This window comes from Juglans microcarpa x Juglans regia, chromosome 7D (assembly GCF_004785595.1).
Source record: "Juglans microcarpa x Juglans regia isolate MS1-56 chromosome 7D, Jm3101_v1.0, whole genome shotgun sequence".
NCBI lineage: Eukaryota > Viridiplantae > Streptophyta > Magnoliopsida > Fagales > Juglandaceae > Juglans > Juglans microcarpa x Juglans regia.
The window spans coordinates 753,505-811,605 of NC_054606.1; the positions used below are offsets into that span (position 1 = coordinate 753,505).

At 35.7% G+C, this 58,101-nt stretch overlaps 7 protein-coding genes and 1 long non-coding RNA gene across 13 annotated transcripts; 5 read left to right on the forward strand and 3 right to left on the reverse strand.

The window, feature by feature from the left end:
* The first annotated feature begins 3,973 nt into the window (after positions 1 to 3,973).
* LOC121240007 (putative disease resistance protein At3g14460) lies at positions 3,974 to 11,912 on the forward strand. The gene is given in 4 exon segments (XM_041137436.1): positions 3,974 to 4,400; positions 7,510 to 8,266; positions 8,269 to 10,959; positions 11,876 to 11,912. Coding segments are annotated over 3 exon segments (3,723 nt in total). The 5' UTR covers positions 3,974 to 4,073; the 3' UTR covers positions 10,908 to 10,959; positions 11,876 to 11,912.
* LOC121239407 (basic leucine zipper 23-like) lies at positions 11,828 to 12,844 on the forward strand (the record flags this gene model as incomplete). Its single annotated transcript, XM_041136661.1, has 1 exon — positions 11,828 to 12,844. A coding segment is annotated over one exon (762 nt), but the record flags the coding sequence as incomplete, so codon positions are not given.
* Positions 12,845 to 24,024: 11,180 nt separating this feature from the next.
* On the forward strand, positions 24,025 to 28,843 carry LOC121238763 (zinc finger CCCH domain-containing protein 53-like). 6 transcript variants are annotated; one of them, XM_041135783.1, is made up of 10 exons: positions 24,025 to 24,496; positions 24,830 to 26,062; positions 26,168 to 26,347; positions 26,437 to 26,622; positions 26,722 to 26,822; positions 26,933 to 27,184; positions 27,271 to 27,451; positions 27,636 to 27,857; positions 27,950 to 28,030; positions 28,154 to 28,843. In XM_041135783.1, the coding sequence occupies exons 2-9, from the start codon at positions 25,041 to 25,043 to the stop codon at positions 28,011 to 28,013; spliced, it is 2,208 nt and encodes a 735-aa protein (XP_040991717.1). In that variant the 5' UTR covers positions 24,025 to 24,496; positions 24,830 to 25,040; the 3' UTR covers positions 28,014 to 28,030; positions 28,154 to 28,843. The 6 variants fall into 6 exon arrangements, with proteins under 6 accessions (XP_040991717.1, XP_040991716.1, XP_040991719.1 ...); XM_041135782.1 differs by having other exon boundaries at positions 24,025 to 24,416; XM_041135785.1 differs by having other exon boundaries at positions 24,026 to 24,416; positions 26,437 to 26,616.
* Positions 28,844 to 33,227: 4,384 nt separating this feature from the next.
* On the forward strand, positions 33,228 to 42,034 carry LOC121239767 (putative calcium-transporting ATPase 11, plasma membrane-type). Its single transcript, XM_041137080.1, has 7 exons — positions 33,228 to 33,652; positions 37,523 to 37,595; positions 37,686 to 39,628; positions 39,708 to 39,866; positions 40,279 to 40,450; positions 40,547 to 40,845; positions 41,057 to 42,034. The coding sequence occupies exons 1-7, from the start codon at positions 33,479 to 33,481 to the stop codon at positions 41,363 to 41,365; spliced, it is 3,129 nt and encodes a 1,042-aa protein (XP_040993014.1). The 5' UTR covers positions 33,228 to 33,478; the 3' UTR covers positions 41,366 to 42,034.
* LOC121239768 lies at positions 41,910 to 44,557 on the reverse strand. The gene is made up of 3 exons (XM_041137081.1): positions 44,392 to 44,557; positions 43,484 to 43,801; positions 41,910 to 42,173 (listed from the first exon to the last, which is right to left on the reverse strand). Exons 1-3 carry the CDS (start codon positions 44,517 to 44,519, stop codon positions 42,104 to 42,106), a joined length of 516 nt encoding a protein of 171 aa, XP_040993015.1. The 5' UTR covers positions 44,520 to 44,557; the 3' UTR covers positions 41,910 to 42,103.
* A 553-nt stretch (positions 44,558 to 45,110) lies between these two features.
* Positions 45,111 to 49,291, reverse strand: LOC121239591 (probable glycerol-3-phosphate dehydrogenase [NAD(+)] 1, cytosolic). The gene is made up of 5 exons (XM_041136866.1): positions 47,885 to 49,291; positions 46,866 to 47,087; positions 46,309 to 46,556; positions 45,609 to 45,748; positions 45,111 to 45,490 (listed from the first exon to the last, which is right to left on the reverse strand). Exons 1-5 carry the CDS (start codon positions 48,540 to 48,542, stop codon positions 45,364 to 45,366), a joined length of 1,395 nt encoding a protein of 464 aa, XP_040992800.1. The 5' UTR covers positions 48,543 to 49,291; the 3' UTR covers positions 45,111 to 45,363.
* Positions 49,292 to 50,039: 748 nt separating this feature from the next.
* LOC121239712 lies at positions 50,040 to 57,065 on the forward strand. Its single transcript, XR_005935346.1, has 3 exons — positions 50,040 to 50,278; positions 56,011 to 56,285; positions 56,928 to 57,065. It is a non-coding gene; the product is annotated as an uncharacterized LOC121239712 (long non-coding RNA).
* On the reverse strand, positions 54,954 to 57,401 carry LOC121239710 (cytokinin dehydrogenase 6-like). Its single transcript, XM_041137009.1, has 5 exons — positions 56,783 to 57,401; positions 56,347 to 56,474; positions 55,994 to 56,254; positions 55,638 to 55,900; positions 54,954 to 55,555 (listed from the first exon to the last, which is right to left on the reverse strand). The coding sequence occupies exons 1-5, from the start codon at positions 57,399 to 57,401 to the stop codon at positions 55,231 to 55,233; spliced, it is 1,596 nt and encodes a 531-aa protein (XP_040992943.1). The 3' UTR covers positions 54,954 to 55,230.
* Between the last annotated feature and the right edge of the window lie 700 nt (positions 57,402 to 58,101).

The window sequence follows — 58,101 nt, forward strand, 5'->3', positions numbered from 1 at the left end:
GAAAATCTTTTGAAGAACTCTTCAAAGGTAAAACTCTACGAGGTAGTCAAATCTAGAAAAATTAATTTTATTATTTGAAAATCAATTACAAGTAAATCACAATTACAAAACCTTTGTAACTTAACTCTCTTATTTAACCAGACAAATGACTTATTTGTCTTCTACTGTAGTAGCAGCCAGAATCTTTGATGATCTTCAAACTATTGACTCTCTTCCTGGTACTCTAGTAGCTGAATTTGATCACTTCAACTCCGACACGGAGTAAGCACGCACTCAAAAAGAGAAGGAGAAAAATAATAGAAAATTCTTCATTTTCTCACACTTAAGCTCTTGGATCTCTCTTAAATCTTCAAGCTCTATCAAAATTAACTGATCAAAAGATACAACCCTTAGCCGAATCCTTCAATTAAATAATTTGCCTAGTATTTGATATACAATAGAATTTTATTGACAGACTGTGTCTGTTAGGAATTTCAAGTGCAGTAAGAATCTACTGATGGGAAGACTCTACTAGGAACCAGTCTACTTACGAGTCTATTGATACCTGGCGCTGAGTTTTCTCATCAGATATAATTTCCATTCAACTGGATAATTTCAGACTCCTTAAACTTCGAATACACACTCTCATGATTTATATAAGATATTATTTAATAACTACTTAATTCAATTAAATGTTCTTAAATAAAAAAAAATATTTACATTCATTCAATCTCAATAATCTTCTACTTAAACAAATCTCTACCGTCTTAATTATCTAATATTAAAATATTTTTATATATCCTCGAACATGCAAGCTGTAATCTCATCATCATCATGTTGCTGATCAAAGAACATGCAAGCTGTAATCTCATGATCATGTTGCTGATCAAACTATAACTTACGAAACTCTGTGCTTTGGAGTCATAATTTGTTATCATAATATAAAACTCATGATCAGTCTGCCGTTAGGGCTAGCTGGCTATATAGCTTTGGTTGCAGTCAAATCGGGAGAATCTTTCCCAAGCCCTACAGAAAAATTGTTTGACAAAGTCCAGAACGTATCGACCGAGCATCATCAGACATCAACCACTCATTGACACCACCAAAAAAATGAGATTTTCTAAAGAGTAATATGATCCCGCAGTACCCCATTCATATATATATATATATATATATATATATTTGTATACTGTCACACAGATACTTGTAGAGACAGGCCAGCGAATTAGGTTCAACCGCACCTTAGAAAAATGTTAAAAAGAAGCGTTGTTTTTTCTCTTAAACACATGATGGAACTGCATGCATCAATGCCATATTTAATGCTGTCCTTTCAGTACACTTTGAAACTTCAGTCAGTCTCTATAATGCTAATTAAATTTGGTGTGCTAAAAATGTAAGTAATTAAATAGAAGGAAGACAGTTTTCTTGCACGTTAAAAATTCATAATTAGGTAGTGCATACAACTACTTATTGTTCTACTTACAACTATATATACATATATAAATATATTTTTTTTTTGTAATTTGATCGACTTAATTAATTATGATCTATATATCATGGAGGGTCCACGCGGTACGTACCGGACGAGCTAGCTTTAATTTCCTGCCCCCTCATGGACGTTCAAACTTCAAGCCGTCGATCGTTTGCGTGCTCACGCATGCATGCACGCACGCACACTTTCATTAATCTTCCATGAGCAGTACTCATGATGATCAGCAGAGCTAGCACGTACACATACATGGTCGAATTAAAATATCGACACACAAACCCAAACACATTATAAATACAATTGATCAAAATCGACTCATAAATAATAATTACCACTATAATTAAATCATTAATACATTATCATTCCCTAGGGGAATTAATTAATTAATCTGATCTTAATTATTAATTAAGTAGTACTAAATTCCGAGTTTGATAATCATTCCCTAGCTAAGGAAATTAATTACAACCGAGCAATTAACAGCAGCGGTCGTACTAATTAACCATGAATTTATAATATTAATCAAGTAGGATCATGGAATTTTGAACTCTAATTATAATCAGGACCCCATTAATTTCCAACCTTAATTAATATCTCGTGTGACCCCGCAAACACACAGTACTAGTACTTCTAGATCGAATAAATTAATTAAAAGCCCAGTACGCCTAGCTAGCTAGCTAGCTAGCTAGCCAATGTCGACGTTTCTTGATCTTTAATTGTACGACGTTGCAGTCAAATCGGATCGGGGACTCTTTCAGCCCCTCAAAATTAATTCATACCAAAGTCAAAAGGTATCAGGAATTAATCAAACACTATACAGTAAATACTGCAAAAAAATAAAGTTTTCCCCACGTCTTCAACTATGATCTATTGCTTTGACTATTAACAAAACTCCGTAGAAAAACCCTCCATACGCACGGGGTTGATCTGTTGGGGACACATATACAAGATTCGAAGAAATTTAGATCCATGAATTCGTATTTAACTAGGTTTTCAACCACCTTTGCTAATTAAATCAGCTTTGCTGCATTTCCTCGATGTGATGTTTCCCGACGTCACGTCATTGTACTGAAGCTCTAATTCTTCCACTGCCGTAGACACAAATATTAGGGTGTTTTTACTTTTTATAGCTACTACATGTATATAATATAAAAACACATCCTATAGAAAATATATATATAAAAACACGTGCGGTGGCGGCTACATAGCCTGTCTTAATCTGATGAAAAAATTTCTATTTCATAATTTTCATATTCTACATATTTTTTATTTTCTTCTTATTAAATAAATAGTATATAAATGATGAATTGAATAATTTAATAAATTTAAAAAAAATGTAATATATAATATATAAAAATGATAAATAGCAAAATCTTATAATTTGATTGCGAGTGAATTAAGGCCTAGTTTAAGTGTCAAGGTATTTATCTAATTATTATTTATTATTTTATTATTATTTTTTACTTATTTTTTATTATTATTCATTATTATTAAATATTCTTTTATTATTTTTTTATTACTATTTATAGCATACTTCAAAATATCTCATTACCCAAATTCAATCTAAGACCTTTTTGATTGATAGACTCAATTGAGATCAATTCAGTTCAGTCTAATTTTAAGTTAAGTCTAATATTCAAACATCTAACTCTCAAATTGTTAAACTCATCTCAACTTAAAACCTCTTTACACGTGAGATACACAACCTTTTTCAATTCAACATTTTTTTACACGCGGAGTCCACAACCTTTCTCAATTTTTTATAAATATATCTAAATTCATCTTAACATCTAAACACATTTAAATTTATCTTATGTAGATTTACAAAACTCTCTTCACCATCTCAACTTATTACTATTCATAAAAAATGCTAGTATGCTGCTTGAATTTACTCCCTAACTTTGATAACTCGTGTATTTACATTTTTTTTTACTTAATAATTAAAGAATTGGCTTTTAGTGTATAATGTATTTTTTTATTTTTTAAAAATATTTAAATATGTTAATAAAATAAAAATGTAAATTTCTTTTGGGCAGTACGCTCAAGACAACTCAACTTATAAACAATTCAGCACGCACATGACTCAATATTTAAGACAACTCAATTTATAAATAACTCAGCACGCACATGACTCGGTATTTAAGATAACTCAACTTATAAACAACTCAGCACGCTCAGTATTTAAGACAACTCAACTTATAAACAACTCAGCACGCACATGACTCAGTATTTAAGATAACTCAATTTATAAACAACTCAACACACACATGACTCAATATTTAAGATAATTTAAATTATAAACAATTCTGCACGCACATAACTCAGTATTTATAAACAACTCCAACTCAATATAGAAACGCAGCCTTGGTGGGTCGACCAGTACAGCAATATGCTTCTCGTGCTGCCTCGTCATGTGTTGAAGAAGTCAGTCAACGCCTCAACAGTCTTGTCCTGAACACTTATAAAATATCTTCTAAGAACAAAGCAATTAGCAGATCGATACACCCTGACCCATTTCTTAAACTGATCGATATTGTTCTCTTCTCTCTCTCTCTCTCTCTCTCTCTCTCTCTCTATCATTTTGATTTTCTTTGGAGCTTAGATTAACATGGCTGCGGAATTGGTTGGAGGAGCTGTTCTGTCTGCATTCCTACAGGTGTTGTTCCACAGAATGACTTCACGTCAGGTTGTGGGCTACATCCAAGGAAAGAAACTCAACGACAGGCTGCTAAAGAAGTTGAAGATCACGTTGTTGTCCGTCAATGCAGTAATCAATGACGCGGAGGAGAAACAATTCAGGGACAACTTAGTGAAAGAGTGGCTACTCGAACTTAAAGATGCTGTGTATGATGCAGAGGACCTCTGGGATGAGATCGCCACTGAAGCTTTGAAATGCCAGCAGCCTAATGCTAATTCCGGAGGCACCTTAAACCAGGTACCAGTTTTCTTTATCTACCAGTACTCTCTGTTGCATGGATTGATATCGATTGACTAAAATGAATTTAAAAGGTCCGACGTTTCCAGTAGTACTCAACCTGGATCGATCAGTAGTACTGATCGTTTTTTAATATTTTACCCCATAAATTCATGAACAAACAAATCAAAACCTAATTAATTAACTCAACTGTTCTCAAGTTTTCTTCCTGATCCCAAGACTTTGCCTTTTTAAGTACTCTTCATCTTGTGCAAATTCTTACATATATGTACAATAGAAAATTTTAAAATCTCGGAATTTCTTGGAGTACTAATGAATATATATAGCTTTAATTAGATTCAAGCGATACTCTCTATTTTTTATTTTATTTTTATCTGAATCATTATTTAATTAGGACTGAGAAAAGGACAATCACAAAGTACTAGTCCATGTATGGTTTTAGAAATCTCGAGTTGTTATATATTAATTATATCTAGTTAAGCATGTAGTACAATTAGAGTTTATAAGCAGTTTTTCTTAATTATATTTATCCACATTTTGTTTATCATTTTTTTCATCTATAAATATTATAATAATTAATCGCAGTTTCGTCTTCAATTTGACTCATGCATTAATTGATTAATTATTCATAATAGAGCTTAAAAAATTTATAAATAGCTCACATAATATATAGATCGAGCCTTTTAATTAGTTATCTTACGTCTGTGATCTTATGGTTTTTTCGTCTTCTGAATTTTGTAACAATAAACTCATAAAAGATTATTGATCAATTTAAGAGAAAATTAAAGTAATATTGATATTAATATTAAATATGAGCTGTTTTAATCATGTTTTAATCATAGTATATCGTGGTTAAAACAATATTATTAATTAATTATTAGAAGTAATGTCAGATATATCCTTATAAGTAATATTGTACAAGTCTCGCACATTCATTTGAAAAAAAAAATGATCTCTATAATTAAAACGTTAATTTTATATGAGTCATATATTTATCTATTTTTTTAAAAGAAGTATACAAATCATTTAACAATTATTAATTCGATTAACAACTAAAATGACCAAAATACGTAATTAGATTACAAATATATATAGAAAGAGCAACGGAAGAGAAGACAAAAGTGTTCATCCCAGTTTTGAATATCAATATGCTAAAAAAGAACATTTGGTGCCGTTTTAAAGTAATTTATAAGATAATACATAATTTAAATTAGTATATAATTAACATATGAATGCTTCATATTAAATTAATTTCATCATCTCCAATCATACCTACAATATGATATATTAATTTAAGCAACTGTTATTTTTTATTAATTTAGGGCTTATTTGGATAGAGAAACGATCTCATCTCACCGTTATAACTTTTTCAAATTTTCATACAAAATATAATAAACAATTCAACTTTTTCAAATTCTAAAATAATAATAATATTATAAAATAATATTATAATAATATTTTACTCAAATCATCTAAAACAATCTCATCTCATCTTATTTCATTACCCAAATAAGGCCTCGATAATATCAACGTAAAATCTCATTTAATAAGTGTGTGTAATACTATTTTTCATTTTATTTAATGATTTTAACTAGTTGCACGAACTAGTAATTTTGAGAAATCAAATTTGTAATTTTATAAAGATGTGCAAGACTCGCATATTCTTTTTGAGAAAACTAAATAAATATTTTTTAATAATATATAAACTTAACCTTATTTAAAAAAATTTGAAAAAAAAAAGAGTAGAAATTACCGACTCTAAAATTGTATGTAACGTTACGAAACAGGCGCTATGAAACGTTTATAAAGATGTACAAGCCGTCATTGTAAGTTCTACCTTTTGCCATACCAACAGTCATTAATTAATTAAGACTGAAACAGCGCCAAGTTCTAAATCGATTGACTCAGAGCATGAAGTGCTCGCCATTCGCCACCAATGCTACAGAATGGCTGCTAAAACCAAACCCCTTTATTTTTTTTTCTTTTTTACAGGGAATTTGTTGACCTTTTGGAAACAATATTATATATATATATATATATATATAGATGGTACGTTGTTCAATTTGAATTTAGGACCATATATCTCAGCAAAATCTTTGACTCAGCCTATTGGTACGCAATGGTTTGAAATTTGAACAATCTAGAAATTATATCTTCTTTAGAAATAATTATCATGTTCGCCTAATACAAATTTTAAAGATTTTGAGAAAGAGAAAAACAGTCCTTTGACGTCTTTTGTATTTTTGATAGTGTTGACTCGATTAGGGTATGTTTGAAAACTCGACGATTGTTAGATATTTTAGACTTTTTACTATTATTGATAAACAATTCATAACTATTTACAAACCATTTCATTACTGAAAGATGTTACTCATCATCTCACATCATATTTTATATATTTTAAAATTATTTTTTATTATTTATTTTTTTATTTTTTTTAAACTAATTGAGTTGTTCTACTTATCATTCATATACCACATACTTGTTATAGGAAAAATGAAAAAATAAAATAAAATATGTGTGATGTATGGAGATGATAAGTTGAATTATTCTTTACTACTATTCACATATAATATGAAATACTCTTATCATTCAAATTTGAATGGAGCCTAATTTAATTGGAAAGGTTTTGTGAAAATTAAAAGTGATATTTATTTTTTGCGGAAGTGGTGAGTTCTACCGACGATGAGGAAAAAGTCATATGATCATGGAGAGAAAAAAAAAATATTTTTCGCGGATTGAAAACACGATTTGTGCGTGCTGAAGGTTTGAAGGGAAAAAAATGTCAAGACGCAGTCCTCAGTATTGAAAGTTGAAACAAGCAGTAGTAAGTCCGAAAAGTTCACAGTTCTTTGCAAAGATTCTCAAGTGATCTCTTTCTGACTATTCTCATCTTATTCTTGTCTCTTGCACATTCATTATGCCATGCATATTCTTCCAAATTTTGGCCAAGTACCCACCTCCAAAAATATAAATTGAAAAAAAAAAAAAAAACACAATTCAATTAACTTTCTGAATCACATAAAGAATCATGACTGGAAACCATCTAAGAATATAATTAAGATCGTAGAGATGTTGGTAACACTAATTTCGCTTGTACTTGCAACAGATAAGACCCAAGATAGAAGAGGTCCTCGACAGATTAGAGTTCATTGCAAAACAAAAGGATGTCCTTGGCCTCAAACATGGTGTTGGAGAGAAGTCATGGAAAATGTCAACAACATCTCTGGTGGAAGAATCTAATGTGTACGGAAGGGATGAAGATCGGGAAGCCATTATCAACTTGTTGCTGTCGGATGATGTCAATAGCAGCAATATTTGTGTGATTCCAATAGTGGGAATGGCCGGGATTGGCAAGACCACCCTTGCTCAAGTTGTATACAACGACGTTAAAGTGAAGGAGAACTTCGAGTTTGCAGCATGGATTTGCGTCTCTGAGGAGTTTGATGTTTCCAGGATAACAAAAACAATCCTTGAGGCAGTCACTTCAGTTTGTTGTGATTTCAAGGATCTGAATTTGCTTCAACTTAAACTCAAAGAGGAGTTGTCAGGGAAGAAGTTTTTGCTGGTTCTGGATGATGTTTGGAATGAGAGTTATTACAATTGGGAGGCCTTGAGGAGAGCTTTCACCTCAGGGACACAAGGAAGTAAAATCATTGTGACCACACGCAATGAAAGTGTTGCCTCTGTTATGCGCACTGTTCCAAATCATTATCTGAATCAATTGACAGATGAAGACTGCTGGCTTCTATTTGGAAAATATGCATTTCCGAATGGAAACTCTGATGCAAATCCAATCCTAGAAAGAATTGGTAGAGACATCGTGAAAAGATGCCAAGGCTTACCATTAGCAGCAAAGACGCTCGGGTGCTCTTGCGCTTTAAAGTAGATGCCGATGAATGGGATTGCATTCTCAAAAGTGACATATGGGAATTGTCGGATGACCAGAGCAACATTCTTCCAGCCTTGAGATTAAGCTACTACTACCTCCCTTCACATCTGAAGAGATGCTTTACCTACTGTTCGATATTTCCGAAAGATTATAAATTCAAGAAGGAGCAGCTAATCCAATTATGGATGGCAGAAGATCTTTTGCAGCAACCAAAAAGAAACAAGAGACTGGAACAAGTGGGAGACGAGTACTTCCATGAATTAGTATCAAGGTCATTTTTTCAACGATCAGCAGGTGAGAACTCGTGCTTTGTTATGCATGACCTTATAAATGATTTAGCTAGATTTGTATCTGGGGAACTTTGTTTTAGATTGGAGGATGACAACTCAAAAGAAATTTCAGAGAAAACTCGTCATTTGTCTTATGTTATGGCGTTGGAAGATCTTTTCAAGAGATTTCAGATTTTCTACAAAGCAAAATGTCTACGCACCTTTCTACCACTCTATTCCCCAGATGAGTTTTATTGCTTATCTAATAAGGTGCAACATGATCTATTGATTAAGCTGAGGTGCTTGAGGGTATTATCTTTGTCCAACTATCATAGCATTAGTGAGCTGCCAGATTCAATTGGCGAGCTTACACATCTAAGATATTTGGACCTCTCCCGTACTTTGATCAAAAGGTTGTCTGAATCTGTGAGTACTCTGTACAATTTACAGACACTGAAGTTGGCATATTGTTATCGTCTCAGGCAGTTGCCTACTGGTATGCACAATCTCATTAACTTGCGTCATCTAGATATGAATGGAACATGTGTAGAAGAGATGCCAGCACAGATGAGCAAATTGGAAAGTCTCCAAACATTGAGTACTTTTATTGTGGGAAAAGAGAAAGGGATAAAGATTGGAGAGTTGGGGAAACTTTCAAGTCTTCGAGGAACACTATCCATTAAGAAGTTGAAGAATGTTGTGAGTGCTGAGGATGCCTTTGATGCCAAGTTAAAGGATAAGAAATACCTTGAAGAATTAGACTTGGAATGGGGCTATGGAAAGACAGATGATACAAAGGGCGAAAGATATATACTCGAGAAGCTTGTGCCTCATACAAACTTGAAAAAGCTCCAGGTCCATAATTATGGGGGCACAAGATTTCCAGGTTGGTTAGGAGATCGTTCATTCCACAATATGGTATCTGTAAGCCTTTACAACTGTGAATATTGCCTAATCTTGCCACCCCTTGGGCAACTGCCTTCCCTCAAACACCTTTCCATTGAAGGGTTTGATGGAGTAGTGACTGTGGGTCCTGAGTTTTATGGGAGTTCTCGGCCCTTTCCTTCGCTGGAAATATTGAAGTTTAGTTGGATGTCTTCATGGGAAGAATGGTGTTCTTTCGGGGTTGAAGAAGGATTCAAAAGAGGTTTCCCTAATCTCCAAGAGCTTCACATAGTGTCTTGTCAGAGCCTAATAGGGAATTTGCCCAAGAACCTTCCTTCTTTAAGAAAACTTGTGATTGAGTACTGCGAGCAGCTTCTTTCTCCTCTCCCAAGAGCTCCTGCTATCCGTGACTTAGAGCTGATCAAATGTGATATGGTAGTGTTGCGGGAGCTGCCACGCACACTGCACTCGCTGAAAGTGAAAGGATGTCAGGTTGTTGTAAAGTCACTGCTGGAGGCAATGTCAACACAAATCCAAGCCTGTCGACGGTTGGATATTTCTGATTGTTCTTTGATATCATTTCCTGGGAGTTTTCTTCCGACTACATTGAGCTTTTTGAGTATCAAAAACTGTGAGAAGTTAGAGTTTCCACTGCAGCAGTACCACACGTCCCTCGAACACTTGCTGATAGTAGATAGTTGTGGTTCACTCAGGTCTTTTCCCTTGGATTTCTTCCCCAATCTTACTGGTCTCACTATTGGGAGGAGCCCAAGTCTCAGATTTCTTTCAGTGTCGGAGGGGCAACAAAAAGTTCTTGCATCTGTCACTTACTTGAAAATTCGGGGATGCCCAAATTTCGTCTCTTTTCCCAAAGGAGGACTATCTGCACCAAACCTGGGTGATCTTTGGATTGAAGAGTGTCAGAACTTAATATCACTGCCTGAACGAATGCATGTCCTGCTCCCATCCTTACGTGAACTAAGAGTCTCCGGTTGTCCAAAACTAGTGTCTTTTCCTGAAGGTGGTTTGCCCCCTAGCTTGTCTTCACTCTACATTGGAGATTGCAACGAACTAGTTGCCCGCCGAATGGGGTGGAATTTGCAAGGCCTCCCTTTGCTTACAAGCTTTGGGATCTTTGGTGAATGTCAAAACGTGAAGTCCTTTCCGGAGGAGGAGCTGCTGCCCTCTTCTCTTACGTACCTGTCCATCGTTGGACTTTCCCATCTCAAAAACTTGGATGGGAGGGGGCTTCAAATCCTTACATCTCTCAGAACATTGATCATCAGTGGGTGTCTTGAGCTCCAGTCAATGCCAGAAGAAGGGCTGCCTATGTCTCTTGTTGAGCTCATCATCCGGAGATGTCCTTTGCTGAGAGAACAATGCCAAAGGGAGAAAGGGGTAGACTGGCCCAAGATATCTCACATCTCTTGCATAGAGATTGAAGACAACTGTAACTCATGAAATTTCTCCATTAAGAGTCCGTGTTCCTACACAATACCCAAGTTTCTCTCAGGTACTACTTCAGTTCCTACTTTTCAATCGATTGGCTCGCAGGCCCTTGATAATTCTTTGTATCTTGATTGTGTTTTAGATATTCTCTTGGAGAATTAGATCAGAGGCGTTTTTGTCTTTACATTATCTCAAACTAGTGGCTCAATGTTTGGGCAAAAGAGGGGGGGGAAAACGGTTAGTCAGACTATACAACTGGATGACATTTATGTTTCTCTTGGACCCACTCTAATAACAGACAAAAGCATATAAAAAAGACTTGAGAGATGATTATTGCTTCCTTGGTTTGGCAGTAGATAAACTGAAGTCTGAAACTATAGTGGTCAGAGAATCTACCCGAAAATAAGGTAAACGAATCTCAATGCAACTGGCAAAATAATTGCAGAATTCTCAATTTCTCCAGTCTGATAGAAATCGGTTTAATGCTTTTCCTCTGATTCCTTCACTAAAAGGTTATGCTTTTAAAGGTTCTATTCTATTGCCCCCGCATTAAGCTTGTGAGCTTTGGATTCTCTCCAGCAGTGCAGTCGAACGATTTCGACATCAAAATCTTGTCTTCGTGATTTTATCTGTCCATTTATTTAGAATCTTTATATGGGTATTCTTTTAATTGCTCAAAAAAGTTGCTCTTTATGTCTTAAACTCTCAATTTGGCTTGCCTCTCCTTATTAGTGATGAGAATCGAGTTGTTTTCTAGTAATATTTGATGATTAGGACAATTGATGCTGTGTATAACTAATAGATTTTGTTTTCAAGGTTGTGTTTCTTTGTATATATCCTTGAATTCTGCAATCAATAATCACGGATTCCTACTTTTGGGTGGTGAAATCTTTGTGCTGTTTTCCTCAATTCAACTTAAACGACGTTAATTTTCAGAAAATTTTAAATCTTTAAATCCCGATTCATCTCTCATCTTTCAGGGTTCGACAGTCGCAGATTCAGTTCTTGATGATCTTTTAAAAAACGCCCGAACATGCACCCACACTCGCCCTTGCAGCACCCCTCCCGGCCATGATGCGGCTCTTACACATACACGTTATCAGACTCACACCCAAGCTCTGGCATCTGAAGAAGATGATGACACAAACAACAAAAAAATTACCGGTTCAAGGCCAAGAAGACCTTCAGGAAACAGAGCAGCAGTTCGGAAGTATAGGGAGAAAAGGAAGGCTCATACAGCTTATCTCGAAGAGGAAGTCGAGAAATTGCGTCTTTTGAACCAACAACGGGTTAGAAAATTACAGGGTCAAGCAATTCTCGAAGCTGAGGCTTTGAGATTGAAAAGTTTTCTGCTGCACCTTGGTGGAAAGATTGATAATGAGTTGGGTGTTTTTCCCAACCAAAAGCAGGGTAACACTAATGCCATGTTGAAAAAAAGCGATTGTGGGTTGCAGTCTGCTGGTGTGGCAATTAGCCTACGATGTCCGACTAATTTACCATCCTTCCATCCACATGTTGAGTCATCATCGCAGGCTGGTACTGGTGGAAGTGGGAAGACGGTGATATCTTTGGACGAACACTGCGAACCTGCAATCACAGATTGCCGAGCTAGCACAAATCAGATGGTGAATTTTGAAGGACAAACACTGGAAACGGTGGAGACCTTGGTGTCATCTGCATCACAGGCAGAATAAGTAGCAAGAGAGTTATCATTTGTTAGTTTCTTGTGATCATCCTTTCTGTAAAATTTGCATAATTTCTATCGGTATACTGTTTTTCAATGTAACTTACTTTTAGGGGAGAGCACTATGTAGTAGTGCTTGTAAGAATGAGAGTTCCATGTTGGTATACTATCAAGCCTGTATATGCCCATTACTGATACAAATTTGACTCTTTGAGCATATCAGTTTCGTTCTTCCCTTGATGAATGTGCATATCAGTCTTGTTAATTTTGTTCTCCTCGGCCCTCGGGATCATTGGGAACCATAGACTCAGTTTAGCGGCCGCAATTTCTAAAAATAGTAATCTTGCCACTGATCTTATGCTGCTCAGTTTTGGGTAGCAGCTATATATTGGATAGATCAGTATTTAGTTATAACTTTCAAGCCTGTTGCTATGTTAGTAATGTCTCATCCTTTCTGTCATGATATACAATTGGCTTGAATGAAGCTTTTTTTCCTCAGATATCATCTTCTATACTTTTAATCCACATTAGCAATTTCTTTTTTCTAATCTCTCTATCCACATTCCTTTCGAACTTCTGTCCTACTCAGAAACTTTTTATTATCTACTGTAAACACATTCTAATCTGCAATCCTCATATTCTGGTGGGAGACTTTCCCTCATTGCAGTTGCACAGACAGTGGTTTATATTATTTTAGAAGAAACAGAATCAAAGGCATACATACGTATTTAGTAGCTTTATCCAAATGTCAGTATGCTTCAGAAACCAAAGAAGTCTTCAATAGGAGCGTGCCAGCCTTACCTATACCATACCAGTGTGATGCTCATCCATAATGCATATAAAACCATTCTCCAAATATTCCAGGGGAATGACTTTTTGCAAGATGTCAAAGGAGCATCTTTCCCACTGAATGGGTTATTATGAAATATAAACTTCTGCAAAACTGGGTTTGTAGTTTTTCTTTCATGACATGTAATTTCTGTAGCTATCCATTCTTTTTGCAAAACAAATTAGGCCTAAATTCAGGCTGGAATGGGCCGGATGGCTCAAAGAGAATGACGTCAAGATAGGCCCTTATGAAGTTCTACAGATTCTTTGACTAGAAAAGGAATTTTCGCAAGGCCCAAACAAAAAAGAGAGAGAAAATAGAAAGCTTGCAAATTCAGAAGACTTGCCTGGTGTGTACATAATTTTGATAAGAAATCTATGGAGATGGAAGATTCTCTGAAACAAACGTCGTCCAAGGCATCTATATGAAATTGAATCTGTAATATATAAATCAGTATTGTCTACTTTGCATGCCTAGCTAGGATCGCTTCATTGTCGTCTTCATAGAGATATTCATACAGATTGAGCAGCATTTCTCTACTTGTGTCTTTCTTTCGTTTTTTTTTTTAATTTTTTTTTTGTGCCCTTTTTTCTTTGCAGGTAGTACTACATGATATTTTAATTCGAGCATGATCTTGTCTGATATTATTAAACAATATTCATCTCACTTATCATTAACAAACAAAATATGTGAGAAGATCACCAATGATTTAGGCAACACTCGAAATATATAAGCAAGTGGACCAAACAAGTATCATAGCAGACAAGAACAACAGTGCTTAGTCACGTCCACGAAAGCCACATCCCTCTGTCTCTCTCTCTCTCTCTCTCTCTCTGGGGGAGAGACTCACTCATTCATTCATGGCAGTCGGACCCCATATGACTCAATCATGCTACTGTTTTGCCCCCGAACAACTTCAGGTGAGACACTTCTTGGAACATCCGGGCACATGGGGTTTCCTTGGCTATAGCAATTCTTTCAATCTGTTCTCTCCCCCATGTCTGCAGCTTCGATCTCCCGCACTCTGCAATCTTTTTTCCCATCCATTTTCATGGGTGCCACTGTCCCATTTTATGTGCGGTAAAAAAAACCCAAAAAACCAAACAGCTTTCCTCTTTCCCAATATATTTGCTAATTTTATCTGAGAATTTCCCATTTTCTTTTATTTTCTAATGGGAATCTTACTGTTTTACTTTATCATCCTTGAAACAAAAAGAAAATAGAGACAAATGATTGACATCAGTATAAAATTCAACTGAAGTGGGTGGCACCACTTTGTAAATGGCCTGGCAAAAGTAGCAAATAATACATTAAACTCTTTGATGAATATACCCTCTTGTTGCTCCAAAACTACGCAAATAACATGGTGGTCAAAATGGTTTTGGTCTACTACTTGGGAGTAATAGATCATGGTAAGCAAGTTTATATTGGAATTCACTTCTAGGATGGTTTTTTTTTTTTTTTTTTTTCTAATTTGAGGAAATTAAGAGTAGAAAGTTTCTTTTTGTGATTTAGGCATCATTTAGTTATACAATTTAGATAAGATGAAATGATATGTTTTGTTAAAAGTTGAATAAAATATTATTAAAATATAATTTTTATTTTAAAATTTAAAAAAATTAAATTATTTATTATATTTTAAATAAAAATTAAAAAAATCTTAATAATAAAATGAAATGAGATATTTTATATATCAACTTATATAGTATTCATCTTCAACATTCAACTCTCTCTCTCACATGATATATATATATATATATATATATATATATTAATTATAAATAAATAAGAAGGTTGACAGGGAGCTTTCAATTAAAGGTTGATCAAAGGAGAATCCTAACTCTGAAGCGACATGATAGGGATTTTTGAATGGAACCTGAGAACATATTACATATAGGTATATAGGTGTCACTTCTTTCTGGCCTTTTCCCCTTAGTGCTCAATCAAAAAATTATGATCCTTTTCACATCTTTAATTTGAGATAGCGACCTGGTCAGCCACCCAGCCACCCAGCTAGAGTGCTCTCTCTCTCTTCCTCTCTCTAAGCCCCTTAAAAATTTTGTACAAGCCGGCCTTATGGAAAAATATGTTACCAAACATTGATTGCTCAGTAGCAAACTGTGATTCAGTCAATTTAGATTGAAATATGTATCTCTACAACAGGATACGTACTGGATTATCATCTCTCTCTCTTATTTTTTTTTAAAAAGCAACTTTACTTTTCTTTGTCAAGTGTCTCATCATCATTCCAAGACAAAAAACAAAGAGACAAGTTGTTTCTCTTTTCGGCTTTTGGTGATGGTAGTAGCCTAAAGCATCGCCCTTGGGGCGTATTTTGGACTTCCTTCCTGATCTATCCGAAGATAGTGATGCTGTTGTAGAGGAAAGAAATGCATGAACTAGCTAGCTAGGGTTATCATGAATGAATGAATGAGCAGATTAATGAACGTGTCAGGCTACTTGTACATGAGGAAGCTGAATCCTTCACGATGTTTCAAACTTGATTGCTACTTTTACTTCGATATTTTCTCACACTCCACCACAATGATTGCATGAATAAGTCAGAGTAAAACAACTTACACGAACACGAATTCATGCATCATGTACTTGATGGATGCTATCCCCGCGCGCGGAATTCATTTATTCATCCTATAAATTCGTTATTTAATTTTGATAAACCAACTTTAGATTTTCTAAATATATATTTGTATTTTTTTCATATATATATATATATATGTATTATATATGTCAATAATTATATTCACAATAATTAAATTTATATGTATTGTATTAATAATAGTATTTCCCAAAACAATTAATCGCGGCCAGTTCAATTCAAATTAACTCGAACAAGTCCCTTTCCGGCCAGTTAATTAGCAGCCAAATCCTGTCTGTTATGCATGCATGGTAAAAAGCAAAAGGTAGTTGATAATTGTTGCTCTGCGGGCAAAAGGTAGTTTGAGTGCGGATGCCAAAATCAAAAAGGCTGGTATCCTTACGGTGTCTAAATGTAATTGTTGTTTTTGTTGGATATGTTAATGATCTTAATCATGTGCTTTATATAGGTGATATTGCTAGACAAATCTGGCACCCCGACCTCGATTCAATTAGATATGCATATGGGCATCTTTCGTACTTGATAGGAGCAAGTAAATTTTTAGTTTCTCAGTACTGGCAATTCTACTTAGGTCCAGACTGTCTTTGGTCTTCTTCCTTTCATTGTCTCCTGAAAATTTTGGGACTAGTGCTATAAAACCAAGTATAAAGGAAAATGTGATACGGTGAACTCAGTTTGGCATGATATTAAATTATGGATTCGTAAAATTATACAGTTGGCCAAGAAAATTGAGAAACTCCATACCACTGACATGGTCATTTTAAAGAAGTTGAATATTCCAGTGCTTTTAACTAAATCCAAGAACGTATCAGTGGTGAAATGGATTGGCCACAATAGACTTAGGTGAAGCTTAATACGGATGGTAGCAGTTTGGGTAATCCAGGGCCAGTAGGAGCTGGGGGTGTTATATGTGATGATGGTGGAAAATTCCGAGTGGCTTTTGCGGTATGCTTAGGCCATGGTTCCAACAATTTTGTTGAAATGAGAAGTATGTAATTGGAAGGAGTTAGAAGGTGCTGTCAACTTGATCGACTGGGGTTTCATAAAGTTGACACTGAGAGAAACTCTCAAATTTTTGTCAGATGGCTTACCATGGGAGAATGTAATATTTGATATGTTGAGAATTTTTGGGACGAGCTTCAGATCTACTTGGGAAGCATGTTTATAAAATGAGTTATGTGTTTCGTGAAGGAAATGTTGTAACTGATTTTCTAGCTAAGTAGGGTCTTGAGGGTGTAAACATGGACTAGATTGAAGATAGAGATCCTTTTGCCCAGTAAGCTGAGGAGTCTTCTTTGCATGGACAAAATTAGAATTTCTTATTTGTGAATCTCGTAGTGAGGTTTTTTATTTCTTTGCACTTGTTTTTCCTTATTATTATTCTCATTAGTGTGAGCTTACGTTTATTTGCAGGTTTGTCTTTCTTTTTAGTTTTTTAAGGTTTGATGTACCGTTGATTGACCTGTAATCCTTGGATATTTGTCTATTGTTGCTTTATATTAGATTTTTTAGAGGCTTGAGTTTTGGTCCTTTATGATTATTTGTAATCCTCAGCTGTCTACCTGTAACTACGGTTAACTTTCATCACAAATAAGGGGCTATTAATAAATTTGAGATACCGCCTTATTTTCTTTCTTTCTTTTTAAAAAAGAAAGGCAGTTGATAATTAGATAAATGAAAACAGTGGATGAGGTAAGACATGTCATGTTTTTCTTCATAATGTTTAATTAAGGATAGATGATCACTTTGCCTAGCTAGCGATTTGGATCTCCCATATTTAATATATACACACACATAGTATCTGTTAAATGTGAGCATATTGATCAGCCCCGGCCTGTACGACCAAAGTACATGCAGGAATTATCCTCCATTTACGTAAGACTAAAAAACATTACCAATTATTAATACTGTTTTTTCTTTCTTTTGGTAAAATGGAAATTAGGGCTTGAACATCTGAGGTCATGCACCCCAACTTCACCTGATCAGAGTGATAATTTATATATGAATGCGTGTGTTTGTGTGTGTGTGTATATATGTATATAATATCCAACCTTTATATCCAATTATTGGCCACTTATCTAATTATTTAGGTTTGACCAAACTTGAATCCGGAGAAAGTAAATGCGAAAAATCATATCAAATGTATCAAAATAATAGATCCTCGTCCCAATATAAAAAATTATTTATTTGTAATCAGATATTTTTTATAAAAATAACTATTTTTTGTTAAAATATATATATTTTCGTCATAAATAATCATTATTATAATAAATAATCTGTCACAAATATTTTTTTCCCTTGTAGTGCATCAAGTTTTCATGCATGTGGTAGTTTTTGTTGATCCATTTGTTAAACATGCATAAACAAACCGTTTCTTTTAATCGTGTCTTCCTTAATTTTATTATGGAACAAAGAATTCAATTTTTTTTTTTATCCATTTTCCATTTTTCTCATTTTTCATGCACTAGGCTTCTATTGAGAGCATATATCCTACCCGCCCTTCTTCTTATATATATAATATATATATATATATATATATATTCTAAAGTATTAATTGAATGCCTTAATGATTAGAGGAGAAAAAACAGAAGAAACTCTTTCCATGGCTAGGACTAGGAGAGCCTCTTGGCTTTCCCTCCCATGTGAGAATATAGGATCAAAAAAAAAAAAAAAAAATGGAAAGGCAGGGGGGGGGGGGGTTGGATTTAATCAATCATGCGGGCCACCACCCGATTGTGCCATCCATGCATGCATGCATGCCTGGCATGCAGCTGTAGACCTTTTCTCTCTATATATCCCGGCCTGTCCTTCTAGATCTCTTTGTCTATAAATATATTAAAATTAAATACAAAGGCTAGCAGCTACTTGAATAATATTTATTTTTCTTTGGACTCGAAATATACCTTGCACCCACATTCGACATTAATCCAAAATGCATGATAAGCTCCTCTCCAACTATATATAAATTTTATATATTTGCATATTAATTATAAATTCAACTCAAAAGATTGGACCTATATATCAATTATTTGAATTCCATAATATTACATTAGTCATTCACTTTCATTGAAATTCCAATAAAAATACTGTGATTTCAAAACTAGTCAATATTTCGTGTGCCTCATATGCAGTGTCAACTGTCAAGAATCAAGATCATGCAACACGAAATTTAAGGAGTGATTTGGATTCAGAGATGAGTTGAAATGATTTGAGATGGATTGAGATAGTTTGTGAATAGTTGAATAAAAGTTAAATTATTTATTATATTTTGTGTAGAAATTTGATAAAGTTATTTTGAGATTTAAAAAAATTGAATTATTTATTATATTTTATGTAAAAATTTAAAAAAATTATAATAATAAAATAAGATGAGTTGAAGTGAATTTTGAATACAAACGAAACCTAAAGCTAGCTTGTTTGGGTCTGGATATAATTTGATGCAAAAAGTGATAGAAATAGTACTATATGTATGTATGTATGTATATATATATATATATGCATGCTAGTCATAATATATTAATGTTACTTTATTTAATTCCTTCTTGTTTTCTTTTCTATTTGGGAGAGGGATGAATATTCAAAACCGAAAACCGTTCATTACATGATTTTATTTTTCAATAATATTGTTCAACATCAGGTACGGGCCACTTCTAGCTAGGCAGGATGAATATTTATATATGAATGACTTCCTACAAGAAAAAAAAAAAAAAAAATATATATATATATATATATAGAGAGAGAGATAGAGAATCTTTGGTTAGGATTTGAGAATGTGAAATTTTATTTAAAATTTATTTTGACATAATGATTTGCAGCACAGGGTTACCTTCATAATTAGTATGCCCCACGTGAATTCTTCTAACCTATAATTAATCTGAAAAAAATAATAAAATCTAGAACCTAACCTATCTAAATCCATTTTACACTGCAAAAGCCAACGACATTGAGGCAAAGCTGTGGACCATTCACATGCACAGTGGGGCGCACAGCACGCTGTAGATATTAAATAGTACTACGGTTCTTGAGATGGCAGAAGGAAGGTAAAACTTAAAAAAAAAACAAAAAACAAAAAAACATGAACATGTTGAAAACAAAAGAGTACGTAGCCGTGAATTATGCACGTGGGGTTTTATATAAAGAGACAGGATCGGTATCTTCGTCTCAAAATAATAGGAGACAAAAAAAAAGAAAAACTCTCTTAATTAATATATAAATAAACATTGAACAAACTGGTTTTATTCGGGGAGCCCCATGTATGCATGAAACTTGATGTTAATTTAGTACATTAATTAATACAATGTTGTTATTTTTAGGAGGGTACCAAATTAATGATCGGGTCGTGACTACAATATACATGATATGATTGGGATCAGCTGGAAGTTGTACTGTATATGCATGTTTATTTAGCTCATGTGTCTTTCTTTTACAGTTGTAACATTAATTAATATCTCTTTGGGGGACCATGAAGCTGGAGGTAGCTTTTGTTACATCATTACCTTTATCTAATCTTCGCTCTGTCTGTCTTCTATATATAGCCAGACCAGTCCAGTACATAGCTAGCTAGCATTTAGTTTGTACGTACGTTTCCTTATATTGGGAAACTTCCAATTTATATGGCACTAAAGCTTAAAGATGTACCAACTAATTCATGAGTACCAAGGTCTTTTGGGTTTGTTACATGATAAGCATGTACGTACGTAGTCATGAATATTGCAAAATATGGTAATTAAGGTCCTGTTTGGATTCAAGAATCACTCCATTCCCTCTCATCTTATCATTATAATTTTTTTAAATTTTCACACAAAATATAATTAATAAAAAATTTAACATTTTTCAAATACCAAAATAATAATAATATTAAAAAATAATATTATAACAATATTTTATTCAACTTTCATCTAAAATTATTTCATCTCATCTCACTATTCAAACCCCACCTAAGTTATACGTTACCACGTTGTTATTACTATAATTTAACTAAGATAAAACGGTACTAATATATATAAGTCTTTGATAAATATTTTAAGTTATAAAAAATCTTATAAAAGTAAATATACAAATTAACGTGGCTTGATGTTGTATTTTAGATTATAAACTATATCTGACGTATTATATGAAGTCGCATCAATTTATAAATTTATTTTTATAAGATTTCTTTATTATTATAACATTTCTTTTTAAATTTTCTCATATATATTTGGAGGGACTCGGAGAGATTGAGATGAGTCGTAATACAAGAATTGAGTGTTAAATAAATATAATAAATAAAGAGAATTGTTAAGTTTACATATAAGTCGTCTTATATAAAAAAAATACATAATAATGTGATTTAATGTAATACATAAATAATGTTAATGTGTATAATTTTTTTTTTTTTTTTATGTAAAACTTATGCATAAATTAAAAAATACTCGTAAATAAAATGTGACATATAATCAGTAGTCTGAAAGAAGTATTTCATTGAGTGATAATTTCAAGTAAGCTGTGATTGCAACCACCCAAGTTTTATTTTTGCTTTTATGTACCCTACCCCATTGGCCCTCGTAATGATAGAGAGAGAAGAACAGTTTGATAATTGATACATGATCCGACCACCTAAAAAGGCCCATTTTTTATTTTTATTTTTATTTTTATTACTTTTGAAACACGAGAGGCCAAAAGTATATGCAACATTTGGCACGCGCGTATTGAGCACGTGAAATAACAAAAGGCTAGGAAAACGAAACCCTCCCTGCTCAGTTTAATTAGCTGTAGTACGTGTTTATAGATCGACGATTTTGGATGGTTCTTTTATTATTTTTTGTCTTGTAACGTTAAAAATATTTTGTCACTTTTATAACTCAATGTGTCTTAAAATATAAAATCAAAAATCAAAGCTGCATTTATTATATTACATTAATGAAATGATGTGATACGATTACGGACTTACATAACCTATCAACTCAATGATAAAGATTTTTATAACAAATCGCATCGTTGGGCCAGTTTGGAAAATAAGTCGATATAATATGAATTGATCTGAAAATTTAAATTTGAATAAAATATTATTTTTTAATATTATAATAAAATATAAAAATTTAAAAAAATTATAATAATAAAATAAAATAAGACGAGATGAAACACTTTCACTATTCAAATTACATTTAACATTTTTACTTTTGAAATTGAGAAATGATTGATCAAATCATGGAAGGTTGAATCGGATCATTGGTGTGGGTTTATTTTTCAATCTTAGCATATATTATCAAACAATTATAACCTATCATCTTTATTGAATTCGTCTATCTTTTTTTTTTTTTTTTACCATCTTGACAAGAAATATACTTTTATTTTATATATTTTTCATGACATGACATAATATGATATAATATTAATGGATTTCTTGGTGAAAATTGTCAAAATAAATTTAAATGCTGTTTGATTAATTAGATGGTTTTGTATGCCTATCTTAACAATTTTATTTGCGAAACATATTAGAGAGATATATCATATAGACTTTATAATGAACTGATGGATTAGTGTTATTAATCAAAGTTAAAATTTAAAAGTAAATCAAATCAATATTTATAACGCGTGGTAATATTATACAACACGCGTGAACTCTCAACTCACTGATAAGACTTTTTGGTATGATTTGCAGAAAATTTAACAGTTTTTTCTTCTTTATTTTCAGTTTTAACCTAAATAACAACTGATGTGTAGTAGTCATGGAAGATCTAAGCATGAAGTTTGTAACAAATGGTTTTGTTGAGGGGAAAAAAAAAACCTAGAAGTAAACATGCATCGAGTGATATGGTTTGGTCAAATCTTCCCACACTTTGATCAACCTCATCTTTAGGAGATACACGATATATAGATGACTTTATACATGAACAAGCTATAAATAATTCAAAATGGTATTGTTAGTCACTGCATGCTTTTATCTGCACTTGCCAAGAAAGCTCGAGTAACATACTCTGATTGTGATTTGCATATTAAAAAAACTGGTATAATTAGCATGTTGATGATACTTTTTAATATGATAATATGAAAGATTGCTGCTACAACTTTTAAAAAAATAAACTTGGATGACAGAGGCGGCAACAGCTCATTTTGTAAGGGTGTTGATCATATGCATACACATAGACATACATATAGAATGCTCAAAAAGTGAAACCAAGAGACAAATGGAAGTGCAGTGCCCACACCCCATGTGGCTGGGAAGCTAGGTAGCTCCCTCCATGGTTTCCTTTTCTCTCGTGATCAACCCCATACTTTTATAAGCTCCAACTACTTTTGTTTCTCACCACCCAGAGCAGACCACTCCTTCTCCTTTCTCCTGTAGATATCACTGATCTGTAATAAAACTTTCAAGAAAAAGAGGAAAGGTACTGAGGAAAAGTGATGGAGTTCTGTGGTGTGAATTATAACGAGGGTCTGAGTAGAGTGCTTGTGTTGGGGGAGAGAGAGAGAGAGAGAGAGAGAGAGATCATTTACTTGTTGTGGGGGCATCTTAAAAACGACAAGTGAGAAAGCAAGAATGCAAGAACCATGCCCCTCCTCTTCCTATACAAATCCCATACCTTTTGTAGTTTTCTACCATCAAAAGCACAAAATATCTCAGCCTTTTCTCTCTCTCTCTCTTACATAATTAGACATTATAGTAACAATTATTTTTAAGAGAGCAAAGTGAGGAGAGCATATTATGCTTGTGGGACATGATCAAATTAACTATCCCATATTACATGGAGTCATTAAGAATGGAGAAACATTTCTGTGTCTTCCTCAGAAGAGAGAGAAAAAAGATTGGAGAGGAGGCATTGACTCCCCCATGAGAACACATGATGAGCCAATTTTAAACAAACCCCCAGGTGCGTGTGCTACCTCTCTGCCAAAGGGTCCTACAAAACTCCATCATATTTCCATTGGAGCGTGTCTTTCACGGGAATGGGTAGCGATCTGTTTGATTGTATATTAACTGGCTTGGAAAAGAAAGGGAAAAAAAAAATGCAGTACTCGTAAGAAAAAAATGCAGAGTTTTAAATAGGGAGTGTCAGAGGTTAGGAGCAAGTGAACGTGCACTATTTGAGGCACAGATCTGGATCCACTCAAAGCACCAAACCCAACTCCACCCCCACGCACCAACAGGCCACGAAACAACACTCTCGCTCACTGCCACTCCTACCGGTCTTCGTTATACTTTCGAAGGGGAGAGGGAGGAGAGAGAGAGAGCGAGCGCGCTTAAAAACATGAGGTGGTTTCAGCTTTCAGCTTCACTGCCCACTTGCCCAGTGCCCAAAAAACATGTCCAGCAGGAGTGAAGCAAATTTATGGTTCCTCTCTGCTCCCCGCTCCTGCTGCTGCTAACCTCTGCAACTGCTCTGGAAACAAGGCGGTGGTTTGGCTTTTGTAGTAAGTTTGACTGTTATTATTGTGTTTGAACAGAAGAGGCTGGTAACAAAGGAAAACCAGAAGACGACCTTCTTTCATGGGTAAGCGGTATTCTCATACTTGAGAGCCGGTTTTTAATTTCGATTTGGAAAACAAGAGAAAAGGAGGACTCCGGCCTGGAGAGTCATACCTCTTTCTATTTCTTACTCCTTTTGTTTCTGCAAGCTTTTGCTCTGCAGTTCTCATAGTTTCTTTATAGATAAATTCAACACTGGGTATTTTTCTTAACGTCTTGCTTTGCTTTTAACAAAGGCAACTCTCAGCATCCATTTCTATTCTCCTTTTTAATCAAACCACACGAGAATACTCTTTTTAAAACTCGACTTTTCTTTCTTTTCCTTTTTCTTTACAACTCTTTTGTTGGGTTTTTGCAGGAATAAGAGAAAGAGGAACGCTTTGCTCCTATTCATCACAAGTTGTTAGGTAGTGTTTGTGTGCGGTTGAGAAAGAAAGTTTACTTGTACAGACAGAAAGAGAGAAAGAGAACACTTCGCTTTCTCAGACCAAAGAAACAATAAGAACTAAACTTGAGGGAGGGTTGGTTGGTTTGGTGTGTGAAATTCTAGCACCAACCTATTTTCACCGATGGATGGTTATGAGGCAACAAAAATTGTTTTCTCGAGAATCCAAAACTTGGACCCAGAAAATGCATCCAAAATCATGGGTCTACTACTTATTCAAGACCATGGTGGGAAAGAAATGATTAGATTAGCATTTGGTCCAGAAGCTCTTGTCCAGTCGGTAATTCTTAAAGCCCGGAAAGACCTGGGACTGACCTCGAACCCTCCGTCCGCCCCTTCAACTCCGTCATCTCCATCGCCTTTCCTCTCAAGCAACCAACTTTCTGTCTCCAGGCAGAGTTCCTCTCCTACCAGGCTTCTTGGTGGGATTAATCTTCCTCCTCCTCCTTTAACCATCCCAAACACTTCTTCTGTCAGTTCAGCTTCTTGGTCAGCCTTGTCTGAGGTTCAAAACCCAGATGATTTGATTAGTCCCAACAATCTAACCGTTGGGTCCTTTTCTTCCTCTTCAATGAACACGTCTGCCTCCTCTTTACCCTTCTATGGAAGTGGAGCCACCGATATGATCGATGACTTTCAGCTCCAAGACCAGCTTTCTTTCCTTAACGATGGCTCCCCCGCCCTTGGCCCCAAAAACCAAGACTTGTTTTACCCTCAGTCAGACTTTTCCTCCAGTCCAACTGGTGCTGGTGGCGACCCTATGCATTTTGCTTCGTACGGTAGTTGGGGAGGATCTCCACACCGCAGAAGCTTCTCGGTTAGTGATGTCTGCTTGGGGTCTGAGGACCCCAATTCCGGGTTTGGCTGGAAACCTTGTCTGTACTTTGCTAGAGGATACTGCAAGAATGGCACTAGTTGCAGGTTCTTACATGGAGGGCTTGGAGATTCGGTGGATGGTTCTGCAATGGTAGGTTCACCGAGCAAGATTGATATGATGGACCAGTGCCATGAAATTCTCAGATCTAAATCTGCTCAGCAACAAAGATTGGCCGCAGCTTCTCATCTCATGGCCTCAGCTTCATTTCCTTACTCTTCAAAGGGCATGAATATGCTCCTACAGCAGCAGCAGCAAAATGATGCTAATAGGTATGCACTTTTTAGATTGTACCATTCAAAATCTTGGGGGGTTCGTTCCTTCTTTTTTTTTTTCCCTCTCCACCCTCTTGTTTTGACTCTCGTGAGTACACGTAGAGCGGCGGCGGCTCTAATGATGAGTGAAGATATGCACAAGTTTGGGCGATCCCGGCTCGAAAGAAACGATTTTTCGATGAATGGTGGGGCTGGAATGGTGAACCCAGCGTCGAGGCAGATCTACTTGACTTTCCCAGCTGATAGCACTTTCAGAGAGGAAGACGTCTCAAATTATTTCAGGTTCTATTGGGTTTGTTGTTCTGTTTTATTCAAAGCTTGTGGAATGGATTGGTGTTTTTTGCTGAAAAGTTTTGATTTCGTTGTTGAAGCATTTTTGGGCCGGTGCAAGATGTGAGAATCCCATACCAGCAGAAGCGGATGTTTGGATTTGTTACTTTTGTTTACCCCGAAACTGTGAAGCTCATTCTTGCCAAAGGGAACCCTCATTTTGTTTGTGATGCTCGTGTGCTTGTTAAGCCTTACAAGGAGAAAGGCAAAGTACCGGACAAGTACAGGCATTCTCTCACACACTCTCATTTTAATCTTCTGTGCTCGCCATTGGTTAAATTAGAAGTTTAAATGCACTTTGCTAATGTAGTAATGCTACTTGCTAGTTGCAGGAAACAACAGCATCAACAAGTGGAGAGGGGAGAGTTCTCACCATGTGGCACACCTACTGGAGTTGATGGTAGAGACCCATATGATCTCCAGCTTGGTAAGCAAGCTGCTATCTTTGCATTTCCATTGGTTTGCACGTTAATAATAGTTATAGCTAAAGATGATCCTTTCCTTTCAACTTACAAGTTAATTTGATTGAATCAAAAGGAGCAAGAATGTTTTACACTGCACAAGACATGCTGTGGAGGAGGAAATTGGAGGAGCAAGCTGATTTGCAGCAAGCCCTTGAACTTCAAAGTAGGAGGTTGATGGGCTTGCAGCTTCTTGATATCAAGAAGCAACACCACCACCGTGCGCTCTCCACTGGCAGCCCGGTCCCATCTCCTACTCATTCTCCCAACCCGTTTAGTCAAAACCCTGTTCTTCCTTCATTCAGTAGCAGCCAAGAAGTCCCAGAAGGCATGTTGCTTCCACATTGCTGAATTTTTTTTTTTTTTTTTCAAAACTAGAACGCTGTTTTCAGGATTGCAATTGTTTGATTGCAGAAAATTCTTCTAGTGCTACACCAACTGCTTCTGCTGCTGTTTGTACGAATTTGCAGCAGTTGCAGAAGATAGAGCTCACCACTGTTGCAGGCAAAGAATTGACTGACAACAATGAGAGTGCCAATGGTGTTGGCAATGGGAAGCGGAGCCCCCCTCATGAAGAAAGTGATTTGCAAGAATGGTATGGGCTTTTTAATTCAGACTATTAGAAAGGCGACTGAGATTCACAAATTATCCTTTTGTTTCTTATATTTGTATCAAGTTCAATTTTTTACCATTCTAAGATTTGTTTTAGCATACTTTCCAATGTGGGTTCTCCAATATTGAGCAATGTTAAAGATTGTTAATCTCATAATTGAGTGCAGTTTGGAGCACAACCTCCCTGATAGCCCCTTTGCTTCTCCAACGAAAGCAGCTGCAGACTTCATGTCTGCCTTTGCCAATGGGTCTAGTGTAGTGAATGATGCAGATGCCTCAGCGTCATCTGCTGACAATAAACTGGCAACTGCAACAATACTCCCGCCGGCGGCGGCGGCAACCACATTGGATATGGCAGCCTTCAAATCTTTCAACTGCCAGATGCCAAGGTACTCCCACTCAATGCCATCAAGTGCCGTTGCTACACAATCCTCGTTTATATGTTACAGTATCTGTATTTTAAAATGGGCTTGCATTTCAGGTTCTCCTCTGGCCATGGAGCCATTGGAATGTATGCTGGCACCGGTGGACCTATTGGAATTTAGCTTCCTAATGTTAGGTAAATCAAACTTTGGATTCTTTTCTATTTAGACTGCATGGCTTATTTGTTTTTATTTTCTGCATACAAACAATTCGTGATTATGTATTCTGAATGAATTTGGCTGTTTTTGCTCATGTTTACAGGGATTGAGAAGCATAACCAAACAAACTACCCCATATGGAAGAAGGTCCGTAGAGGATCACCGTCACCAGCTCTCACCGGCATCCTCATCATCATCAATACTATACTACTTACTACCATACAAAATGCATACGTAAAAACGCAGCGAAGGAAGTGGGTCATCTGTTCCTTTCCGTGTTGTTGTACTATTTTCATCTCTCATTTCTGTAGTTGAAGTTGAACCACAGGTTAAAAAAGAAAGAACATAGAAAGAATCACACTGTCCATGTGTAGTATTAACTTCTGGCACTGTAATTTCTATCCCTTTCCATTGTTTCCATAGAAGAAACACTAGCCCAAATGTAGTCTTAGTCTCATTGTCCATGTCTTTAGGGTGTAATCAAATCTTTGTACAGCTGAAGCAAGAGCCAGAGAAGCAAGGAAAAAGTGGTAAAAGCAGAATATAACTACAAGCTTTATTGATAGACCGTAACGAGTAAGTTAGAGTTGAAGGGGCCGAAGGTACCATACAAACAGTCAGCCCCCAGTTCAGTTTGAAGACTAAAAACAATGTGGAAATCTCTACAATTACATGTATTGCTCTTTATTTGTAGCACTAGTTGTCATACACAATATAAATCTCTTACTAGTAGATTGCCAGACACACAGATTTGGAAAGAAAATCAGAAAGCAAAAGTGAGATTTTTAGCTTAATTGGTCCCTCCCTTCCTTTTTACCTCTCCACATGCTCTCCTTTGGTTTCAGGAAAGAATTTCTCTTTATTACTGTTCATGTTTCCTTTCCTTTTTCAATTTATCTATTTCATTATTGGTGGGGTCTATCTTTAATCTTGTCATTATTGGAGGGGAAAGAAAGGAGGGCGACAAGGCACAATCTCACATGGGAGTGCTGACACTGCATGTGGGACCTACTTATTTATAGGATGCCAGGTTGTGTGTGGGTCCTACCCACCCACACCTTCCTGGCCCACCCATGTGAAGTAATACCACACTTTCTCTTGATATTGTATATATGCACATACTCTGGCCTTTACTTTTTCTGCTCGACAGTAAAGGTCATACACAAATCTGAAAGTAGACGTAGATGCTCACACGTATGACAAAAGGACACGATTTTTGCAAGAATCTTCTCGATGTGGGACAAAAATTTTGACAGTGTTGAGTTTTTTATTTTTTTATCTTTAACTGTAGCATTGGAGTTTGTAGCCAAAAAGGTAAAGTGGGAAAAAAGACGAAACAAGTTGTGGATAAGTACAAGCCGTCAAATTAGTGTTATTTGACACGTAGAGACGGCCGTAATGGGAGACCAGACGGTGTTTCCTCGATGGTGAGTGAGCGAGCGAGGCTGCTTTTTCCTAGAGGCCCTGTTTGGTTTCAAGGAAAGTGATCATTAGTGCTTTTGAATTCATTCCCCTAAATTTCGCACATGAAGTTAACCCTGGTCCAATTAGATTAAGACAGACATACTTGTCCGCATCGATAATGATTGTAGAATTTTGTTTTTGGAGTTCAAATGCCTTACGATTCTGGGTGTCTATGAGTGGAGAGATCTTAAGGCTTGTTTGGATCTGTAAATTATTTTAATTTATTTCATCTCATTATTATAATTTTTTTACATAAAATATAATAAATAATTTAACTTTTATAAATCTTAAAATAATAATAAAATTAAAAAATAATATCTTAATAATATTTTATTTTATTTATTTAAAAATATATCATCTCATCTTACCATTTAAACGAGTCCTCAAAATTTAAAGGTTAGAAAAAATGATTTGTATGGATTTAGGATGTACAAGTTTTGTATATAGATTGAAATTTTGAGAAAAAAATTTATTCTCAAGCAAGTGTATACCTGCTTACATATTATAATTTGATCTAAAAAATAATTTTAATACTTAAATCTCAGGTATCAAATTTTAGAAAAAACCTTCAAGCTGGTCAGACTATACTTAGTCAATTAACAATCCTTCAATAATAGCCCTCCACGTGAGTTTTCTATTTTACATATTGTGCATTTGCTTACACCTGATCAACAACAGTCCTCTCTTGCCTTCTATCACAGACTTTGTCCTCCACTCCATCCCAACCCAAACTAAGATTTTGATCCCATTCTCATCTCCGACAACAGCTCGACCTCCCAAGCCAGGTGTAGGACAGAGCTCGACCACCCTTGTCGCCACGGACGGAGCTCGACCCCTAGAGAAAAATATTTGAAAAAAAAAAGTTTACACTAATTGTAAAAAAAAAAAAAAAAAGTTCTAGAATTTTTGGTGGCACCACTCAAAACATATTGGCCATTCACCGAATTCATAGTATTGTGCTATTTGAAGGTCTCCTCCAGCACCAAAGACTGCTCCTTTGACAGCCTAAGTTTCTTTCTTGACGAGTCGCCGTGCTACCATTTTCCTTGTCGCTCTCGCGAGAGCACCAAGCACTCTCAACCTTGTTTTCTTCTCCATTTGGCTTTGATCTTTCGCTTCTCTTCTCGCTAATGCTCGATATCGTGTTGTTCGGTGAAGAAATCCCATTTTCATACTCACATTCCGCCATGGATGGCAATTGGTTCACGTCCACTCCACCCAAGAATGTCAAACTCGCATCTGGGTTTCGATTTGTGAACGCGTTTCTACGTGAATTTCAAATAAATATTTTTGATAAAATTTTCTAATAATTACTTCTGGATGGTAGAGAATCAGATGAAAAGGTTGTTGAATCAGTTCTTTAATGTCAGAAAAATAATGTTGAACGTCCCCATACAAAAAATAAAGGCATGTGCTATAATGGCTAGCAAATATCGCGGATTTGAGGTTGAAAGCTTCTATCTTTATTATCCCAGTTTCTCACAGTTGTCGTCGTTCATGGAGCTGTGATTTGGGAAAGGGTTTTAAAGGAGGAGGGTTATGTTCGTAGGGGAGGGGGAGGGGTACATTTGCAGGAAGCTCAAATTCATTTGTTATGGATTTTGATCTAGTGTGTGCTTCTGTAGTTTGTATTTTTACCACATTCCTACGTGTCTAATTATCATTGGAGGGCTATTATTCTACTCATAATAGATAGGCTGTTCCGAAGAAGAATTGTAAATTTTATTATTTAAGTGACGTGGATATGTGTTTTATACACCAATTGATAATAGAATAACTAAAATTTGAGACTCATGATAATTTTCACTTTTTAATGTTGTGTTCAACTATCTTTAAAAAGATTGCGGAGACTTGCATATTTTAGGATTGAATAATTTTTATTATCAAATCAATATGTGAAGCACACATAATAAATTGTTATTTTAGAATATAAATTTTAAAATTTGAATATTACACATCAAATCTTATCATTTAAATTTGAAGTTTTTTAAGCGATGTGAATGGTGTATTCTATATATCAACTCGAGATAATATAATTCTTTAAGACTATCTAATATTATTCTATACACATAATAATTCTTATTATTCTTATAAGCTTTTTACTATCTACTTTATAGTAAAAATAACTTTATAATTTAACGAATCACATCAAGTCATGTCAATTGATAAATTTTTTTTTGTATAATTGTTTTGTAGTTAAGAGTATTTCCCTTCTTATAAATTAGGCTATCCAACGCTCTATATTTCACCGGTTCGATACATGCCATTTGAGTGAGAAATCTGACGACGATTCAATTGTTTTATAATCTGTTTGATAATCAATAAACGTAAATAATGCAACTTGTGAAAGCCCATTCATTTGGGTCTTTCAACCTCGTGAGCATGTTCCTTAGAAAATTTGACTTTTTAGGCCTCTCTTTCTTTTACGATTCAAGTGGTAAATGGAGAACATTCGGGCATCGAGCCCATTTGTGGCGTTTTTAGTGATCCAAATATACATCAATTTATTTGTCTTATCAATGCTATATATGTGAGTTGCTATAGATGTTATTGGAAATCGATGTTGGTAATCACAAAAATAACACCTATATATGGCTCATTTTACCATTTTTGTTTTGTTTTGATAAAAACAAATAGCAAGGCTCCTTGTGCATATTATACATTGATTAGAATAATTATTAATTTAAGAGTATTTCTACGTATAAGCCGGTATAGATAATACACTCTTGACACAGTTGACATAATAATATTTAATTTATAAAAGATTTGAATTATAAACTTTTCTTACAAGTTACAAATCAAGTTTTGTCATGTCAATAGAATGAAGGGTGTGTTTAACACACCGGCTTACAACTAGAAATTTTCTTAACTTAATTATCTCTAGTACACTAGGTTATGTTTGCATGTTGAAGTGATCTTAGATGATTTGTGAATAGTAATAAATAATAAAAAATAATTTTTGAATAGTAGTGAGGTAATCTGAGCATTAACCAAACACAACTTAAATATTTGATCATTAACTTTTTGCTAACTCCAAAGTATATCTCGGGTTCTATTTTGCCTGTGACCGCCTTGAGAGGTAATTTCTTACCCTGTATATGTATGAAAAAGAAATGCTTTAGACACAAAAAGATCATCTCATAAAAGTAAACATACAAGTTGACGTAATTTGATGTAATACATTAGATTATAAAATTATTTTTATTGTAAAGTAGATCGTGTATTATTTGAAGTTATATCAATTTGTAAAGCTAGATGAAGTGGAATTACCGAAGGCATTAAATTCTTGGAGTAATATATATCAACTCAATGAATACAACCACAAATTATTAAGTAACTTTATAATTTGACAAAACACATAATGTCACATCAGTTTGTAAGACTATTTTTGTATAATCCATTTGTAGTTAGTGTATTTTCCTTAATGAATTCATCTGATTCGGAGAGGCGAAAACAACAATATGGGCACCCATCATTGTAAACAGAATCAATCGAATATCAATTTAAGGATAAGTTGAAAGACATACGTGATATCAACGATTTCATGTGTGCGTACGTGCATGTGTGGGTGGAGATCGATATATGGAACTAATTAAATTAAGCCTTCTAGTGCTTAGAATAGCTTATGATTAGATTTTTTCATATATAATATATATAAATGCAGATATCACTTGACACGTACGTACAGACGTCAAATGGGAAGGAGACTTTTATATATGGAAATCACGTCTTGAGAATGTCAATGTTAATCTCATTATGTGTATATATATCCATCATCACAGCCCGTTGTTTCTCTCTCTCGGCCCTCTTGCTCTTTCCCGCCATTCACGGTGGAGTTTGAATCTTTCTTTGCATAAACTTAACCCTACTTCTACTCTATTTTTTTCTTCGCCAGCTTCGTTCTGATCAGATTGTACGTAGCGAAACAGAGAATATTAATCAGCTATCGTACGTTTGAAAATAAAATGGAGAAGTATCTGAGACAGAATTTCGACTTGGAATCAAAGAGGCCGTCCAGTGAAGCCCTTAGGAGATGGAGATCGGCAGTCTCCATGGTCAAGAATCCTCGTCGCAGGTTCCGCTTGGTCGCCGATCTTGCAAAGCGCGATGAAGCGGAAAGAAAGCTTAGGAAACTCCAGGTTTTCAATTTCTCTTCTCTCTCCGATCTCTGATAAAAGAAAGAAAGAAAGAAAAAAAAAAAAGCTCTGGTCGAAACACATGAATCATTTTGTTTGAGCTTCGTTTAGTATTAGACATATTTATGATAAAAAAAAAAAAACAATATGTTTTAGATCACGAATAAAATCGCTTGTTATTTGTTACGTACGTACCATCCGTTAATTGGTTGCTGAGAAAAAAGTTCATGAAAATGAAAGAAAAGCGTATAATACTCTGATTGTTTATGCTGCTTTTTTAATGCTTGAATCAATAATCTTAATGCTTGGGTAAATGTTTGCTCTGGTCTTAGATCATCATGAGTGGGGACAATGCAGGGATTTGAGTTCTGGATCGTGTGATAGTTTTAAGATGCAAAACTTACATTCCGAACATATCTTTTGGATCGAATTTTGAAAATTAATCTGTTACAGTTGGAATTGATAGGGTAGTTCTTTTCGGTCTTAGGACCGGTACGTATACAGTTTTGGGTCTTGGCTTGCCATAAATCTTCATGTACTTTTGCCCCGAAATCAACGCGCCTGTGTGCAATTTCTGCATATCTTCTTGGGTTAATTGTTAGGAAAATACTGGGCTCCTGCTGAGATTTTCTTTTATAATTTGTTTTATGTGCTCATTCTTTTCAATGAGAGAGATAGACTTTTGACCATTCTTCAAACAAACAGCTATGTCGTCCGAAGTTGAACAAACCTTGTTTGATTTGAACAAGGAAATCGTATTTTATGGAATAGTCAAATCATTGACAACCAACCAAAGAAAAAAGAGTTATGTTCGTGTACGAGTGAGAAAGGTGGTTGCCGAAAGGGCAAAAGCTGAAGTGGATGGTCCCGAGGATGGTTCGGATACAATTTTTTATTTTATTTTTATTTAGTGATTAATAAAGTATTTTTTTTAATGATATTATAATTTTTTTAAAAATATTAAAAAGTATAAAAAATGAATAAATGAATGAATAAATTAATTAAATAACCTTATTGATACCCATTCTCAAGCTATATACCTCCGGTAAATGTACACTACTATTCTCAAAAATAAAAAAAGGAAGGTAATTATAAGGTGAAGATCAGAGGTAATTATAAGGTATCGCGGAAATGCTGTAATCAGGATTTCAAGATCAGGTTGTACTGTGGCCGATATCTTCTGTCCAATTTGTTCGAACAATATGGCATCTTGGAGGTACCTACAAAACCCTTTCTTTCAATTTTATTTCAAGAGTTTTGTTAAGTACATGCGAGTTCGTGCACCATATCGCGTACCGATGATTTTTTTTAATTTAAAAAAAAAATAAAAAAAAAATTTTGAGAGAAGAAGAAAATTTCCTATATCATAAAAATTATTTTCGTCTTTAATTCACATCGTTTCGTTAAACATATGTATTATATATCAATATTGGTGCACGAATTGGTGCACGAACTTGCTTGCAATAAGATTTTTCTTTATTTCAAATATCTTTCAATATCACAACTTTTCACCTAATCAATTTTTTTTTTTTTTTAATTTTTACTCTATTTGTACATTTTCACCACAAACCAGCTTTGAACAAAAAATACTTCATAAAAGTTTTTTATTCAAATTTTCTTATCTAATAAAAGTAATGCTAGAAATAGTTTTAAAGTGTGAAAATTCCAAATGCTCTATTTGAAAAAAATAGGATCATATTTTTTTTCATGGGAATCTAACCTTTTTCAAATAGAGTATGCAATTCTTGCATACCTAAGGCTGCAAATATAATTTCTCATCTAACAAAACCCAATAAACAACAGTACATCTAAAGAAATTCTAAAAGATTTTAAACATGCATTCACATATTGAGCGCTCATTAATGGCGTGTTCATATATATGCTTCAAAAATGGTTGGCTCGTGGGCGGCCATTACTAACAATGTACGCGATAAACAAGTTGTTCAATATAGGCTGCTCAATTTGGCTTATGCATGCACTCGTTTTTCAGAAACATGTCGTGTCTTTTTCTTTGGTTCTCATGTGGGTGTGGCTGCTAGAACTTTTTATTTTTCGTTTGGTTTAAACTTTAACTTATTGTTAGCTAGAAAGTCTGACTTTGACAATCAGTGCTATTAATTCTTTTAAATATTTCATATGCAAGATATATAGATGTATATTCAAGTTTGCCTTAATTCGTCTTGAAACTACTAGTAGAATATATTATATGGAATAATTTAAAACGAGTTGCTTATTTTCGAGACAACATGTAGCGTTCAATGATTAATTCTTTGCAATATATTAATCTTGGAAATAGTAAATACCTGTTAGCTAGATATGGAACTCAACAAATTTACTGAACTTGACGAGTAATCCGAAGTGCTAGTCGAGTTTAACAACGTTTTATAATTACTTGAATCTATCTGAAATGAGGTTCAAATTAAGAGGATTAGTACTCATATTCTAAAATACTATTCAATATTATATATAGTTACTGATAATCAAATTAAACTTATAGAATCTTGATCTTTCTAAGCAATATATGTTAGATTCGATCCATTCATCATCTTTCTATACGCAATACGGTATTACATGCATTTCTTCTCTCAAAATAGAACGATACACAATGTGTGTGTATGCTATCTGTTTTGATATATGGAGCAAATGCCCGTGTATCCTAATTACTGCTAGCGTACTTATAGTTGGCCGGCTTCTTTCTCAGTACTGTATGTTCTGAAAATTAGATATAGCAGAACGGGTGATTAATCGTTTCAAAAAATCTTATACGCGATCTGACCAAATTAAGCGGGTAATAGTAATGCGATTGTTAATTATATATAGTTTAATTTCATGATGATTTGGTACTGCCCACTGTTATGGATCGAAGAGGTCTATATACGCTTAACATCATTCATAATTAATGTCTGTTTTTTTTTTTTTTTTTTTTTTTTAATATTGTCACGTTTGGATTTTTCGGTTCTTTATTTGATAATTTATAAACAAGTGCATAGAACTTGCCTAATGAAGTCATCACATACATCAGTTGGCCAGGAATAATTGCTCACTGGCAGGCACTAATTTTTAATTAATGATCAACTATCACGCAAACACACACACACACACACACATTCAAAGTTCTAAAATTTGGTATTTGAAATTAACTTATGAAATGGATCACAAGCAAGTGATGACCAAGATGTCTTGTTCAAAGTCTTAATCTGGAGTACTTGCAATAATTAAGTAGTGTTGGGCCCCCTCATACATTTTCAGTATTGGGTTCCATTTTCTTCTTTGCTTTGATAATTTTCACCACGACTAGTTCATCTATAACATTACTGAGAAATCTTCCTTTCCCGACCACGAACCCAATTTCTCCAATTCCTTGCTTAATATATGATGAATTACTTTATAGAGATTGACTGGGATCATTCAAAGCTCATGAAACACGGTACTTAATTAGTCACTTAGCACAGTTTGCTCAAATACTTGGGAAATTTTGTTAATTAATCACAAACTTGAAACAGCTTGAGAGTGGGGTTTTTACTTTTTATTCTAAATCCCAGGAATATGAGAAAAGTAGTGCTACAGAGTAGCTAGGATATATAATTTCTGAGTTTTCAGTCATTAATGTTGCTTGTGTGCTTTCAGCCAATTTTCTGTTTCTTCAGTGGTACTGTTCTTAACATGGTAAATTAACGTAAAAAACCAGCTCATTATAAGATATGCACGATAAGATCAGGGTTGTTCTGCTAGTTATGAACATATTCTGAACTGTGCATCATATAGCTTAAGTTTTTCAGCGTACGTAATCCTATGGGCTGTACGTATGATTGACGTTGATTTGCTATAGCCTTGATTTGCGCTGATCGTTACGCTCTTGCTACTTGTGGCCAGGAAAAAGTACGAATAGCAATATACGTGAATAAAGCTGCGTTGCAGTTCTTTGGAGGCATTGTCGATAATACACGTACGTAATCGAAATCTTAATTTCTGAGTCATCCAAAATTCTCCGATTTTCTCATATGACATATTTTCATCCTCATCCTCATATATGCAGCTGGGACGGAATCTCATTACAAGCTATCCAAAGAGGTTAGGGATGCTGGTTTTGGGATTGAACCTGATAAACTAGCATCCATCGTTGGATCCCATGATACCAAGGGTTTGGAGCATCATGGAGGAGCTCAGGGATTAGCAAGAGAACTTTCTGTATCTTTGGATCATGGTGTTGTTTCAAGTGACATATCTGTCAGGCAAAACATCTATGGTTTAAACAGATATGTGGAGAAACCTTCTAGAAGTTTTTGGATGTTCGTGTGGGAAGCCCTACAAGACTTTACTCTAGTTATCCTCATTATTTGTGCTGTCATTTCTATAGGTGTTGGCATTGCAACCGAAGGGTGGCCAAAGGGTATGTACGACGGGCTAGGAATAATACTCTGCATATTCTTAGTAGTTATAGTAACAGCAGTCAGTGACTACAATCAATCTTTGCAATTTAAGGATCTGGATAAAGAGAAGAAAAACATAATTGTTCAAGTCACCAGAGATGGATACAGGCAGAAGGTCTCCATCTATGATTTAGTGGTTGGAGATGTTGTTCATCTATCCATTGGAGATCAAGTTCCTGCCGATGGTGTGTTCATCTCCGGCTACAGCTTATCGATCGATGAATCGAGTTTGTCAGGTGAGAGTGAGCCAGTAGATGTCCACCAAGACTGGCCTTTTCTTCTGTCAGGCACCAAGGTTCTAGATGGGTCTGGTAAAATGTTAGTGACATCAGTTGGTATGAGGACTGAATGGGGAAGATTGATGGTTACTCTAAGTGAAGGGGGAGAAGATGAGACACCACTTCAGGTAAAGCTTAATGGAGTAGCAACCATTATTGGAAAGATAGGTCTTGTTGTTGCAGTGCTGACCTTTTTAGTTTTGACCTCAAGATTTTTAGTGGAAAAATCAATACTCAATAAGATCACTGACTGGTCTGCCAGTGATGCACTCAAACTTCTAAATTACTTTGCTATTTCAGTGACTATACTAGTTGTTGCAGTTCCTGAGGGACTACCTCTTGCAGTGACACTAAGTCTTGCCTTTGCAATGAAAAAACTCATGAGTGATAAGGCACTTGTGAGGCATCTCTCTGCTTGTGAGACAATGGGTTCTGCTAGCTGTATTTGCACAGACAAAACTGGAACATTGACAACAAATCATATGGTGGTGAATAAAATATGGATATGTGAAAAATCTGTTGAAATAAATAGTAGAGACAATGAGGATGCGCTGAAGACCTCAATATCTGAGAGAGTTTTTAACCTCCTCCTGCAGTCAATATTTCAGAATACTAGCTCGGAAATAGTCAAAGGGAAGGACTCAAAGAAAAACATCATAGGTACTCCAACAGAGACGGCGCTAATAGAATTTGGCTTGCTTCTGGGAGGCGATATAAATACGTTTCGTGAGGATTACAAGATAGTGAGGGTTGAACCTTTCAATTCAATCAAAAAGAAGATGTCTGTGCTTGTGGCTCTTCCTGACGGTGGTGGGTTTCGAGCATTCTGCAAAGGTGCATCAGAAATAATCTTAGAAACGTGTGACAAGATTGTTAAAGCTGATGGGGAAACCACCCAACTCTCTAAAGAACAGAAAAAAGGCATCACAGATGTCATAAATGGTTTCGCTTGTGAAGCTCTAAGAACTCTATGCTTGGCCTTCAAGGATATAGAAGGCGCTTCCAACGTGGATAGTATACCTGATAATGGATATACATTAATAGCTGTTGTTGGAATTAAGGATCCTGTCCGTCCTGGGGTAAAGGAAGCGGTTGAGACTTGTTTAGCAGCTGGGATTACCGTGCGGATGGTCACAGGTGATAATATTAATACCGCTAAAGCCATAGCAAAAGAATGTGGTATCTTGACAGAAGATGGACTGGCAATAGAAGGGAGAGATTTCCGCAATAAGAGCCCACAGGAGATGAAGGAATTAATCCCAAAACTACAGGTTTCACGATTGCTTAGTGTAATTTTCTTATATGCTAAGTTGCAGAAGCTTATAAAATTGCTTATATTTATATGTGTAGGTAATGGCTCGATCACTGCCTTTGGACAAGCACACCCTAGTAACCCAGTTAAGGAATGTATTTAAAGAAGTCGTCTCTGTGACTGGTGATGGGACCAATGATGCTCCTGCATTGCATGAGGCAGATATTGGACTTGCTATGGGTATTGCTGGAACAGAGGTTCGTTACAGACATGTCATATCATCTGCAGCAAATATTCTTTCTTAAGTTTGTTTAGATCAGTTACCTTATTTTGGTTGTTTGTTTTAATGAAATGTTTACTGATTGCTGATAGAGGCTGCCTTGCAAGTGAAACTGTTATCTAATGTTTGATCTTGAGGATCATGGATTTCAATTTATTGATTAGATAGAAGAGTAAAAGACAAATTCACCCCTGGCCACTTTGCATATGGCCCATGCTTTTCATTTTGAAATTTTCTTTTCGTGAATTCTAGCTTTTATCTAATTAGCCGACGAGAACACTAATCACTTGGAGTATCCAGACATCATAAGAAAGTACACGCACTCTTTACCAGTTACTAGCTATAATAATGGTCAGCTAAGAGTCTTCTGCTACATCGGATTGTTGCAGGTAGCTAAAGAAAATGCAGATGTTATCATAATGGATGATAACTTTACCACTATAGTGAACGTAGCCAGATGGGGTCGTTCAGTTTATATCAACATTCAGAAGTTTGTACAATTCCAGTTAACAGTTAATGTTGTTGCTCTCATGCTCAACTTTATCTGTGCATGTATCTTAGGTGTGTTCATCAATGGTGCTTATCTCATAGAAGTTGAAATACTCGCTGGTCTTCTCATCAGTCGGATGGCTAATAATCTTTTGACTTAACTTTCAGGATCTGCTCCTCTTACAACCGTACAAATGCTTTGGGTAAACTTGATCATGGACACTCTTGGCGCATTGGCCCTGGCTACAGAACCTCCACATGATGCGCTGATGAGAAGACCCCCAATTGGGAGGAATGTAAACTTCATCACTAGGACCATGTGGAGGAATATTATCTGTCAGAGCATCTATCAAATTTTCGTCCTCTTGATTCTAAAATTTGATGGGAAGCGGCTCCTGAAGCTCACTGGCTCAGGTGCCAATTCCATTCTCAACACATTCATATTCAACTCCTTTGTGTTTTGCCAGGTATCTTAGCTTGCTTTGTTTTTATTTTCTAATGAAGCACATTTTAGCTCATTCTGTGTTTTTACATCGGATCGAACTATCTTCTTCTTTTTCAAAGAAAAAAGGAAGGTTTTCGGGTTGATGTCGGAATCTTATTGCTGGAGGAGCCTTTGATCTCAGACAACGTGTTCTCTAATCAAACGCTGACTCGTGTTCTCTCTATATATATTAGGTATTCAACGAGATAAACAGCCGAGACATGGAGAAGACCAATGTTTTCCGAGGCATATTTGATAGTTGGGTTTTCTTGATTGTCATGGTTTCTACGGTAGCTTTCCAAATCATAATAGTCGAGTTTTTGGGCACTTTTGCCGATACAGTGCCACTAAGCTGGGAATTGTGGTTAGCCAGCATCTTAATCGGAGCTGCAAGTTTAATTGTGGCTGTCATCACAAAGAGCATTCCTGTGGGAACAAGCAAGCATAATGCTCAGCATCATGATGGCTATGAACCACTTCCTACAGGTCCAGAGCTGGCATGAAAAATCAAATGTTTGTGACTATATATAGACATTCCTTAATAAGGGAGCTTCATATCATAATCCATGATGATTCCTAAGTTGTATATGCAGCTCCGATTCCTTAAAGAGTCCGGCTGGAAATGTAATTTGGATTGGGAAACTACAGGGTTGATTTGCAACTTTGTTTTTTAACTTTTGGCAGATTTCGTTTGTAACAAATTCATGCCCATTTTTTTTATTCTTTTAGAAAAGAGAACAGTACTCCAATTTCATAAATTCATGGTATTCAACGGCAGGAGTTCTATATCTATATTCGGGTCCTGAAACTAAAGAGAAGATCATTTGAGTGCTAGGTTTCTAGAATGGTAAAATGCTTCTTATGGACCCAAGAGCAAAAATAAAAACAGAAGAAGTCAGACTATGGCTAATTTCTTCTGGGGAAAAAGAAAAGGACTGTTTGCAGCAGTTCACTCAATGCCTCTAGATTTGTCCATCTTATAGTCCATCTTATATGGGGCAGGGGCGTCCAAAAACAGAAAAAATTCTACCCATGGGCTCAAAATGGCTTAACAATTACTTGACACCAATAAGAACTATCTGCAACAATTCATCCAGCAAGAGCTTATGACAACCTAAGGGTATAAACACAATTTTAAGGAGTATTACATTCTAGAAATGCAAAATCTTCAAGAAAACCATATGTTTGAAGAGTGACATTATCCCTACAACAGTGTCAACTACCACCGATTTGAAGATCCTCTACTGAGATGAGGGCTCAGCATGCTTTCTCACAAAAAGCTTCCCTATATCTTCTGTGACAACGTTGCTCCTGAAAAAAAATCAAAATCAATAATCATAAGCAATTTCTTTTTCTCAATTAGAATTGAATAACGGCCTACTTTAAGCTACACTGTAAAAGAATATTGCAAAAGTAGTATATCCATTGAATACTGATTTCCGGGCCCTTTGATGCTATACAACAAAACATAATCCTTGATCTAATTATTTTTTTTAAATGAGTACATCACATGCCCTATTAAACCCTGTAACCATCAAGCCAAAGAGTAAACATCGCAATTAAAATTTCTGGATATTATTACTTTTGAATTAAAAAATAAAAAAACACACACACACAAACTCCAAAGTCTTTACATTAATCTAAAGCTCGCATCTATATCACATTAAAACAGTTTATACATAAATAAATAATTTAAAACATCATTAATCTCTCTTACTTTAGGTAATTTCATTATGATTCAAGAGACTTATAAAAAAAGTATGACTCAATTATATCTTTGGGATGAAGCAAGTCAACCTCCCTTTAGATACTACCACCATCCATGAAATTATAAAGCCCATCAAAATTTAAGGACTTGTTGATTATCTCCTTGTTATGCTTATTAAGAATCTGGTCTAACCAAGTGACGGGGTGGGGATCAGGTGGAAAACTATTGTCAACTGCTTCCACTAAGTCTTAGAGCCAGGTTTTGTATAGTAAAGGATTGGCTACCATACAGGGGAGCACATGCTTCGGTTATTTACCCCTAGAGCTTGTGCCAAACATTACCACAGTAGAACCGATGCCAGTTCAATATATGGTCATATTATGGAATGATCCACATGCTTGATTGGACTGAAAGTTGCTACTGGCTGTCTCCAATCCATGGTATCAATAATATGCTAATTTTTGAACAATTGTAATCACAGCCACCAGTGTGGTGAACACCATGGTTCCAAATCCTACTGTTCAGAAAGAGGGATGCTATTTAGGAGAGGAGAATATTATCAGAAACCAGCTGGCCAAACATCATTTAATGGAACAACTTCACTTTCTCCAATTTTACTGATTTTAAGCAGTAATCTTGTGATTTTAGAACCACAAGCTAAACAAAAGGGTTTGACCTAACAGCATTTTGATGACTTGGGAAGACTCATTGTGGCTATACCCCTGGTCCGGATTGAATTAATGCATTGTTTTTCAAGAGTTTGGCAGGTTTAAGTGAAGAGTTACTTGCAAAAAGAAAAATTACTATCAAATGACCCATGGTGGTATTAGAATTCATTCAATAGAGCAACAAAAAGAAAGAAACCAATATGGTGCAAGGTCAGTGATGAATATTTCAAGACATTACAGCTGACCTTCCACTAAGCTGGGGTGGGACTAGCACGCCACCAACAGTATCTGGAACATTCCTGGAATGGCGCAAGGTCCCTCTAGGAACCTTACTTCGGGGAAGAGAGGAAGTCAAAGTTGAATCATTCGAGTCTCTCTTGCGTGATGCATTTTCAGCCATAGCAGCAGCAACTCGAGAGGAGTGATCACTACTACTCATCAGACCAGATGCAATCGCAGGCAAGTTCAAGAGAAGGGAAGCATCAGGAAGTCTCTCAATAGAAGGCTCTGATGAGTGCGCAGCACTACTGTCTGGTTGCTGATTTGATGGTGTTTCTGATACCCTAGATGCAGACAAATTATTGGAAGCCGTTAAACCACAGAACACCATAAAACAATTGGATTTGAACCCGTTTGCTTAAAAAACTTAAAACATCCAAAACGGTATTGTGAAGCAGGCAATGGGAAGAGTATGGAAATGCAAACGGATTGGAACCCAACAATATCAATGCCATATCAAACACTCGCTTTAGTTGTTACTACACCAGGACTCGATCAAAGTGAATATTCCAACAGCAGATCCCACAAATGGCGAGGAACAAAAAAAAAAAAAAAAAGAGAAAGATTTCAAGATCTTGCATTCCTTTTCTTACATTCTCTCCCCAACAAACATACATATAAAAGAAGATTCTCACGAACAGACAGACCAGAACACCCGAAAAAAGGAAAAAGCCTTGCTTTTTAAGTGAAGATTGCTCAGATTAGTAAATCAAACTATGAAACTTAAGACAATCAATTGCATGAAACCGAGAAACAACTCAATGGGGAAATTTGGAGATATAAAACCCTAAAATAAAACGAGAAAAAGTTTATGAAATAAATATTATAAATTTAACTAGAGCTTTTGTACAATTCTGAGAAAATGAGAAATTACCGGTTCTGAGGAAGAACAGGACGGTGGGGAATGTCCTTTGGGCCTTGTTCTGGTTCGTCACGGGGTTCTTCTTCTTCGGCGTCCGAAACGTCGTCGTCTGATGAAGAACCGTAGTCTACCAGAGACATCTCTGTCGCTCCCTTGCTCCCTACACCCTCATAACTTCCTCTTTCCTCTCTAATATAAAAAGTAACGAACGCACTGTCCTCACAAAAGCGACGTCGCTTTAGTTGCCTAATGTGAATTTTGGGTGTGTTTGGATGTTGAAGTGAGTTAAGTTGAGTTGAGTTGAGTTGTGATGATAAAATATTGTTAGAATATTATTTTTTAATATTATTATTATTTTAAAATTTAAAAAAGTTGAATTGTTTATTATATTTTGTATTGAGATTTGAAAAAGTTGTAATGATAAGTTGAGATGAGTTGATGTGAGTTTACTACTATTTTTATTAGATAATTTATCTCATTAAATTAAGAGTAACGCTACTTTCATCCATTATCTTGAAAGCTGATTTTTAAAATAACAATGACAGATATGATTAGAGATTAAGAAAGAGTAAAGTACAATCATGTTTAAATCGAGATTATTTTCATAAAACGATGTTATTTAAATATCAAAGGATGTAATAGTCCCATGATGAGATACAAAGTGCTTTTGAATTCTCCCTCTTATGACATGCACTTCTGTAATATGATTTTACAATTAACATTAATGAAGATAACAAAAACAATCCTTATTCATTCACTCTTTATTGGTACAAATTACAATCATAGCCCAAAATTTGAAGGAATTGAAACAACATAAAGTAACCAACGAAATATATATGACACCCCTTGCCCACCCTGATTACAAACAAGGCTATAGAAGCAGTCACACTAACCACCTTGCCTACATTTACATCCCTTGAGGGCCAGGGGTGACAAAATTACATGCTGCTGCTCAAGAGCAGTAAGGAGATTAGCAACTTGTTATCAAGGCTGATAACCAAGAAGAGATGGTCTGTAAAAAACATGAGTTTGTGCAATCTCGATACGGTCACGGGGATCGTTCATTGTCTCGTCCCTTAATGCTTGCAGAATGGCTTGACATAAACACTCCCTGAAAATTTGAATGAAAGAGATGCATCATATTTCACTTGCGTGTAACCAGATTTTATCAACTGATGATCAATCCTAATTGCACGTGTTTACGAGAGCAGAAAGAGAGAGTTGAATACCTGGTTATCAGTATTTTATACAACATCTTTAGGATGGGGCAAAGCTCAACTGGAGCAACAGGCTTATTTTCTTCAGGATGCAGAACACTTAAGCTCGACTGACAGAGCAGCTCATAAAATGCTTTAACAGCAGAGACCCCCTGCAATACAAAGCAGTATATTGTTGTGGCAAGGTGTAGGAGACTTGAGGAAGGTAAAGCAATGAGCAAAAAATATCACCTACACCCTAAATTAAGGGAACGAAGCAAGTGGTTACTAATGACAAGAAAAAGTAGGGATGAATTATTCACCTGTCACTGGCGGTAAAGAAACCTTAGACTAGACGCTTTTTGTTTTTTTAAACAAACAGAAACTTTCTTATAGTGACCCCCAATAACGCGGGAGCAACACCCCGTACAGAAGAGAAATGGAAAATATACAACTCTCAACACCATCCAAAAACAAGTTCATTTACATATGAAGTAAGGAAGATCATCCCTTTCCAAAGTTAAAAGGCCCCTAATAACCTGGGATACTTATTGGAGCTTGTGCATCGTATATTAATGCAGGTTAGCACGTAAGTATTTCAAAATGAAGGCAAAAGGTACGTTTTTTCTCACGACATTAAAGACATATCAAAAGTTGATTCAATTACTCACAAATTAGAGAGAGAAAAAAATATATGCAGACACAAAGCAATGAAATTAATCAAGATTTACACCTGAATCATCCCTTTGCCCTGGATGCTATCACCCATTTCGAGGCTTAATTCCCCCTTGGCCAACTGTTGTCCATACCATGCATTACGACCTTTCAGCAGTGTCACATAAGTATCAGCCAACAAAGGCCCAGCGAGTTTCTCTGGTTCTTCTGCCAAGAGATGAGTCATAAATATCATTTCTGATGTACAGTGAGCGAAGTATACCGATTTGCTGGTGGCACTCTCGTTGGTTAGAGCTGCTACCATTCCTGTTGAATCCAAACCAGAGGTTGTAAAATTTATATTACACCAATTTTGAAACTTACCCAGAAAAGAGAATAAGTTTTTATCTAAATATTTAAACACGAAAACTTGAATATATTAACACACATGAAGAAAGATCATTGGCCGTGGCTCCTGATAAATACAATTATTTGACTTGTTTCTCATTGTCCAAGTACCATTAAGAAGAATATATTAACACACATGAAGAAAGATCAGTGGCCGTGGCTCCTGATAAATACAATTATTTGACTTGTTTCTCATTGTCCAAGTACCATTAAGAAGGTGAATCTTACCAGCTCCAATGGCATAGACATTCTTTAAGCCTCCCATAACTTCATGAGTAACAAGATCACCATTGTCCCACACTACGAAGTGGGGCTGCCTCAAAAACTTTGCCAATGGTCTTCTCCACTTTTCAGCCCCACATATTCGAGCATTAGCATATTCCTTGTTATATATCTCAGATGCTATATTAGGTCCTCCAAGATAAAGAATGTTCTCCATGGGAACACCAGCTGCAAGCCATAATATCAAATTCACAGTTCAGTGAGAAAAGAAGCTGCAATATTAAGAGAAAACTTATTTTCCTTGACATGACAGAGTCTTGTCTTCCTTTTTTGTTACTTTTGAACCAGTTATAGGTCAATATTTTCCATGAACCACAAGAATGGTTCGTAGAAAGAGAGGAGTCACTAACTGCATGAGAGACGCAAGCAGGAAGCCAATTCCAGTAATATAAGGGAAAATGGAACGGTAAAATGGAATTGAATTGCAGAAGGAATTTACACAAATTCCATGGAAGGACGAGAAATGAAGAATAAGGACATTTATAAATTTGTCTCCACTGCAAACATAAGGGTATAATCAGAGAAAGTGTGAAAGAAGTCTGTGTGCTATTATGGGGAGAAAACTTCAAGAAGACAAAAAAGAGTCGTAACAGAAAATGGGAAAGTTGAAATCTGACTCAAATTTTCATAAGGTCTGTTAATTTCAACTACTTAAGTGTTCCTCAGAAATTCTTAAAAATTTGAAGCAAAATCCAATCTAAACAAGGAATGCAAACTAAGAGCTAAACTAGTACAAATCCAAAAAGGACATTTTCAGAAATGGGAAACTGTAAATTTCATGAAGCCTGCCACCTTCTGTGCAGGAATGTTTTTATCAAGAAACTTTGAAGAACCAACACTTTCAGCCATCTAGTTGATTGTCTTTTACTTGTTGAAAGTTTTAGCATTAAATTACCACCAAAGGTCATAGTTGCATGTTTGGCCCAAAAATGAAAGAATAATATTCTAGAAAACAGGAATCTTACTAGCTCGATTGATCATTTGAGTGGGAGTTACAATGCGTGGTTCAGGCTCCAATTCAGCCTCTACACCCTTTGCCAAAGAAATGATGACAGGTGCTGTAATTCTCTCTTTCCAATACCTACTAATTTCTTCAAATACCTCACGGGTCTCTGTTGATGGTAAGCCATTCACCACAATATCGGCATCCCACACAGCTTCCTGCAAGTTAGTGACAACCTTCAAAGGGCAGAGAGGGGTATCGATCATATTCAGGCAAAACCCGTCTTTCAAAATCTCATCAGCATGAAGTGTTCGATCACCTAATCTTGCCTCTACATACTTCAGGTATGCGCACCGCCTAATTAGTCTCCTCAACACTTCCTCCCTCGAATTGATCACTTCAAATAGGTGTTCGGCTGTGGCTCTGTCAACAGATCTTCCAGGTCTTCTCCAGATCCTAATTTGAACCTTGTCTCTTAAATGACCATAACTGTCTTGCAACATAGCTGCAAAAACACTACCCCATGCACCAGCCCCAACACCAACAATCCTCAGCGGATCACTCTCAGCTTTACCCATAAGGTGACGAAGCTCATCGACCTTCTCTTCTAAAGCACCATTGGAATTCACAATTGACCCATTCGAATCCTTATGGTTCTTTACTTCTGAGAATCCAGCCATATTCCCGGCCAATTACACTCGCTAAAGGTATATTCAAAGACAAATGCTTGAGAGAAATAACACCAAATTCTCACGTATAGACAACCTTTCTGGGGAATTTATTTCAAGCTGCAAATTCAGTTTTCCAGACTCCAAACCTCTAATTCTATATCAATTTCAAGCCAGAAAATATCCGGTTTGTTATATGGATTTTGCACCCGATTGACCACTCTAATTGAAATTAAAAAATTATCTATCTCACCACAAACTGTTATAATACGGATTTAATTGGTGGGTTTTTCACCAAATTCAAAACCAATTCCTCGCTTTGAATTTGCAGCCACTAGTGACCCAATAGAACCAATTCAGAACATGAAAGAATACGGATTTATAACACGGGTTTTACACTTCCCTATTCAATCACCAATGTCAATGCAAACATGCAACCCCAAAACCTTAAAAGCTACGCCTACAGGTTTGGCCGTCCACCTTACCAAACCAGATAGCAATAAAGCGTTAAACCAAAGAGCATAGTATAAAGAAAGGGAAGGCGAAAACGCATTATACTGTCGGCGGAGTCTTCAACGCGGTTTTGTTCCCTCGTGCCTTTGCTTAAAGACTTCACACATTGCTCGAGAAACACAAACTGGGTGCCCAACAAAGTGAGAGAATTCTCAGTTCAGACTCTGGCTTGACCATTTGGGTTTACGTGAAATGAGAGATGACCCAAAGATCTGCGCGTGGGCCGGTTCTTGGAAGAAAAGGACTCGAGGAAACAAGGCGAGACAATGAGATATAGCTCATAAGCCACATTCGACGGTTTCTTGCGAAGCGATCTTAAACTTTAGTCTAAATTTTGTCATATTTAATTACCCAAATATTGCACATTTAAATAATTTTATAGATCTGGGTTATAATAATAATAATAATTCTATAGATCTAATACTATCTATTATTTTCTTTTAAAAAAAATTCTACTTATCATCTTGTTGGAGATGCTTCAAACAAATTTGCAAGGGTTTGTAAATAACGGAGCAAAGTTACTAAAATGAAATAATATGTGATTGTGTTGAAACTTCTTAGTTTATGTTTTTATGGCTTAAATAAGTATAATTGAAACTAAGACAACATTCTTGATGGTAAGTATTAGGACATGACTTGCTTATTAATGTCTTAATGAAGATTTTGAACTAAGGATGATATTGCAAAGTCATTGATGGAAAAATCAGATAATTTGGAGTTTTTAATTGAAAATTTAAGATATAGAGCGTAAAAAGATAGCAATATAAGGTGAAACTACATGAGCGAATTTTTGGAACTGCATTAAATTCTCAATATGTATATTCAAATAATTTAATATAATAAGTGATTTTTTTATAGCAAAAAAATGGGACAAAATAAAAGTAGCAATGTTAGAGTGTTCACGACCTCCGTTTTTCATGGGGTGTATTTTCCCCGGCGTTATTGTTGTTTTATTTAGATTGAGCATAAGCAACACCTTTTCCTCGTGCCGTGAAGTGTGGACATGGGCTGGTCAATGTTTGCTTCTCATTCTTCTAAACGCACCCAACTAGAATGTAACTTCAGGGCCCAAGGACGAGAAAACAGAAAGGTTTGCCAGGTGTTTGATTCGTAGAGGTTTTGGAGGGCTGGCTTTTTCTTCAAATCAAGAGCTTTTGCTCATTGCGGTTCTTTTCGGGTTACAACTATTCTTGCTCTTGCTCTGTTTACGTGCTGAAAATAATTCAAAGCCAAAGGTAATTGAATTTTAAAAGCTTTTCCAAGTAATGATATTAATTTCCTATGTATGTTTTTCAGTGCCATTTTTCTAACCTTCTTGTAGGCTTTGACTTTCGATATCTATAAGCATACTACTCATCAATGTCTCCTCAATTAGGCCACTTTTATTGCTAGTTGAAGCTAAAAGCACTGGTGAAAGACAAATTTGATGTCTTATTTTTTTAAAGGAAGAACAATGAGGAGGCAAAGAAGGTTGTAATGTTAATAATGCACATTGCATTGGTAGCAGTATGGCATGGAGTTGGAATGCCGTGAATTGATGGACACTAAGGCGATTACAGCCTTGTCTGCTTGGATTTTTTTTCTTGAAATTGAATTGGGTTGATATAAATTTTTTGATTTAATGTTTGATAAGAGCTATATACGTGGATGGTGTAGATTTAACTATTGCTCCATTGTTTTTGTTTCCCTGACGGGTGGTTGGCTGTGAATATTGCCTCAAAATCTAGATTTGTGTGTTCTTCAATCCCTTTTAAAGAAGGCAGAATAAATGGAATATATTTGTGGATATCCTTATTATAGAGCAATAGCTTTATCTGTATTCCCTGTCTGCTAGATTGTACTGTTTAAGTGGAAACTAGTTATTTGTATTGGTAATTGTCAGTTATTGTAACATAGGTGATGAATCGTGGAGTAATTTAAGATCTGAGAAAGGAATCTTTATGTCACTTGAATTGCAATGTTAACAATGGAATTTTGCAAGTCGAATGCTCGTGTTTTAAATATTTAGTTGGAACATGATGGAGTGCACTAATTGATTAATCTGGAACAGCTTGGGAAATATTTATGGAGCATCTTCAGAAATGGTATATGGGTTTCTCTCGTTTGTTTCCACCATGGTTTGAGCTGGTAGAAAGGTTTAGGAAGAAGTCTCTATGGAAGAAATTAAAGACAACAAGAATTGGGAACAATGTGTTTTTTCCTAAACTCAGTAATAAAAAGGCATTCCGCCATGGTGTGTGTAGAAAAGCAATTTTGGATGATAAGATATTGTCTGTTGTCCCAAGAACCTGGTGAATAAAAATCACGAATGGGAAACAGAAGGCTTTTTCCTTCATAGTTAAGATGTAGATACCTCTCTTAGAAGTTGTACCATTTCTTTAGTGCTAGGACTCATTTGTGGTTCTCAAATGCGAGGAAGACACTTTTTATTCCTTACCTTTAGGGTTCAAAAGCATGCAGTATAGATAATACTGCCTTAGTGTAGGTGTGGACCATTGAAATCAACCAAAATCGCGGGTATTGCCTTTTAATTTCTGTTCTGATATTTTTTGTTTGCACTAATTATTCTAGTATGCAGATCAAGTAATTGCTAGTGAGCTTTCAATTATCACATGCTGCTGTTTGAAAAATCCCCGAGGGAAAAGAGTCTGTTGGCAGCATTTTTTTGTTTGCGATGGTATTTTTTTGGCTATTGTTCATGTTCCTTTATTTTACTTTTATTTTTATGATTTTGTTTTGCACTATAGATGGTTCTAACAGTGCAACAGCAATTTTAGCTCCTGCAGACTTACTAATTACTTGAAAATATAGAGAATGACTATGCCATTGTGGATCTTTTTTCTTTTACCCAAAAGAAAAAAATGGAGCCCTAGAAAGAATCTATAGCCTCATGGCTGCCAGCTTGATGGGTTTACTATTGGAGCCAATTGTTGGTGGAAATCTTTGACTCGCAGGAGTGATTCTTATCAATTATACGAATGAAACTTTGTGATTTGATGTGTCCTTAAGAAACCATGTTGTATGGAAAAATCTTCATAAACAAACACTTCAGAAAAATTTGGTAGCTGAACTATTATAAGTTCCGAGAAAATGAAATACTAGGAGACACAGATGCTTAAAACTCATCTGAGGAGTTTTCATCTGAGAAGAGTATATGCTATCAGGATTATAAGCTTTGAGGGTATTGGGGTTGTTCTGATAATCTGCTTAGAACGTAACTAGTAAATGATAAATCTCTCTCTAATTGATGTGCACCATATTATCCGAAACTTCACCCTGAAGTCCTCTTTAAAGGGAACTGTAATGGAAATTCAATTTCTCTAGGATGCCTAGACCTTAAGGATGTATTTTGAAATGATGCTAATTGAAGCGAGAATTTATCGGCATCCTAGCGGTTTCCTATCAGAATATTTAAGAGGCTGACACTGGATGTATTCTCATATTCATAAATATGAATTAAAATGAGCAGATGAGGCATCATCTAATTATTTTAGGAATCTGGACTAGATGCAACTCTCTAAATAGACAACTTGAACATAGTATGCTCAGCACACCGGGAATTCATATTCCATTGACCTCTGGATGGTGATCCTTCATGAGGTAATCTTTGCTCATTGACCCCATTGTTGGGTTCTGAGGGAAGTTGTGAGGGATAGAATTTCTTTTGTTCTTTGGATTCTCATCATCCATAATATTTGCATATCTATGAGTACCATTCAGTCAACCTGGCACTGATTAAATGCTTCAGTTGAGGTGCTTTTGATGATTGAATACAATGCACCTTTCTTTGAAGTTTGATTTTCCAACATCAGAAAAATTAGCAATGTCTTTAAGCAAGACACCATATTCTTTTTAAGGTGCATGTATTTCTAGTTTATTTTTTGCTTGAGATTCTGGGGCTTACATAAAAAAAAATGTTGCCTCAAAGTTTATTTTGATGGATGAGTGTTTCTCATAGGATGAGAACTTCCTGCTCCTAATCTAATTTCTGTACATAAGTAACTACCTGTCTCAGAAAAGAAATCTACTGGCAGCATGAATGAATGACATAAATGCTTATTTGATTTAACGACTGCATTCATACATACCCTTAATAAGTTAGGCCGCCCCTTTTCTTGTGAATATTCCCTAGCAAAGGTTCTCAGTGTTCAGTGGCAAACTGGTGCCTTACTTTATGACGTGGTAGGTATAGTTTTCCAAGTGTCATTGGTAGTTTGAGTGGTCTAAAAAACAGAGGCAAGTATCCCAAGTCAGAGCATTCTGGAACTCTGAAGGTGGCCACATGTATCTTTTAACTTCACACTTAAAGATACAGAACAGTGACTGAATATAATCATGCACTGTGTTAATAACTAACACCTTTTCCCCAACAGTTCTGACACACATGCCAAAATCTCCTCAACAGCAAAATATTAGTCCTTTTTTAGTGCACTTTTCTTAGTTGATCTTATCTCTTTTGCTGCATTTGAAGTGAGTGAAAAGTGGAATGATTCATTCTACTGCTGATCATTGCTTTAAAAGGCAAGGATAAGAAACCGTGATGAACATTTAATTAGCAAGACCGTTGAAGCCCAGACCTACACATTCTCAGAAGATTCAAGACCAAATAAACTGGTTTTAGTATGAGATTCTTGTTGGGTCCTCTCTGGATTCAGATCTGCATTCTTCTGGTACAAAGGCCTCTTTATCCCATCACACTAATTTACTTACAAATGAATAAAAAGAATAAAAGCAAACATCACAATAAAAGATGGAAAAAGAAAATGAAGTTGCTTCAGTTCCTTTTTGGATAGATGAATTGCCCTACTTATGAAATTTCGGTGTCTTTAATATAGTGTTAATAAACTTTCTTCTTATTTGAGATCTATTGTTATACTTGATTAGTCCAACTGTTTACCTTCTCAATATCTTATATATATCAAATAAGAACTTATATTAACTTATATAGAATAAATCATTCGAAAAAAAAGAAATAAAAAAGAATCCCGTTCCTCAATGTTACTGTCAGACAAGATTGGCCCACTATGCCATAATTACCTCCATATTTCTTATAATTTTGTTTAATGATTTTCTTTGTTTGCTTTACAATATTCTGCAAGGTTGATGAGTAATAAACAAATTTAATAGCTTAAGAATGAAAGGTCTGTTTGTTTCCGACTTATATACCCTACAGAAGCATATGTTTTATACTTTGATAATCTATTTCTCTATATGCCTATGTTAGGATTCCTACATCAAATTGAATTTTGGCCTTAACTTTCACCTGCTAAAAATGAACAGCATGCAGAATTACAAGGGTCTGACAATGTCCAAATAAAAAATAAAAACCTGTCTTTTTATTCTGACAGATAAATTCATTATAAAACACCTACAGAATTAACTCAAGTTCAGAATCTGTGTCCTTTGGTTAATGTGCTTAAAATACATAGATAATAACAAAGAAGGAAGGTAATAGAAGAGCAATAGTGTTATTTTACGATATGTAGGATCACTTTAGGAAAAGTTAGTATTGGAGGCATCTGATAACTTAAGATCTGTATGATCTTGTTCCAGTTTCCAGCGATTGTTTGCAACAGTATGGTAAATATGACGTTAGTTTAGGTTGAATAAAAGGTGAAAACCTAAATTTGCACCCATTGTTTAGTTGAATTATGACAGTGTTATTACATATTGGTATATGCATGGTTCCATCAACCACACTTTAAATTTTGCTATTGGCAACATGTTGGTAATTTCCTTCCTAGCTTTTGTGTGTCCGTTTTTAACTTTGCTCAAGCTTTGTTTCTTTTTGCTTTGCATTTGAATCTATGCCGGTGTAGCATGAGCTGGCCCTTTGTTTGTTTTGGGTACATTTTTAACTTTGCTCAGCTTTTTGTTTCCTTTTGCTTTTCATTTGAATCTATGCCGGTGTGGAATGAATTGGTGTTTACAAATTCAAGATTTACATCCTTTAATAGGGCTGGTGAGCTTCAGTTCCTTTCACTATGGTAACCAATAATTCATTCAAAAACAGTTAATTGTTGAAGAAATTTCTACTAGCCTGGAGCCTCCATGTTACACTTGTCATGTACAAAAAGGCACACGAATTTAATATTTACCACTTTGCTGCTTATGTGGCCAAGGCATTTTCTGCACATGCTTTTAAGGCCTCTACCTTTTAAAAAAAATAAATGTTGTGAGGCCACTGTCATGAGAAGGTTATTATTGCCTTTTGAAATATTCTTTGGCCAGGAGCAAGTAGTGCCAATGGGTCATAAGCCAATTTTCTCCGAGCAAAAACTTCCCACCTTGGGCCAAAGTGGGTCCGCCACTCTTCCTGTGCACTGTAATGGGGTAGATATTGCTTGACCCCAAGATGGGCTGTTTCACAGAATTCTAGAATTCTTTTGTTCTGAGTTAAAATATGTTCTAATCCATCAGTTCCTGTTGAAGAGGGAACTGCAGAGGTAAGAAATGCGACTAGGTAGAAAATATCTTCCTCTGGAATGACAATAGAAGTTCTGTTATCCCACCTGACATCAGAATTACAGCATTCAATCAGTTGAAAGCCATAATAATCTATAGAGATAATGATTTGAGTGGTGAAATGGTTACTTTGATTTGTTTACTGGATAGATGAGGATAGGGCCATTGCTTGTTTCTGTGAGGATATTGCCAAAGACTTCATTAGCAAAATCTTTTATCTTGCTTTTTGGGATAAAAAGATTGAGCCATGGATGTGGAACTTCCCACAAGCCTCTCGACCGTAGTTTAAGCTCGGACACATGAACTCTGTCCAGGAATTCTACATATGTAACTTCTGACAGAAAAAGTGTTGATGTTATGTAGCTTAATTGAGACAGTAAGTTTTCAATTTCCTGCATAATTAAAATATGTGTCAGTATCAAATAATTCATTTGATCTATTACCTTATGAAATCTACCCTAATCGTGGGCCATTGCATGCCTCACCTGATTTACTCTGTCAGTCTCATCTTGGTGGAAGTATTTGGCCAATTCCAGGCAGAAGAGAGTCTTTCCATCTGAGTTGAACTGGCTCGCTTGAACTGGGTCTTGCGGATTAAAGGATGACCTCCAGTTATTCAGGAGACCGGTTCTGTTTATGATCACAAACCCTTCAATGTAATCAAATGTCTTTTCCACAGATATTAGATTTTCCTGGTCAATTGTAAATGTGGTGAAATCTGAGTACAGCACCCTGATCCATTTTACCTGCTCAAAATGGAGAATTGTATTACAACTGGTACTCTCTACTATACCCGAGACTTTAATATTGTTTCTCCTAAATGATTTTATTGTTTTACCTTGCATGGTGCTGGCTCCAGCGCTATCCTTGCTCGGGTTATAATGCCAAATTGGCCAAGTCCTCCTAGAACACCGTGAAAGAGATCACTGTTTTGCTTCTCCGAACATGTTACAACCTCCCCTTTTCCTGTGCACATTTTGGCTTTACCTTTCAGTAAGCATTCATTGTATGCAAATGATAAACTTGTTCTAGAAAAATAATTCATTACTAAGTTTTTCCATGGAACAAAGCTCAAGTGAGTACCACTGGTCACCTGCAATTTCAGTATCTTATGATATTTAAACCATACAAGATAAAGAAAATATACTGTTAATATAATTTGCCCATTTCTCATTCAATGTTTGTCCTTTGACGGTTGACCCTGGTTTGATCTCCCATGATGTTATATATCTATATCATATGATGATGCTTTTTTAATTTTATTTTGGACGAACCTGTTACAACCTCCAGCTGGTGGACATTACTGATCTGGGGGCCATGCCAAAATGCCTGCCCACTGACTCCTGCATTAGACAGAGTACCGCCAACAGTTAGATGTAGGTAGTCTGTCCATGATTTTGGCGCTAACCCATATTTCAGGCTTTCATGCAGGATATTTATCCACAACTCGCCACCAGAGACATCCACATAAGGAGAATTTCCAGGGTGAACCTGCATATCCGGTCCTTGTAGTGATTCCATGTTAATCACAACTCCTCGGTGTGCTTGTGACTGGCCCTGGAGTGAGTGGCCATGGCCTCTAGCTGCAACTGTGAGCTCTGAATGAGGACCCATCTGCCAAATATGCTTTATAGTGGTGGCAATATCAGAAACTGACTTTGGATGTAATACTGCCTCTGGGAGGAACTGGTACCTGTTGCCAAAATCTCTGGCTGCATGATGAACTTCATCAAAGTTGAAATGCCCATCAACGGAAAGAGCTTTTAATGTAGAAGGGACGCTGGAAAAACAAAGGCTTATTCTAATAGTAACACAACTCAAGAACAAGAGCGTGATGCCTCTTATGAGAAGAATGTTGTTTTGTCTAAGGAGGCTAACTGGTGGGTATCTCATTTTTTTTTGTTTGTTATGTTTTGTCAGAAGAGATGGGGGAAGCTAAATTGAATGGAGTCTAATCCTTTAGCTTTCGTTTCTTTGTGAACAAAAGCAAAAGTAGAGGTGTGGAAGGGAAATGAAGGGTTGGGGAGAGAATTTAAAGGGAAAGATTTTGGTTGGCCAAGTCAACCTATCTTCAGTTGTGAGAATCCGTATGAAGTCTGCCAACTTGAGTGGAAGAGTTTTTAGGACTTTCTTTTAGTTCTCCTTTTAGGCCCTTTTGTTTATCAGAGAAGCCATCACACATATATGTGCCGAGTTGGAGAGAAAAGTCACAAGAAAGAAAGATTTTCCCATATCTTTGCACTTTTCTTAAACAGTTGCAACCACAATCCCACATTTTCATCAAATTCAACCCCGTCTCTAGTATATTTTTTCATTAACCAGGATGCCTTTTTCTCTTATTTAGAAAAGGTACTCCCTTTGCTAGAAGGCATACATTTCTGCCTCTAAAGACAGGTGCGCCCATACCCGTGTCTTACTCACATGATGATGAATGTGTTCGTCCTGAATCCATTGCTGTCGGAATGTTAACATAGCGTATCTACTTTCAGATCGGATGAGAGGGACTGGCGGCTGGCCTAGATTCATTTTAGAGAGAGAGAGAGATGGACCAGTGGGCCGTGGGGTATCAAGGGTCCAGGAGAACACGTGAAAT

What these genes read in the sequence shown, in the direction of transcription:
- LOC121239767 (XM_041137080.1), top strand. Translation starts at nt 33,479, where the DNA reads ATGGAGAAGTATCTGAGACAGAATTTCGACTTGGAATCAAAGAGGCCG. An exon ending in GAAAGCTTAGGAAACTCCAG is followed by an intron (nt 33,653 to 37,522) that starts GTTTTCAATTTC and finishes ACTTGTGGCCAG; the next exon opens with GAAAAAGTACGAATAGCAAT. An exon ending in TGGGTATTGCTGGAACAGAG is followed by an intron (nt 39,867 to 40,278) that starts GTTCGTTACAGA and finishes GGATTGTTGCAG; the next exon opens with GTAGCTAAAGAAAATGCAGA.
- LOC121239710 (XM_041137009.1), bottom strand. Translation starts at nt 57,401, where the DNA reads ATGAGATACCCACCAGTTAGCCTCCTTAGACAAAACAACATTCTTCTC. An exon ending in CCAGCTGGAGGTTGTAACAG is followed by an intron (nt 56,475 to 56,782) that starts GTTCGTCCAAAA and finishes AAATGTGCACAG; the next exon opens with GAAAAGGGGAGGTTGTAACA. An exon ending in AGACTGACAGAGTAAATCAG is followed by an intron (nt 55,901 to 55,993) that starts GTGAGGCATGCA and finishes TTAATTATGCAG; the next exon opens with GAAATTGAAAACTTACTGTC.
- LOC121239591 (XM_041136866.1), bottom strand. Translation starts at nt 48,542, where the DNA reads ATGGCTGGATTCTCAGAAGTAAAGAACCATAAGGATTCGAATGGGTCA. An exon ending in TGTCTATGCCATTGGAGCTG is followed by an intron (nt 46,557 to 46,865) that starts GTAAGATTCACC and finishes TGGATTCAACAG; the next exon opens with GAATGGTAGCAGCTCTAACC. An exon ending in AGGGCAAAGGGATGATTCAG is followed by an intron (nt 45,749 to 46,308) that starts GTGTAAATCTTG and finishes TTTGTATTGCAG; the next exon opens with GGGGTCTCTGCTGTTAAAGC.
- LOC121239768 (XM_041137081.1), bottom strand. Translation starts at nt 44,519, where the DNA reads ATGTCTCTGGTAGACTACGGTTCTTCATCAGACGACGACGTTTCGGAC. An exon ending in CCTGTTCTTCCTCAGAACCG is followed by an intron (nt 43,802 to 44,391) that starts GTAATTTCTCAT and finishes GTCTGCATCTAG; the next exon opens with GGTATCAGAAACACCATCAA. An exon ending in CCACCCCAGCTTAGTGGAAG is followed by an intron (nt 42,174 to 43,483) that starts GTCAGCTGTAAT and finishes ATTTTTTTTCAG; the next exon opens with GAGCAACGTTGTCACAGAAG.
- LOC121238763 (XM_041135783.1), top strand. Translation starts at nt 25,041, where the DNA reads ATGGATGGTTATGAGGCAACAAAAATTGTTTTCTCGAGAATCCAAAAC. An exon ending in CCCATATGATCTCCAGCTTG is followed by an intron (nt 26,823 to 26,932) that starts GTAAGCAAGCTG and finishes TTGAATCAAAAG; the next exon opens with GAGCAAGAATGTTTTACACT. An exon ending in TTCAACTGCCAGATGCCAAG is followed by an intron (nt 27,858 to 27,949) that starts GTACTCCCACTC and finishes CTTGCATTTCAG; the next exon opens with GTTCTCCTCTGGCCATGGAG.